This window comes from Culex quinquefasciatus, chromosome 2, assembly GCF_015732765.1.
Source record: "Culex quinquefasciatus strain JHB chromosome 2, VPISU_Cqui_1.0_pri_paternal, whole genome shotgun sequence".
NCBI classification, from domain to species: Eukaryota; Metazoa; Arthropoda; class Insecta; order Diptera; family Culicidae; genus Culex; species Culex quinquefasciatus.
Genome location: NC_051862.1, coordinates 175,866,587 through 175,928,847, shown reverse-complemented (window position 1 = coordinate 175,928,847; position 62,261 = coordinate 175,866,587). Strand labels below are relative to the sequence as shown.

General features: G+C 36.3%; 1 protein-coding gene across 3 annotated transcripts; it reads left to right on the top strand.

Annotated features, from left to right (window-relative positions):
- Positions 1-19,842: 19,842 nt before the first annotated feature.
- Positions 19,843-60,513, top strand: LOC6042130 (protein held out wings). 3 transcript variants are annotated; one of them, XM_038255955.1, is made up of 4 exons: positions 19,843-20,587; positions 20,663-21,731; positions 54,974-55,723; positions 59,928-60,513. In XM_038255955.1, the coding sequence occupies exons 2-3, from the start codon at positions 20,772-20,774 to the stop codon at positions 54,986-54,988; spliced, it is 975 nt and encodes a 324-aa protein (XP_038111883.1). In that variant the 5' UTR covers positions 19,843-20,587; positions 20,663-20,771; the 3' UTR covers positions 54,989-55,723; positions 59,928-60,513. The 3 variants fall into 3 exon arrangements, with proteins under 3 accessions (XP_038111883.1, XP_038111882.1, XP_038111881.1); XM_038255954.1 differs by having other exon boundaries at positions 54,956-55,723; XM_038255953.1 differs by lacking the exons at positions 54,974-55,723; positions 59,928-60,513 and having other exon boundaries at positions 20,663-24,763.
- Positions 60,514-62,261: the final 1,748 nt, after the last annotated feature.

Here is a 62,261-nt window from a genome sequence, read left to right as displayed (position 1 = left end):
TCTATGATTCTGGAATGAGGTATAGCTAGAACGTGCTGAAGAACATTACATCTCAAAAAATTAAGCACAAGGTTTATTTTTGGAAAACTTTTCAGAATTGTATTTTTAAACACGTTGAAAAAATAAGTCTCCTAGCTGTGCATTGTTGCCACAAGTCATACAAATAACATCTCTTTTGTTTATAATTTTCATTGATACTCGTGACTCCAAGAACCAAATTCAACAAATTTAGGAATATACTCAGAATGATCAGCTGAACAAAAAGAATTTGATATTGTTTACCTTGGATGCTTTAGACAAAAATGACGGATTTCTGTCACTTTCCCAATAACCATTCCCATAGATCATCTTTTTCTCGTCAAACTTTCTCCCGGTCCCCATAAATCGTGATTTTCAAAACATATGCGTCAACATCGCTACTTCCCCCATTTTCTATGCCACCATAGTTTCCCATATCTCGTCAGAACATCCACTCTTGACCACATTATCGCAGTCATCGTCACGTCACGGCGTGCATCGGATCGATTCAAAGGGAACAAAACCGCAAGTGTCTACGAGTCAATGAGCAGGGAGGGCTTGCCGATGTTGCTGCTGCATACATTACATTAGCTGCGCGGCGGACACTCATCAGAGATGCATTACGACTTTACAAAACTTAGTCACGGCGTGTCTATATACTACATTTTTTATAATATTTCGGGTTAGTTTTAATATGTCTTACGAATAAATAAAATGTTACAAATTTAAATAAAATACATTTTTTCATAATAATACAATTTTTTATTACAGTCAAAACAGACTATAAAGTATGAATAAAACATTTTCCACATTTACTACAAAAAAAAACTAAATGCAACTTGTTGCATAACTTGCTATTTTCAACTGACGATATCTCGGAAACTATTGATCCGACTTTCAATGTTTAAAATATAAACTTATGTGAAATTTTCTGATCTTTTTAATAAAAATAATTTTTAAATCGTTCTCAACTTTTGAAAAGGTTTTAAAATATATTTTTTTGCAAAGAAAAGAAATTTTAAATAATTTTCAATTTTAAACATTGAAAATTGGACCAATAGTTTCAAAGATATCGTCAATTCAAAATTACAGACTAATTAGATGAGATTTAGAGACATTCATTTTCATCGATTCGAATTCTTTGTGAGACTGTATCTCAGAAACTAATTGCCCGGTTTTCAAAGTTCCAGAGATAAACTTGTAGGAAATTTTCTCTGCTTTTCAAACATATTTTTTCGGATGCGTTTTTCTATCAAGAATTATATTTTAAACTAAAAAAACCTAAAAAATAAAATGTATGCCTGAACCTAGCTATAACTTAATAACAATACGTTTTAATAAGAAATATGAAATAGTAGTTTATGCAACAAGTTGCAAAAAGAGAATTTTTTCAGCACGAGTCGTACATTTATCCAACGAGGTTCACCGAGTTGGATAAATACGTCGAGTGCTGAAAAAAATCAAGTTTTGCAACGAGTTCCATACAACATTTTTTGCAATTCCGAAAAACACCCATTGAGTGAAATTTTAAGTCAAATTTTCTTGTATTTTGTCAATAAATCGTTTAAATCAAAAAAATGTTGAAAAGTGTTACTTTTCGGTACAAGTGCTGAAAAGTTCAACTTTTCAGCACCCATTTCAGTGCTGAAAAGTAGAACTTTTCAGAATTTATTTTGAAAAGTGTTGCTATTTGATTCTTTTATTTTTGGTACAGAAAAGTAGGCTATTTCGTCGTTCAAGAATGACAGGAAAAGTAAGTAGTTTCACGACGGAATTGCAAAAAACATTTTTCGATTCTGCTTAGATTTTTTAAATTTTGTCTTGTCCCGATTATCGGTATTTTTTCGATGTTTACAGCAATGAGCTGAAATCAATTTAAAACGCATTCCCCTGCACTTAAAATCATTTCAAACATTTTTGGTTTTTTTTCAAAAATCTTTTGAACTTTTTATAATTTACGGTGTACAGTACAGCAAAAAGTTTTTTTTTGCTAAAATTTTTTATTCCGCCAAATCATACTTTTTTGAAAACTAATGATTGCAAAACAACTGAATTATTGTAAAATTCTCTTTAAAACACTTTTTTCATTCAAATGTTGAGATTATGGCATATTATTTATTTTTTTTATATTTTTTATTATCTTAATTGATCAGAAAATCTCTTCTAAAGATTCAGAATGATCTTTAGAATTCATTTTCATACCATTTTGTATGACCAACACCAAAAATTGTATGGTGATTTGTACGGAAAAACTACTAATCATTAGTTATTTTTAGTTTTTAGTTTTTAGTTTTTAGTTTTTAGTTTTTAGTTTTTAGTTTTTAGTTTTTAGTTTTTAGTTTTTAGTTTTTAGTTTTTAGTTTTTAGTTTTTAGTTTTTAGTTTTTAGTTTTTAGTTTTTAGTTTTTAGTTTTTAGTTTTTAGTTTTTAGTTTTTAGTTTTTAGTTTTTAGTTTTTAGTTTTAGTTTTTAGTTTTTAGTTTTTAGTTTTTAGTTTTTAGTTTTTAGTTTTTAGTTTTTAGTTTTTAGTTTTTAGTTTTTAGTTTTTAGTTTTTAGTTTTTAGTTTTTAGTTTTTAGTTTTTAGTTTTTAGTTTTTAGTTTTTAGTTTTTAGTTTTTAGTTTTTAGTTTTTAGTTTTTAGTTTTTAGTTTTTAGTTTTTAGTTTTTAGTTTTTAGTTTTAGTTTTTAGTTTTTAGTTTTTAGTTTTTAGTTTTTAGTTTTTAGTTTTTAGTTTTTAGTTTTTAGTTTTTAGTTTTTAGTTTTTAGTTTTTAGTTTTTAGTTTTTAGTTTTTAGTTTTTAGTTTTTAGTTTTTAGTTTTTAGTTTTTAGTTTTTAGTTTTTAGTTTTCAGTTAGACGTATTACAAAATTCCAAAATAAAATATTTCTTCAAACACCGTACAGCCCACCAAGCTTGGACTGCATTCCAACTTTGCGTACACAGTACATGGTTGGAAAGTAAAAGCCACCATAAATTGAGTACAATCGCATGTTTTAATTGTCCACAGATGACGACACCATGGCAACCGCTGCTGCGAGATGTACTATTTAAATAATGATGCCCTGTCGGGCTACTGCCCGCCAACGAGTGAACCCTTAGCTGGCCACTCCCAACGGGGTTGGACTGAACAAAAAAAAACGGGTTGTTTAGTATTATAATAGGCAACGTCACTCGCCCATTCGCAACAAGAACGAGTTTGTTTTCTTGGGAAGGGCTCAGAAAATAGCCACAATAGCTCATTATACAAATTTCACGGAAAACGTCCAAAACAGCATATCTCGCTAATCAAATGTGCCACATATGAAAAAACAAAACTCCTACTTGAGCGCCAGCATAAGCCACTTTACCTTGACGGGTTAAAGCAAAAGAAAAAAAAAGAACTGAATCTATGACACAAAACAACCTCCCACGATACAATGAGATCTATTGAGCAAGTGCAAATCGCTTCAACCGCCACCGCACGAAAGCCACCCACATCACCTCCCCACCTCTCCTTGACGGCGCCACAAACCAACCTCCCACGCCCGCTCGCCGGTCCTCTCACACGTGGTGTATTCAGGCTGTGCCGCACGAGCCAGCTGTGCCGAAGAGTTGCAATTTCTTGCAAGAACAGGACCACACGGAGCTGAACTTTCTTCCGCGTCACCAGGGATGGGGTGAATATTGCGAAAGTTTCGAAAATGGTCGCGAAACTTGCGTAGAAATGCGCGAAAATGACTGCCAAAAGTGCGAACATGTGCGCGCGTTCGAAACTTAGTATTGCGCTGCTACTAGAGAGGTGTAACAGGCGGTGTGGTTAAGCATTAGTAATGCGTCGAAACGGAGTTGATTTTTGTTGTGATGGGTTGGCGTTTCAGATTCAATTATTCAGACTGTCTCAGCTTACAAAATCATCCGGACAATCAAGTTACGTGGAACTGCAGATAATTCAAAAATTACATCGACCAACAATTTTGCTGCACATCAAATTATTGAAAAACACCTCTTTTTTCGCATGTTGAAAAATGAAAGGGGTCGTACCGCCATCCGTCACGTGATATCAAAAAACGGACCTCGGATTCGTGATCAAGGAGAAAAGTTACCCCTAAGGACAAAGTTTCACGCAAATCGAAGAAAGGTCGGGGCAACTTTTCCCGATTTCGTGTGAGTTCGTAGATAATAACCCATAGAGGAGAAAATCAACTCGCGATTAAATTTTGAGGTTAGGAATTATAACAGGTTAGCAATTCTCTACCAAAACCGGAAATGGATTTTATTTGTATTTTTTAATTTGGCTCAAACTTTGTGGGGGCCTTCCCCATGACCAAAGAAGCAATTTTGTGTCATTGGTTCACCCATACAATATAATTTTGGCTGCTGTCCATACAAAAATGGTACGTAAATATTCAAACAGCTGTAACTTTTGAGTGAATTTTCTGATCAATTTGGTGTCTTCGGCAAAGTTGAAGGTATTGTTATAATCCGATTTTTTAATTAACCTTTTTGCACAAAATATGTATTTTTTGATTTTCGAGATTCTTTTATATGTTTTAGGGGACAATAACCCGCAACTTTTGAGCTATAGAGAAGTATGGTCAACAAATCTTCCGCTAAGTTATAATTTTTTGAAGAAATTGTGATTTTTGAAAAAATCTTAATTTATGCAAAAACAAATTTTTACTTAATTTTTTATGTTAAACAAGCCTTACCCGAAAAACTTCGTCTTTTCCTTTTTTCGTTTGTTGACGTTTTTAACTTTTTTGCTTATTCAGCCTCCTGTGATCAACATTTGATTTTACGCAACTTTTCCCATACAATCTGCAGAATTTCCGGAATCGGTTCCAGAGTGGCCAAAGAGTAACTTTTTGGCGTAAGAACCTTTTTTTTTTTTTTTATTCTAAACTTATTTTTATTAGGTCCTCTTAGGTTCTAAGACCAGGTTAGGACCGAGGATCGATCAACATATTAATTATACACATCAAAAACAACTCCTTATATTCCATACTTGGAGATCATGTAACTGACTAGGGTTACTTGGTCCAAGCGGGTCTTGCAGGTCTTGAACCTGCCGATGTACTCGGAGAAAATGCCCCACAGCTCAGCCGAACTGTAAAGCACCTCCCCGGCTTCATCCTCCGTAGCTCCACCGTCTCGGGAGCCACTGCTTCCTTTGCTGCTTCCTGCGGGTCGAGGGCGATCCTTCGAATTTCCGTCCGGAACTGCGCCCGGCAGCGGAGGGAACTCCGCCGGCGTGAACGCCGGAACTGCTGAACTCTGCTTCTCCGCCTTCCTTGCCGGCGGTTTCGGTTTCGACGCCTGCTGTCGCCGCTGGATGAAATCCACACGCTTGGGGCAGCTGCGGTCCGTGGCTTCGTGGGCTCCAGAGCAGTTGGCACACCGCTTTGGCTGGGCTTCCTGGACTTCGCACTCGTCCGTCTTGTGGGGACCCCACAGTTGTTGCACCTCCCTTGAGGTGACAGTTCCTGGTTCCATGACCCAGCTGCAAGCAGTTCCTGCACTGGGTCACGTTCGGTCGCTTGTGCCGGTAGGCCTCCCACCGGATGTGAAATCTCCTCAAGCGCTTGATCTCACTCAGCTGCTTCAAGTTGGTGTACCCCTTGGGGAACGTAACAATGTACGGGGTTTCCTCTGACGAGGCGGACTCTCCCTTTCTCTTGATGGCGTGTACCTCCACAGCATCCAGGTTTTGCGATTCCTTCAGGTTCTTCTTGACGAATTCAGGTGAAGCCGGTGGAAGTCCTCTGACGACGACGCGGAGTTGCCGCTCGCTTCGTTTCTCGTGGGTGTAGAACTCCACGTTGTTCGCAATCAAGTGTGCCCGCGCGGTCTCAAAACGCTCCTCGGAGGAACACAGCAATTTGATCCCAAACGGGGTTAGCTTGTAACTTGGCTTGGTTGTGCACGGCGACATTACACTCCTCAGCTTGGCGTAGCTCGTATTCTTTACCACCAGAGGTGGTGATTTCTTGGCCACTGGAACCACTGGTACCGTTGGGACGCTTCCTTTCCCGGCTGGATAACCATTGTTATTGTTGTTGTTGTTGTTCTCCGCCAGCGGGCTGAACTTGTTGTTGTTGAGAAGATGCTCCTCTTGGCCATTTTCGACAACGACTCCGTCGCTGGTCTTCTTCCGCTTCCGCGTTCCGTTTACGGAACGAAACTCCTCCCCATCGGAGGACTCTTCCACCTCCATCTGAAAGCACTTTGCCGCGCAACGAAAACCAAAATACGTCTTCTTCTGTCAAGCTGAGGAACGAGACTGGCGTAAGAACCTTCCTTGGACTTATACGAACCCAACGCAACAAAGAGCACCTCGATCCGACGTTCCGTGTTGAATTGATTCGCGTTCGAACAAAACCGTCGAAATTTTTTATATATATAGATTGAATTTGAAATCGAAAATACATTACAAATTTTTTGATAAATGGCTCCGTTTTCAAGATATAGCCACCGAAAGATTGATTTTAGCGAAATATTTGCAGTTTTTCGATTTTTTTTAAAATAGTGACCATGGGTGACTATTTCTGAAAATATTTTTTTTTTAGAGTTCAGAAAATTAGCTATAAAATTGTTTAAGAGGCATCGAAGATTGGACCTCTGGTCGCTGAGATACAGAGGCTTAAGGAAAAAGAAACAGGAAAATTGAAGTTTTCTAAGTCTCACCCAATCAACCCTGTTTCTATTGTCGATATCTCAGCAAATGATGATCCGATTTTCGATGTTAACGCATGAAACAATCGAGAAATTTTCCGATCTTTTTGAAAACAATAGTTTTAAAATTTTTGAGTCAAAAAAAAAGTCGAAATTTTTGAGTCAAGACTAACCTTTCAAAAGGGTCAAACATTCAATATTACGCCCTTTTGAAATGTTAGTCCTGATTAAAAAATATCGAAATATTGTTTCCGAAAAGATCGGAAAATTCCACGAATGTTTCATGAACCATTAAAAAAAAAAAAATTAGAGATGGTCACTCATGGTCACAATTTTTCAAAATCGAAAAACTGCAAATATGTTACTGAAATTAAACTTTCAGTGACTATATCTTGAAAACGGAGCCCTTTATCAAAAAAACTGTAAAGTACTTTTCGATTGCAAATTTAATTTTACATAAAAAAATAAGTCAAATTTGTGTTTGCATGAAATTTCCATTATTTTTTTTCCAAAGGTCACTGCTTAAAAAAAATGAGTAACTGTCAATTGGTTAAAGTCACTCACAAAATGAACTTTACGTGATCTGAGTTTATTTCTTTTTTCACGATTTGCTTGTTTATAGAAAGCCGAGAAAAAAATCAATAGAGGAGAAAAGCAACACGCGTCAAAATTTTGAGGCTAGGAATTTTGACAGGTATGATTTTCATAAAGTATTCGCCTCCTTTTCTCTCCCACAGAAACTTAGGACAAGGTAGCTGTCAAACTAGGCCAAACTGTTAAAGTTACTAACAAAATGAACTTTGAGTGATTTGAGTTCATTTCTGACGTCACGATTTTCTCCTCTATAGAGGAGAAAAGCAACTCGCGACAAAATTTTGAGGCTAGGAATTTTGACAGGTATGATTTTCATAAAGTATTCGCCTCCTTTTCTCTCCCACAGAAAACTGGGGACAATGTAGCTGTCAAACTTGACCAAACTGTTAAAGTCACTCACAAAATGAACTTTGAGTGATTTGAGTTCATTCCTGACGTCACAATTTTCTCCTCTATTCCCGGAATCGTACATAAAGGAGAACATCATGACGTCAGAAATGAACTCAAATCACTCAAAGTTCATTTTGTGAGTGACTTTAACAGTTTGTCCTAGTTTGACAGCTACATTTTCTCCAGTTTTCTGTGGGAGAGAAAAGGAGGCGAATACTTTATGAAAATTATACCTGTCAAAATTCCTAGCTTCAAAATTTTGTCGCGAGTTGCTTTTCTCCTCTATAGAGGAGAAAATCGTGACGTCAGAAATGAACTCAAATCACTCAAAGTTCATTTTGTGAGTGACTTTAACAGTTTGGCCTAGTTTGACAGCTACTTTGTCCCCAGTTTTCTGCGGGAGAGAAAAGGAGGCGAATACTTTATGAAAATCATACCTGTCAAAATTCCTAGCCTCAAAATTTTGTCGCGAGTTGCTTTTCTCGTCTATTGTGTTCATGAATCTGAGAACCACGAAGAAATTTATTCATGAGTAGGGTGTATTTGCACTATAAACGTGAATATATTCCTCCGTGGTTCTAAAATTCATGAACATAATTCACGATTTCGGGAATTGACTTTTTCCGTGCGGTAAGCAGGAAGAAATCTTTTGAAGTTTCATGGTACAAAACTTCAAAATGCATAAAAAAAGTTGAACAGTTTTTTCCTGGATCCGGATGGCATGAACTCTGTTCACGTTTACGCAAGTATTTTTGTTACGTACACTACCTCTCCAGTTCGCACAAACCCACACCCATCCGAAAACCAAACCAATGTAACTAAGCCCCAATGCAACTAAGCCTCAAACCTCTCACAATCACAAACCTCACTCATTCGAAAGTTGAAACAAACAACCAAAAATAGGGTCTCCGCGCGTCCATTCACTGTCTCCCTATGTAGCTCCCACTGTAGTAATTTGTCGCCGTTCCCGATCATCCATGCTACCACACAAAGGCAAGGTAGGGCCGAGGAGGGCATCGCACGGTTGGACGGACAACCGTGACGAACCCAGCGGAACGACGGCGAACACGAGACCCATGGTGTAGTCTGTCCACTTCAGCACTGAATCTATGCTCGCGGCCTATTGGGCTCATTTGTCATTAAAATGATTTTGTTCTAAATGCTGTGTGGTGGATCGCGCGGGACCAGCAACAGCAGTACGAGAGCATAAGGCAACATGGGGGTAACGCATAGATGACGGCACGATTCGGTGCAGTGCAAAAGTAATAAAGCATAATGCTTGGATGTTGACTGTGTGTGAGCGACTTCGTGGTTGCAGTCGAAGAGTCGAGTCATTCTCGATGCATTTTATGGCGCATAGTGGTGCGATTATGCTGCTACCAGTATAATATTGGTTGCCCCTAATGCAGAATTCATGCAGGCTTGTGGGAACAGATTTCATAAATGAGGGCGCAAAATGAGGTATAAGCTTAAAAAACTATTTTTTAATTTTAGTTTGCTACATTTCCCAGCTCGGGCCACACTGCGTAGCAAGTTGATGAAAAACATAAACAGGGACAAAGTGCTACACACTCACACGAGCATCCTTAAACACCTGAAAAATGTTCTTTCTTCTATTTTCGTTCTCGTTCTTTCTCACCTTACACTTAGTTCAGCTCGTTCGTTTTCGTAAAGGTATTTTTTCTGTGCTACCGCCGGCCGGTGCCTTCTATTTATAAAACTCTCGATTTCTCTCATATAATGCGCGAGGGGGAAATCTTTGGAAATTTGTTACGAAAAACTCACCGTGAGAACGAAAGACCCTTCGAAAAGGGAATCGGGGAATAGGTATCGGGGTCAATCAGGAGGGACCTGCTTTTGCGCCATTGTTGGACTCTTTTTTTAACCTTTCTTTGTTGATCGCCGTTGTTCTGCGTGATTGGGATCTGGCTTTAGTGATCGAACAAGTGCTGTTTCCAGGAGGGATCGACTGCTGTTGGAAGGCAAATTGAGTGGAATTTTTTTTCTTGGCACCAAAATTTGCGGAAAGTTTTTATTTATTTTTGCTTTTTTCAGCAAATTATGATTATAATCAGCACGAATCGTACATTTATTCATCGAGGCTCTGTCAAATTTTATAAATACGATGAGTGCTGAAAAAATCGAGTTTTGCAATAAGTTACATGCCAAATTTTTAACAATATCGAGTTTGAACAGAATTTTTAGTGAAGTGTTTGTTCCACTCATCAAGTTGATGTCCATGTGTTTGGGCAAAGCAAAAACCATAAACAGTATAGAAAAGTATTACTTTTAGAAACAAGTGTTGAAAATTTAAGGTTTTCAGCACTCCAATGATTGCTGTAACCAGAGCTGAAAACGTCAGGGGTCCTGACGCGAAAATCGGCGACGCATACACGATTTTTTCAGATCCATTCACTGAACCGCAAAATCGTGACATAAACAAACCCGACTCAGTCGTGAGTGCTCTAGCTCACTGAGCAGTTGCAATGCAAGGCAGTAGTCGACCAACGCTCATTCGACGTTGCACGCACACACATAAAGAAACAAGTTTTTACACAAAGAATTGGTATTTATGCGTGGAAATGTAATTTTGAATATAAGTTATGGTTGTTTTAAGTGTTTTGCACAGTCTAGAACCATTCAATTGTTTAAAAATAGTCAAAATAGTGTTTAGAGAGGATTTTACGAGTCAGTCATACGACACGAATTGAGTGAGTGTAGCTCATTTTTTCACGTCTCTCATTCTCCAGCAGTCGACCGGCACGAGTCAGGCGGCAGTGGTTGAACGGACACAGTAGGCTTACAGTCAGATGCTAGCAGTGAACTGACATTTTGGTTTGCTTCATGTGTACGCTGGGTTGGAAACATTTTGCATGCCTGGCTGTAACGATCTTTTTAGCACTGTTATTTTTGGCGTTGATAAGTAGGCCATTTGAACACTGTAGAATGATAGGAAAAGTGTTTTTTTTTTCAAAACGGAATTTCAAAAATTATTGTTTGTACTCCACGTCTACTCATAATTCTTGGTGATGGTTAATAGAGGTGGGCAAAATAAGAGCGAGCCGCTCAAAGAGACGGTTCACAAAAAAGAGCGAATAAACCTTGGCTCACAAAAAAAGAACCGCGGTTCTTTTTGAACTCCGGTATCTTTAAAATTACCGTTCCAAGATGGAATGCTTTATGAACTAGTTTTCATTAAATTTCTAACAAATTGTAGCAAAAAAAATATTTTTGAGAAAAGTTAATAATGCCATTATGTCAAAATTGTCTCACGGTGTACTTTTTCAAGTACTTCCGGATAAAACACGGCAGGTGACTATTTTGCGAAATTTTGAGAGCTGATTCGACATATTTCGTTGGGAGGTCTATTGCCACTTTCTCATCAATATATGTTGAAAGACTCTAAATAACATTTATGCCAATATTTGAACATATATGTTTTCTCACCCATATTTTCTTCCCCTTTACGGGCAAAAAGATAAAAAAGTATAAACATTTAAATATCAAGCCAAAGTTTTAACATTTGAATGAAAAAAGTATTTTAAAATGCGCCCGTGTGGATCAATCGGACCGCGCACTGGACTCACAATCCAGAGGTCGCCGGTTCGAATCCCGCGGCGGGCGCTCTAAAATTCTTTGTGTAAATATGGGTATTCGGCGCCGTCGCTCCGTGCCATACTTTCATACACTTAGGAGCCCAGGGCGGCGAAGTCCTTGTAGATAAAAGGAAGACACTAGTGGTTGGTACTATCAATGGTGGCCGACAGCTATAAAGTCAACTTCGTTCATTTACACTAGTTCAGTCGTTTTGCAATCATCAGTTTTCAAAAAATTTAAGATTTGATGAAAACAAAAATTTATCAAAAAAAACTTTTTATGGTACTGTACATCGAACATTTTCAAAGATTTAAAAGTAAAAACCATTTTGAAGTTTTTTTTTTTCAAATATTTGTTTTGCCCCCTGATTTTTCGGGCAGATTTTAAAGGGGGGGGGGGGGAGACTTTTTAAAATATTTGTACCAGCCTTATACAAGTCCAATACAAAATCCTAAAATATCACAAAAAAAGCAAAGCAATCCACTTTAACGACCCCCGGGTCTTTTGTGGTCTCTGTTGCAAGTTTCTGCTCATTTCTAGGCGTCCGAAGGTTATGTGTGGTGAGTCACTCAAAACCTCTTTTACGCTAATGGACCGACGTTTTACTTCCTCATCCGATAAAATATCACACTATTCTTTAAAATAACGTTTTCGTCGAAATTTTGAAAAAGAGCCAAGAGCCGCTCATTTTAATAAGCGAGCAAAAATGAGCGGCTCCTAAAAACGAGCGATTTTGCCCACCTCTAATGGTTAAGAAGCTAAACTAAAAATTGAAGTTATAATGAAACGATTCCAAATATCACTCCCAATCTCCGGGAGAAAATAAACAGAATAGATGGCGGAATCCGGACGGGGTCGGGCTGGCGGAAAATATTGGCTGATGCTGGTCACGTGGAGCATCATGTGTAACAATGCGGGACGATTCGGGAAGGGGGAAATCATGCGGGGCACGTGAGGCAGCAGAGGGGTCGAAATGACTATAAAAAGAAGTTGGAATCAAAACAAGAGTCATCCTCCCACACACTCACTGACAGACACATTAATGTAAAACACACACGCACGCACGAATACCCTCAAATAGGTCCAAGAAAAGAAACTTCCTCCGAGTCGTACAAATAAGAAACTCTTGGGATGACAACGAAGCAGGGAGGAAAAAGAAACTTGCCCTCTTTCGATTGAGCTGTGGTCCTGAAACATTGCAGTGCTTCTTTGAGCTGGCAGAGGTTGTTATTTTTCGATGCACTTCTCGTTACAATAATAACAACACCTCAGTTGCCACTTGAACCGGATCAGCGCCTGTCTTTTTCTGCCTGGACGTTACCGGTTCGGCGGAGAACGTTTCTTTTGTTGTACAAGAATTATTTTGAATTACTTAAATAATATTTAACAAAATATCAAAAGTATTTGATCTTCAAACAATCCAGAAGAGTTGATACCACCACCAACCTCGACCAACTTTAATCATAAGGTACCTTGGAAGGGCCTCCAAATCAACCCCGGTGGGCTCAAGCGCGAGGCTGGTCAGAAATTTGGTGAAATCAGCGCCAAAATATGCCGAAAGTGTCGAAAAAATAAGGCCCGAAATTACAGCCAACGAGAGGAAAAAAACCAAACTAAAGACCTGATTGAGGAAATCTCTCACTCTCACTGGGCATAGTTGGTTGACGTACTCGCGAAAGTAAACAAAAACGTGTTAAGACCTTCAAGTTGGACACCAAGACGCGAGGAAGATCCGTGTAAGACCTGCGACTCTCGGCGGGGTGCACGCAGAGATCATAAGTAATTCCACCAAGGCAAAGTTACGAAACCCTACCGCGAGAGATGCTGCTGCTCTTTTCAAGATTTTGTGTACCTTACTCGTGTGTGTATACGGCCTCAAGTATGTGCGCGCAAGAAGCAGCATCGTTGATCAACAGCAGAAGCACTGATCGCGCCGATGATGAGGCGGCTTGCTGGTGGAAGCCAAAGGAAGGTCTCTTGCTGGGTTGTGATGTTTGCGGTGGCCTGGACGAAACAGCAACAGCATCAGCATCCAAATCCAGATGCGGTTATGTGCGGTTTCAAGTGCGCCTCGGCATGAGGAATACCACGCGCTATGCGGCTACACGCGATGGAGATTACGGCGGCATGCGTTTGGGATTGGGACTTCTTGGACGATAGCTGCAGGCCTCTGGGGACCAGGAAGTGCACAACGATTATGATGCACAATTGGATGTACGTGTCGTTGGGGCCGCACCCATGCCGTGTTATTATCGTAACTTTTTTGATAGCTTGACCAGCTTTGAAATATTTGATTGCTTTTTTTTAATATTTACGTAAACAGACCTAAGTTTTAATATCCATGTTCAAAAAAATATATACGATCTAGACTCGATTATCCGAAGCCTCAGTTTTCCGAAGTTTCGATTATCCGAATGTTTGTATGGGCCTTGGGTAATCGAATCGTGAATATCTTTTTTCGTATTATTTTATTTTCTTATTTCAAACATCAAATTCAAGTCCTGCTACCCCAGTTTAGTCAAATTTGTACAGTTGATTGCACTTTACATTACAAAATGCATTTTTTCAATATTTCATCACCACCATTTTGGCTGCCATCTTGGATTTAAAAATTATAAATCGATTGTGTCACGTTCCCCAGAATGTACCGTCATTTTCAAAATTTCCAAAGTTTCCAAAATTTCCAAAATTTCCAAAATTTCCAAAATTTCCAAAATTTCTAAAATATTTAAAATTTCTAAAATTTCCAAAATATTTAAAATTTCTAAAATTTTCAAAATATTCAAAGGTTTCAAAATTTTAAAAAAGCTCCAAAATTTTCAAAACTTCAAAAATTTCAAAAAAAAAATATATTTTTTTTAGAATTCAACATTACCAACATTTTCAAAATTTCCAAAGTTTCCAAAATTTCCAAAATATTTAAAATTTCTAAACTTTCCTTAATATTCAAACCTTCAAAATTTTAAAAAAGCTCCAAAATTTTCAAAACTTCCAAAATTTCAAAAAAATATAATTTTTTTAAATTTTTCAGAATTTTCAAAATTTTTAAAATTTCCAAAATTTACAATTTTTTAAAAATTTCTAAAAATTTAAATGTTTTAAAAGATGCAATTTTTTTTAATTCAAAAAATTAAAAATTTTAATTTAAAAGGTAAAAAAATTTCTACAAACCAATTTATTTTTGGTGAAATTCAGTAAAGTTTTACTGAATTTTCATCTACTGAAATTTCAGTAAGGGACCATCCATAAACCACGTGGACACTTCAGGGGTATGGCGATTGTCCACGATCCATACAAAAAAGACAATTACGTTGTCCAATTTTGTATTTTCAAAAATATTCTAAAAAAACCCGATTTAATCCCACCTGGGGTGAGAAAGGGCCTTTCTTACTAAAGAATATAACAATGGTAGAACTTCTTTCAATTAATAACATCGACTTTGTTTATTTATAACGTCAGCACAAAAGAAAGTCTTATGATGAAAGCAATGTATTATGATGATATTATGAGTTTTATGAATGATATGATTTCCAAAAGAAATAAAAAACGCAATTTTCACCAAAAGAATATTTTTAATCGTACAATATGTTTGTACGTTTCTAATCAAACAAGCGTTTATGACAAACGCGATCATAGCAAGCTTCCCAACAACGCACACCGCGGTTTTGGTTTTCTAGTTTCGGTACGAGCCCTTTTGTGTGACTGTGTTGGTGTTTTGGTTCATCGTACCAGCGCACCAAGACAAGCAAAACCGAGGTACAAGTAAACCGCGTGTGCCGCACGGTGCATGGAAGCTAGCCATTCAGCTTCTACGAAAGTGACAGAGTCAGAGATAGCTATTTTTAACAACCGCACCACTACACACTCAATCGCGAGAACCTTAGGAAGAAAGCCATTGGAGTCGCCAGCATTGAACACTTTGAAAACGATATAAACGATGAAAAGCTTAGAAAGCTCCTATTATCCTATCCAATGAAGCCTGTTAAATAAACTTACGAAATCACGAAAAAATGAAGTCTACGTTTAGGCGATTTTAGGAGCGCACGGGAAACAAAATGATTGTAGCCGGATGAATGTCCTATGTCACAAAGGTTTTTGCATAAACATTGGACAGTTATGCAAAAACGGACAGGGCAAAAGAAACCGAAAAGCTACGATATCTTACATATTGAAGGAAACATCGGTAGACAAGCTACTACAAAAAGAGTATAAGTCGAGCCACAAAATATATGCGCCAGCATTCTCGCGCCAGTATTCGAAGCTCAACTTGACAACTTGTCGACTTGGCGACGAAGCGTCGAAAATCGATGCAGTGTGATTTTTTGACGATTTTTCCGATTAAAATTCATGCTTAATCGTAATATTTACGAAGAGGAAAATGACGTCCAGCCTTAAAGTAAAACCTATACCTTTCTTTAGTAAGAAAGGCAAAAAAAGTAAATCGTTCTAAAAATTGATCGGGATTGCCGATCGATGTCGAATTTGTTTCAGATGCTCACTCATGGTATGTACTATGAATGTAGCAAGAAATTTCGAATAAAATCAGAAATGAAAAATGTTGGCGAAGGCCACCAGGTGGGCTTTTACCTTTTTTTAGGGATTTTTTTTCTTATGGTAGGTCAATCAAACGACTCTAACTCCAGAACCATATTAGGAATCTGGATGAAAATTTGGGAGGTTGTAGGGCTCGAAAAATGCAATTTTTGAGATAAATAAAAGATATGAAAATGAAAAAAATTGACCATATTTCCATTTGAAAACTGTGTATTTTGTTGAAAAGTCTGGCCGCATTCGAAAACAGATGGATATTTCGAAATTTGCGCGGCAACTCGCCCAGGTTCAGCACACTAGCTTTCATCTGCATTTAGAAGAATCGAAATCGGATATATGGGAGCTAAGAACGGCGCGACACAAAATTTTGCAAAATTTTACCACATACGAACATCACTCGACCTTCACGGAATTTATTTTCTCAAAATTCGAGGGTTGGAGATAGACGAGTTCTGTCAAGGTGAATCAATAGAGCGTCGAAAATCGATGCAGTGTGATTTTTTGTCGATTTTTCCGATTAAAATTCATGCTGAATCGACATATTTATGAAGATGGAAATGACGTCCTGCCTTAAAGTAAAACCTATACCTTTCTTTAGTAAGAAAGGCAAAACTATTCTTTGAATCTACTTAGCGTTTTAATTCTGGGGAATTTTGGAAATTGTAAAAACATTATGAAAAATAATAACAAATCATATTAATATCTTATATTCAAAAAAGATTTCCATTTAAAAAATCAAATCTCACTATTATCACCCGTCCACATACCTTTCCTCTCTCAAAGGGGTGTGGTGTGACTTCGAAGCATAAACAAAACCTGATCTCCAGGAGAGATCAATGCCACGCTCTTCCAGCCTTTAATGCATGCTCCAGCAGAGGATTCTCGTGGATTAACGAATAGCAATGTTTGAATTTCCACTTCTTCTTGTTGCTTTCGTGGTTGCCTCCGTCCTCTTCAACGACATAAACCAGAAGCTTGTCGATCTGAACCTTGGACCAGAAATGTGAGACAAACTGGCTTTTTTATGATTGTCAATGAGTCAATAATTTGTGGAATGAAATGACTTAAACAGAATTTATGAATATTTTAAAACAGAAATGCCCAAAACTAAAAGCAAATAATTCTTCTTCAATAGTGTTTAAACCATTTTCAAATCATTGTCCAGAGTTTTCCCGAGCCCGTTCCCCGCTACCGTCGATGACCTGTCTAGCACGGGGTGAGCTCACCGAGAAATCTTGGAACGACTTGATTTTCTCTTCCAGGGAGAGAAGAATGCTGAAACGCCCTCACCATCGAAAAACAAGAAAAAAACAGTCAAGTCAAACATTATGCTTGAGTGAACGCGCTCGACGACCGAACCGATCGACCCCATGCAGATCGCTGCTGCTGGATGGATGCTACTTCTCACATACCGTCACATAAATAGCATAAATAATACAACCATCGCGCTACGGATGATCGCACCCTGCCCCTGACGAAGAGGGAGCAAAAAGGGACAGCAGCAAAAAAAAGCATAACATCAACATCGCAGTAGCTGAATGAGCAGCATAGATTTTAAATCTCTCTCCATGGGCTAAGTCGGCTCTCACCAACGCGCTCTCACTCAGAACAGTTTTCACTCATTCATAAATCACGTTTGTATAATTTTGTTAATTTTTAACAAACTCCCACCTTCATACAAAACATTGTTTCCAAATGAAATCAAGCATCCGAACCGAACATAAAGACTACGTAGTTTATAAACGTCTTCTAAGTCAATCTCAAAACGGGAGAGCATGGAAAGAGAGAATGAGAGAGCGCAAAAAAGAGAGTTTGACTTTGTCGACTTAGCGCAGCATAAACAACGGTATCACTTGTATGGGTGATCGGAGTCGTGTGGGTTGATCGTGCCTGTTTGCGTGAGAGAGGTACCGTTGTGGGTGTAGTTGTGAAGCGTAGCGGACCGACCGAGATGGTCGGCTGTGTTCTTTACCGTTAGGCGGGGTGGCTTTGAATGAATGGGGTTAGTGTGGTGGTGAGTGAGAACGGTTTGCTACACATCAAATTGTATGTTTTTTTCCAGATATTTCTAGCAAAACCGTGTAAATGTAAAAATGTAATGCAATAATACAATGTTTTTCATAAAAATAGTTTAGTTTTAAAATTGAGTTCTATTTTTCAAGTCCTTAAAAAAGAGTTAAACAATCTAATCACTAAAGATAATATTGATTTGATACTGGATAAAAAATTTAAAAGCAAAAAAGAAACAAAATGAGCAGTCTATATTTTTATAACATTTACATATTTTGTAAAGATGAAATGTTAAAAATTGATGAGAGAAATTTTTAAAAAGCAAATCAATTTTTTTTAAATACAATCCAGACTCGATTATCCGAAGGTTTGTATGAAACTAAGAATAATCGAATCATGACCATAAACATTTTTTTCGCTTTTATTATTTTCTTTATTTTTGACATCAACCTCAAGTACTGATCATTTTTGTATGGAACGCTGCCAAATTGTATGGAGACTTGTAAGGACAAATAAATAAAGCAAAATGCCTTTCAAAGAGTTTCAGCCAATATTTTATCAAAGTGGCATGAGAGAAATTCTACACGAATTAGATAATATTTGCATTTTTCTTAAATACGCCTTATTATTTTAATAAGAAAAATAAATAAGATATTAAAAAAAATAAATTAAAAATAAATTTTTAAATGTCCAAATCTAAAAATCCAGCAAATAGTCGGGTATGTGGTGTAGGGTAAGATTTGTGTTATTATCTTGGATCTATTTGGTATATTTATTTATATTTATTTACCAGATCACCACTTATTCCCTACACATTTGTGAAATTCGGCAACAAAACGATTTTTTTTTAAATTTCAAAACTAAGTCTAATCTAATAAAACTGGCAAATTGGGCATATGGAAACAAAAGACCAAGTGTCATCCAAGTTTGAAAAAAATACAAAATAAAAATTGTGAAAACCAAATAGCTTAAAATTTTCAAAGCTAGCCTATAATTTTCGTATAGTCCTCAAAATCATTGTTCACATCATTAACTTGACAAAAATTATATAAAAACTCAGACTTAAAAGTGTTAAACTAAATTTACATTCATTTGAGTAATTCATAAAATTTCTTGTCGAGGAATTGTGGAGTTTGGTTTTAGTGGTCCAATATACCAAGTTTTTTTTTTTGCTTTTTGGGTGTTTCTGAATACTACCGTAAACGTTATAAAAAATGGATTTAAAAACTCTCAAAAAACAAATATGTGTTGTTATTGAGCTTTGAAAATTGTACACAACAATTCTAGATGATTATAATTAATAATCTTAATTCCTGGACTCGTGGAGTAGGTGTAAGCGTGGTTGACTCTTACCCAGTCGACCTGGGTTCGATCCCAGATGGTCCCGATGGCATTTTTCGAGACGAGATTTGTCTGATCACGCCTTCCGTCGGACGGGGAAGTACATGTCCCCGGTCTAACCTAGAGGTTAGGTCGTTAGCTCAGTCCAGGTGTAAGAGTCGTCTCCCTGGGTCCTGTCCCGGTGGAGTCGCTGGAAGGCAGTTGGACTCACAATCCGAAGGTCGTCATTCGAATCCCGGGGTGAGTAGAAGCTTAGGTGTAAAAAGAGGTTTGCAATTACCTCAACAATCAAGCCTCCGGACATCTAGTTTCGAGTAGGAATCTCGCAATCGAGAACGCCGAAGCAATACTGTAGAGCCTAGAGCGAATAATTTGATTTTGAATTCAGAACAATTCCAACCTCCCACCACCCTTCGGTTCCTGTCCAACAAAGCCAAAGGGGGCACACGACCGACCGACTCCGACTCTGCTCTTAGCTCTGTGTGCACTGGTCATCAATCGGCAGCATCTCACACACCGACACCGAGTCGACTTAAGCCATGTACAGTTACACCATCGCTCGCCCTCATCTACTTCTGTATGCTGCTGCTGTGTGGCAAAGATCATCACACTGTGCTCTACCTCTGGGCGCGTGTGTGTGCGTGCGCCGCGGCGATCCGTTCTTTTCAGGGGTCGGCTCTCTCGGGCAAGTTCCGTTCGATTATTGTCAACTCAACCGTACGTCGGAACAGTCGTGTGGATTCTGCGCGCGTGTGTAATTTCCTTTACATTTCTCACTAATCGGAACAGTAATACAAACCTTTTGTACAACACCCGTTTTGGCATTGCGCTAGAGTAGCGATAAAAGTGTTTTAGTCGCGCATACTAGAACACGCACACGTACGCCGACAACGACTAGGCTCGTTTTACGCGTGAAGCTTAAGCTTTGTTCTAAGCTTGGTGATTCGTGGTACTTAAGCGTGGTTTTTTTCGCTCGGTAAATTCGCGTCCGCGAGGTCGTCCATATTCGCGAAAAAGTGCACATTTTGGTGCCCGCAGCACGCCCGCACAGACTCAATTAGTGCTCGTTTGAGGGAAATTCCGAAACAGATTGGAGCCCGCAGCAGAAGGCGACGGCGCGACAGCGAATGACCGTGTGAAGAGGAGGGGCCAAGGAGCAGCTTACCGACCGACACAGTGTGTGAATAGAGAGTGTGGTGTGTAGTGCGCACGAGCGACTTAGGGCGGCGCAGAGTAGTGTGAGAAGCGCGAGGGCGCAAGTGTTGGTGACGAATAAAAGTTTATTTTTTTAAATCACGATTTTTTTGGAGTCGTCACCGAAAAAAAGAAATTGGTTTTGGGGGAGAGAAAAAAAAACACGCGAGTGAAAGGAAGAAAGAGAAATTTTGGCAAAACAAGTTGGAATTCCGATGGAGATGCAACACTGAGTTCGATCTAGGTTGGATACTGGCAGAACCGAGTCCGAGTTGCGCGGAGTCTAATCTGAATCTCTATCTCTATTTCTCCACTGCAGTTGTTGAGTGCATTTGATACAGAAGAGAAGCTCGAAGAAGCGATTGATTCGCGTAGAACGGAAGAAATTGTACAAGCGGTTGAGCGAACACACATCTACAGGCCACAAGATGAGCACGTACAGCAATTCGGACAACTCCCAGTCGACGCAGAGCATTGCGGACTATCTGGCACAGTTACTTAAGGATCGGAAACAGCTGGCGGCCTTCCCGAACGTATTCAACCATGTGGAGCGCCTGCTGGACGAGGAGATCTCCAAGGTACGAGCCTCGCTCTTCCAGATCAACGGCGTCACGAAGGAACCGCTGACGCTGCCGGACGCCGATGGCGAGCTGATCACACTCAACGAGAAGGTTTACGTGCCAGTCAAAGAACATCCGGACTTTAACTTCGTGGGTCGAATTCTCGGACCTCGCGGAATGACTGCGAAACAGCTTGAGCAGGAAACCGGCTGCAAGATCATGGTCCGGGGGAAGGGCTCGATGCGGGACAAGAAGAAGGAGGAAGCCAACCGGGGTAAACCCAACTGGGAGCACCTGTCCGACGATCTGCACGTGCTGATCACCGTCGAGGACACGGAGAACCGAGCGTCCGTCAAGATCAAGCGAGCCCTCGAGGAGGTCCGGAAACTGCTTGTGCCACACGCCGAAGGCGAAGACGAACTCAAGAAGCGACAGCTCATGGAACTGGCCATCATCAACGGCACGTACCGGGACTCCAGTACGAAGGCCATGGCCGCCGAACTGAACTTCGAAACGACGTTCGACGGCTGGAAGCAGCTCGCGAACGAGCACCGTCTTATGAACCCCGCGGCCATCAACACGCTCGCCCAGAACCAGCTGGCCGCTGCGGCACGAAATGCCGCCAACCCGCTCGGCGCTCCGCTCATCCTGTCGCCACGAATCTCAGTGCCAACGACCGGCGCTAGCCTCATCCCCGGCTCGGCGCCACCCACCATGGACCACACCACCGGCCTCTTCTACACGACCGCGCCCTACGCTGACTACGCCAGCTACGCCGCGTTGGCCGCCGCCGGAAACCCGCTGCTCCAGGAGTACGCCGATCACAGTGTAGGTGCAATCAAAACTCAAAGAAGGCAATTCGCGCCTCGAGATCATCCTTACTAAAACCGGGCTAGGGGGCAATAATCAGCAATTCAACACACGCATAAAACACACATAATTTATATATATACTTCTATTATATATACATAACTCTATTTTTAATAACTTTTTTGTTTTTAATCATTGTTAATTCTGAAATAGTTATAAACAAAACTGCACTCACATCTAATAATAATAATTCAAACAACCAAGATCTTACACATCTGATAATAACTCTATAGCAGCGTTTAGAACTCTATTAAAACCTATTGTCAATAACGATCTAAAAACTAAGCAGATTAAGGAGGTAAGAAAAAAAAAACCCGCACAAACAAAACACTAAGTCTCTTTACTTAAACCCCAAAACAAAACAACAACACAAAAAATATCATGCTCTTCCACCACAATCTCTACAAACGACCGTGCAGGCGCGCTCTCGGTTATCAGCCGAATGTTTTCCCGAATGACTAACGCCCCGTAGTAGAGTAACGCACAGACAGGCAGACTTGAAACTTTTATTTATTGTTTTGTCAACAGTAACGGTCACTTTGAATTCAAACATTCTAAGAATCACGTCTGCTTGTCTGTGCTTAAACCTAAACCCGCATCAACACTACTTTTTACTCTCATCTCCCTGCCCCTGATCCAGATTTTTATTTTCATTTAGTGAATTGTGAATCCTCCGTGCTTGAAATGATATTTAAAAGCAACAACACACACAAACAAGTATCCCACCTTTCACGTTTACTCACAAACCATTTTTTTTTTAAACATTTGCACTTCTATTGCGATGAAGTTTTGCGGTGCTCAAAATATCACTTTTATGTTTTTTATTGAGTTTTTTTGTTGAAATGTTCTCCAAAAGTTTTCAAGGTGTTTATAAAAAAAATAAAACAAGGATCATTTAAAATATAGCAATTTAAAGATGATGAGAGAAATTCAAATGAGAAAGAGAGAGAGGTAAAAAACTCTCTCCGACATAATCGTTTTTTTGTTATTTTTTCTTCTGTTAGAAATCCTCTCATAAAAAATTATGCAGTATTGTGTAAAAACCTAATTCTGCGTAAATATTAGAAACCCGTTTTTTTCTACAAGTAATCTAATTTTTTTCTATTTTTTCAATTTTGAAATGAAAAACTTGAGTGCAATATGTTTCTGAAAATGACAAAAGCAGTGATATTTTGAGCAACGTGAAAAATCATCCATCTAGCAAAATAATCAAACAAGAGTTGAACAAAACAAACTCAAAAACATAATCTTAGTATGCCTTGCGTATGAACGAGAAAGAGAGAAAGAAAGATGCATATTCGATAGATCGTTTTTCGTATTAACTTGGTGCCATGGTAGTCTCGAAATATTTACCCCCCACAAACAAAACAAACAAACAAAAAATGCATTGTTGGTTTCGCGCGTGTCAGTTTCAGTGACAATAGGAATTCAGCGAGAGAGAGTGATTGTCACTTTCTCCAATCAAAAAAGCAAAGTATTCTTTAATTTTACCGCAACACAAATTTAACGCAAATATGTTAAACAAAACAAACAATCCGGACTCACTTACGCGCACTTGTAAATTAAATAAACGCAAGTGTCGCATTTCGCTAGGAGCTGTTGCGTGTGCTAATATTGTTTATTGTTTAGAGAAAAATATATTAGATTTGGGCTCGGCTCGGCGCCGAGCGCAAGTAAGCCGTGAGATTTTTTACGATTTATTTTACTTAAAAAGCAAAATCTTTATTACACAAAAAATCAATGCAGAATCCTCGATTCTCACGCATTAACTTAAAATGCAAACACGCACACACACAAACACACTGACTCACACACTCGTACACAAACAGGAAGTGTGTGGGACAAGAATAACACGTAATCTCAGAAATTATTAATTATTAGATGTGTTTTTAACTGTTAGGAGTTAACTTATACATTGTATAGTGCGCTAAGTGGACAGGCAGGCGGAGCAGAAACAAAATAATTTTATTTTTTCCGCACTAGCAAGATGGAAACAAGTCTATATTTTATATATTAACGTATTAACAAGCAAGAAAACAAACAAAAAACAATTGCAAATGGAATTGCAAATAAAACAATAACGTAACTAGCAAATCAACAAAAAAAGGAATGAAGAGGAATGCAGAGGCGGATGGAATCAAAAAAGCAAACAACAAATGCAAGAACCCAATAATAACTAATCTGAAAACAAAACTAGCAAAAAACAATCTCTTTTTATTCTTCTGATCATATTGTTATTAATAACGCTATCACAATCTCTTGATTAATATGCCTTACTATGTAATACTTTCGAATGCAGAATGCGCTGAACATCATTCATTTGTGTGTGTGACTGGGCAATCCAAAAAACGGATAACGCAAAACAAAACAAAAAAGAAAATAACTGTGGTGAAAGTTTGCGCAACCTTGTCTCTTCTGTCCAACTCTGTACTAAAAACCCGTTCACGATTGTCGTCTGCCTATAGCGAGTAAGAGACACACACACACACAGTTGCTGATTGGAATAACAAGTCTAATGCGCGTGCCTCTTTGTTAATCAACACTAAGCAAGAAAAGGGATCAAACATCTTACAAAAATAACCCACGCGTATTAATGCAAGCGCGCTGCACTCACTCACCTTTGTGAAACGGGGAAGGAAAAGGATGCCCGAATGTGTTGCAACCGGAAACCAGTAAGGAAAAATTAACCCATCATTAACATTGTAATCATTTTCTATTAATTTGGATTAATATTAGTGTCTCTTCTTGATAAGTAATGATGATTAATAGTAACACGTACAAGCAGACCGCCGACTAAATAATTTCTAATTTGTCTAACCACAAAAAAACGGCCGAATAATAAGCAAATAAAACCACAAGTCCGCAAAAGAAACTCAACATGTTATTAATTATTAATCTACTATCTCTTATCATTATTAACGATTTTCTTAGATTAATGATTCAAGTGCACTTCTAGCAATAATAAAAATAAAATTATTACTAAATAACAATAACAACTACTTTTTTATTTATCTCAACACTCACCTCTTCTTACTCACCCCGATCATGCTCTCTCTCTCTCTAATTTCCATCTAATCGTCGAAAATAATCCCCCTCTCTCTCTACTCTACCTATATCGTCGTCTAACCTTTGCGTTGCGGGATGACACTGCGCCTGTTTCTAACGAATTCTAACTCTTTGCCTTCATTTATCCGATAAATTTGCCCATTTCGATCACAAACTCTCAACTCTCTGGAAACAAATGAGCTTCGCCTGTGGTGCCGTTTCTGACGGAAATAATCCACCCATGTTGCACTACTCAACGAAAATAACATAATATTGATAGAATGTCATTTTTGATCAGAATAAGCATGGTCGATACTTTAGACTTCAATGTTTAGAGCGATATTGTGATTTTTTTTTAGGAATCTTTCCAACAAAAGTTGACTTATTGTCTAGTTTGTGGATCATATTTTAATCTTTGGTGTATTCCAGTGATTAAAAAACATCAATAAAGTTTTAATGAGTACTCACTGAGAGGAAAATGTCAGTAAACATTGATAAAATAACAAAATTCGACATTTTTGAAGTTGATGTCAGTAAACGCTTAGTTTGTTCAAGGTATGATAAATGTGAGCTTCCTGAACATGATCCAATCGACACAATGGAATTTGAGTGGATTCCCTGTTTATAAATAAAATTATAAATTTAGGGCATTATTTAAGCAACCATGCGCACCCACGTTTATCTATGGGGGCGCATGGTAGATCAACATGATTCCATAGCATTTTACCATTATATTTACTAGCAGGGAATTCATTAAAAATTAGTTCGGTGGATAGAAACGTGTTCCGAGAGCCCAAATCTATCATACCTTGACAAAACTTAAGCATTCATTGACGTCAACTTCTAAAATGTCAAGTTGTGTAATCAAACTGGACAACACAATGTTCAAGAGCCGTAATCGTCAACAAAAAGAGACTTTTACTCTCTCTCTTGTGTGCACTGTTTGTTCAGAAAACCTTTAAAATTATCCGATAGCCGATTGACTTTTACATGTTTGGAATCTGGTGTTGCTAAAGGAGGTATTAGACTATGACAAACAAACAAACAAACTGGCACTTTTTCGTGTTTGACAGTTTGCCAAACAAGCAAGCAAATGAAAGCAAACAAACAAGGCAGACAAACTGTCAAAAAGTGCTTGTTTGTTTGTTTGATATAGCCTAATACCTCCTTAACGAAAATGTCAGATTTTAAGGGAAGTGTCGTTTGGTAATTAATGCTCTTTTGAGACATCATCATGTTTCAATTCCATCGTTTAGGAAAGTTCATTGCTGATTAATTCATTCAAAATATTTAGAAATATCTCTATTTTTCTATCAAAGATATCCAAAAATAATATTTTCAAAATCACAAGTAGACTGCTTTTTACGATCAAAAATTATTCTAGCTTTTATAACGATACTACTCACTGACAAAAAATAATCCCGGGTCTGTTGAAAGTCTGCTCTCTGTCCGAAGCGTACCTGTAAGCCTGCTGCCGCTGAATGTTACTTATAACGTGATGAATCTTACGTGACAGGTATAACTGTGTTCGTCCTCTAAGCGTTTATGTTTAGTAAATTTTGCTTTAAGTGTGTAATAATTGTTGTGATACTTGAATTATTTTAAATCGTTAAACTCACGTAAAACGATGAATTCATGACAACCAAGTGCCATCAGTGCGGAGGGAATCGGTTAGTGTTAATTTAAACTGTAAATAAGTCATAATTTAGCTGTCAATTCTCAATCTGTTTGCCACCGCGTTGCGTTGGATAGTTTTGCAACACTCTAAAAGTTTTTTTTTGTGGCAAGCATGGTGAGATTTTAATGTTGGCAGATATTTTTACACCATTTGATAACGAATTGGATCGTTTTAAAATTGAATCTCTTCTCCAGCTCTTAAAGTGACAGGAATGTCGATGGAATCGTTAACATCCCAACCGTTAACCTTCTGCTTATCAAATCAATTTCCCCCCCGATTGAGCCCGACATAATCAGCCATACTTAAGAACATCCATAAAGTAAAACCTGAAACATCGTTAAAAAAGTTCGAAACTGTCGCCAGCAAGTTTATTTTTTATCACCCTCGCGCTCCATGTCGTGTATCTAATACATTTTAATACGAAGTTAGAAAAAAAATAAAACAACTTAAAAGGACCGGTTCGATCCCCGAGAACGTCTTCATTAACATACCATTAAAAACTGGAAGTGTCACTCGCGCGATGCAATCGCGGTGCATGTCTGCATGATTCTTTGAGCAAGATTGGCGATCCCGACACCGATGGAGATGTTTTGTAACGGCTGTGCAAAGTTATGTTCGCGAAACTTGTTAAGGAATTAGGCAAAGATATTTGTGATTATCGATTAGTGATTTATGACTACAGTCCAGACTCGATTATCCGAAGCCTCGATTACACAGTCCAACAAGATTTTGTCTCTGAGACGAGTATATGTGTTCCTAGTAGAATTTTGCCTGCTGAATCCGAATCCGGGTCCAGAATTTCTCCAAATGGTCCCAATTTTGAGATACACCCGTTTGAAATGTTAGTTTAGGCCAAAATTAGCGACTTTGTTGACTATTTTACAAAAGAACTATTGAATAAACAACTAAAACAATACATGTATCTTAAAGTTCACGTTTTTCCCTTTCTGAACAACCCCTGGTTTTTAAAATTTGATTGTTTCTACGCATATTTATAACCGTTTTAAAATTATATTTTCAGTTTGTTCTCATTCAAGTTTTTCCAACTTGCATGCAAGTCAAATTCTAATTTTAAAATGGCTATAAATATGCGTAGAAACAATCAAATTTTAAAAACCAGGGGTTGTTCAGAAAGGAGAAAACGTGAACTTTAAGATACATGTATTGGTTTAGTTGTTTATTCAATAGTTCTTTTGTAAAATAGTCGACAAAGTAGCTAATTTTGGCCTAAACTAACATTTCAAACGGGTGTATCTCAAAATTGGGACCATTTGGAGCAATTCTCGACCCGGATCCGGATTCAGCAGGCAAAAATCTACTAGGAACACATATTCTCGTCTCAGAGACAAGAAACATTTGATTTTTTGTTGAACTGTGTTATCCGAAGTTTCGATTATACGAAGTTCGATTATCCGAAGTTTTGTATAGGACTTCGGATAATCGAATAACGAACAAAATTTTTTTTTGTATTTTTTCATTTTGGATTTTTTTTTCATTTTCTTATTTTTAACATCAAATTCGAGTTCTGCGATCCCGTTTTAGTCAAATTTGAATGGTTGATTGCCTTAAAAATTACCAAATGCCATTTATAAGTATTTCGTAACAGCCATTTTGGCCGCCATCTTGGATTTAGAAATTCTAAATTACTTTAGAGTAGTTTATGGGTCATACTGAAGCTTGACCATCAAAAATAAGACAAAGAAAATTTTTTTTCGTGATTCGATTATACGAAGTAAAATTCATCTGAAGCCTTCGGATAATTGAGTCTGGACTGTACTCATTTTAGCTTCGCATTCGCTTGGAGACCGTGATTTTAGCGGATTGCGGACTGGATTTCGCCATGTATATTTGCCATATTTCCAGGAAGGAATTTGGAAGATGGGAAGTGTTGATGCTCCACTTTTTTAAGGGGATAAGGGAAAATCTCCACGGTATCCCCCTTAGGTCTAATATTGCTTCTAAAAAGTTCAGTTATCTAAAGGATTGTTTGTTAATGTTATTTTTCATAGTTTGAAAAGCGTACTTGTTCTTAAGGAGAGCTTGCAAATCTAGCGTAGCTGTTCAACCTTGAAGTTTAATTAACACGTTAATCATTCAAATTTTTATGACGATTGCACTTTTGGAAGACGTTACACGCGTGGAATTCGAAATGCTTCACGACTGAAAGCGCTTTTTTACGACCTGCCAAGCTGCTCAATCAATTAACGTTGAAGCGTCTCCAGGGCCTCGTTCTAGATTTGTGATCCGACTTCCAATACTTCAACAAGAGGGGCGCATTTTCTTGGGGCATGTCCCACGGGGTGAACAGGTCACCTCCATCAGCCATCGTGGCCATCCGGAAGGTACTGCACAGTCCCTCCTCTCAAGCCGGCTTAAACCCAGCTTAAGTTGCAGTTATTATTAATAACAGCACGTCATTGACGTTCGCTACTTGCTCTGTACAGCAAAAAAAAAAACAAATGCTGAGAAGGGGTTACAACTTGCAAAACATAAAGCGCTTTGTACAACCGGGGACGACTGCAAACGATTGCCGCCGCGCGATTATGATGATGTTTTCGTTTTTCTAGAGCGCAGCAATGACTTGGGACGACGTCCACCACCCTGAATGGGTTTCTTTCAAGTTTCTCACACGAGCTAAAACAGCATCTCTCGAGCGGGATTGCTGTTCTGTTGAGGCGAATAAATGGGCAAATATGTGGGGCTGTCACCCCGACTTGGGCAGAATACGCTGCATTTCGATGACCGGTTATTGCTTTGAGAGATCTCCGGCATGATCGATTGAATTGAACCGGTGGGGTAGTTTGCACGAGTTGTTGAGATGGTTGGCTAGTAGTATTTCACTAAAATAGGGGATAAGTCAATTCTGAGTCTTCTTAGCTTGTGCTGATTTGTAATACGTTTCAAAAAATCACTTGAAAGGCAACGAAAGATAATTACTTCTGTCAGCCTGACTGACACTGCATAAATAGTGGCTCGTTTAATCAAACTGCTAAAAAGCATTTTCTTTCAATAACATTTCTCAACCCATCCGTTTCCTGAAATCTAGGAAAATGTCTGTGAATGTCCAACTAACTATCGTTTCCAAAAGTTGATATTTTTCAGCTTTGAGATCATCTGAAGAAAAAAAAACAAATTCATTCCAAAAATAAGTCCTTCCCAAATGTTAGTCTCGATCTGCACCAAATCAATCGACCGATCGGTCGTCGAAAACCGTTTCGACCTCCCCGAAACTGCTGCCATCACGTAGCCAGAGGAAATTTAACGAGCAAACAAGGAAAATACAACAAACCAACCGGCGCGGCGGCCAGGATGTAAATAGACCCCGTGATTACTTTCGCCATTTTGGCGTGCAGCACACACGGTCCAAAATTAGATGACCGGCTTATCTTGATGATGTGTGTAAGGGGGGGGGAGGGGGTACCGTTTGGCCGTCAACTCTATTGTAGAGGTGGCTTCCGTAGCGTTTCTTACGGACTTTGTTGAGAAATTTCTGCGAGGAATTTGGAAAACTTTGGAGAAAAACGTGCCGTCGGATTGCAGTCTGGATTTTGTCATGTAGATGATTTCCAAGCTCAGGTTATGCAGGAATTGAGCATTGGGAATAAAACCAATTCTACCAGGACAGATCCGCATTACAATGACAGTCATCCCTGTAACGACATAGGTAGGAAACGAAATTTGGAAAATGGAGATTCTCCATATTTTTAAGGGGATAAGGGAGACTCTCCACGTTATCAACAAATAAGCTTTGCTTGGAGTTCAAAACAAGCATCAATGTTAAGCGAGATGAGTTGTTGTCAACGTCTAAGGTTAAGTCCTTTTGATATGTTACCTCAGAATCAGCCGGCTTTGAAAAGCTAAAAGGTCTAGGAAACACCCTAAGCAAGCGTTACAACCCTTTGATACAACCACGAAAATAGAACCAACTCTTTCACTTTAATCAAGCTCAGAATACAATTGATTGTGAAAACAACGCAAACATTCCAGAACAAAAAGCATTCGTTTTCTCCCCAAACCACACATAAACAACCCAGCATCAGTCGGTCGTCCTCAGTCGCGGCTAAGCCGAAAATGTGTTACACTGCGCGCGTCTGCTTATTTTAGTATATTTCATCCACAAACACGGACGTACCGCGACGTTCACGCACACACCACCTCAAGCGTGTGTGTTTTAGTTGTCTCGTTACTTCGTCCGGCCGCGAGATGCCCCCGCGTTGTCATGACTATAAATAATTTCGCGGTTTCACCGACTTCAACTCATGGACCAAGCGTTCCAATCTCGCCACGCGCACCTGTATTGGTACCGGGCCGGGCTTGTATTGGTGCCAGTGACTTAGTTTAAACCTCTGGGGCACACACAATCAGCCCAGAAGAAGATGCTGAGGCTGTTGTGGTGGATGCTGGATTGCCACAGAGATGATGGTGTGTGCGACTGGCAAACAGATCAACGGAGAGTTGTGTTTGCGCTCAATATGGCTGTCAACTCGGGGACGTCGTTTTCACTCAGCACCCCCTCCTGAGGAGTGATAGAAGCGATGTACTCGAGATTACCCCGATGCGTGTACTTTGAGTTAGAGTGATTAGTCATTGTCGTGCGCGATCAATGATGTTATCTGTTGGATGGTTTTGGTATCTTCAGAATCTCTGACGACTGATAATTTGTTGTTGGTCTTTTTCAATCTCGTTAAAATATCTCATGATGTGTTTAGGCCGTTGCAAATATTTTTCAAAGTTTATGTCGCCCCCCCCCTTCAAAATTGGTCTGAAAAATCAGGGGGCAAAAAAAATAATTTTCCAAAAAACTTCAAAATTTCCATGAAAATAGAAGTCTAATCAACTGAAAACAATCTAAAATGCATTTTTCTGCAATGATAATCATTTTTAGCATGTTTGGGCTTGTTTAACAATGTTTTGAATTTTTATGCAATTCCAATGTACAGCACGGCAAACAAATTTTTTCGCAAAAAATGTTTTTTTTGTCAATACTTAGATATTTTGGAAACTAATGATGGCTAAACAACTGGACAGGTGTATGATGCCTTTTTAAACACTTTTTTCATTCAAATGTTGAAACCATGGCTCGTAATTTCAATTTTTATTTTTTTTTTGCCCCCCCCCCTCGACTTTGGTCAGAGTCGAGGGACATAAACTTCAAAAAATATTTGCAACGGCCTTACATTTGGATTTGGTCGCAATGTTTACTTAATCAGTTAAGGTTAAGGAGTTGCTATTGAAAGTTTAAGTTTGTATGTACATTTTTAGAAAAAAAAAAATGGGGATGAAATGTCAAAATTTTCGATTTTTTCCCAATAAAAACACAGTTGAATGGAAATATTGTCAAGCGTAAGATTCTAATGTGAAATTCAACGTTCAAAAATTTTGTCGAAGAGTGCAAACCGATCCGACTTGATCCTGAAAAATTACACAGAAAAAAAGTTGAATTTTGGAAGTTTGAAAATTTGGTTGGTTGAATATTACCTGGGTGCAGAATAGTGGTTCGCAAAGCAGCCTCAATTTTGAACTGTCAAAGCGGAACCAATTTATTGTTCGCAAAATGCTACCAGGAAGTGGCAAGTATTGTGATCGATCTATAATTTATTTTGTTTTGTCATCACGTGGAAAACAAAAAAGGCCTTTTTTGGTCTCCCATCGTTTAGTCTACGAAGAAAAAAAAGCGCGAAGAAGTTATTTTTTCAGCGAAAACTTTAACATCAACAGATCCAAAATGTTTAAAAACAATTCACTTCAGCAGCAAAAAAATATGTCACGCTTGAGCTTGAACATAGCCTTCTACTTTATTTATGTTTACAGCTGTAGTGCAGATGTATTAATGGGGAGCAGTGGGGAGCTTTCGAAAATCACGTTACGCATTCTGTCTTTTCAGCACCCGGAATATTACCTCTTTTTGTGTAATATTACTTAAAAAATGTGTTAAAAATGTGAACCTGATGAATATTCATCAAAAACTGATGAAAATTCTTCATTTTCAGATTTAAAATTAATCATTTTTTTGACACAAAATCTAACTTTGTTTTGTGTATTTGCGATTTAAGAAAGACGTTTTTATATGAAAAAATATTTTTCACTGATTTTAACGAATATTACCACATCCGGTTGATATTTTCCATCTAATCCATTGCAAAACCCATCTCCAAGTGATATCTCCTAACCAGTCGCCGGTTCAAGGTTTGGTGCAAGCGGAACCCTATCGGACAATAAACTCATCAACTTTATCCTCAACTATTCGTTAAATGGCGAATAAACGCCACACCCCTGCTGTGCAGCAGCAGCAGCTTCTGCAAACACAGCTTCTGTCGATAATTTCTTCTCAATTAGAAGCTCGTCTGTATGGTCGTTAGGAGAAGCTCACTGTAGTGGGACATGATGGAGATTTACATGGAAATAATGAAGATTTACATGGAAATGATGCACTTCGAAAAAAAAAACTGAATTATTTCCGAATAGAGCAAATTCAAAATGACCGTTATCTTTGGCAATAAAATACAATGGATTTCCTCGTCTGCTTGTCTGTTAGCAGAGGTTCTCTGTAGTGGGACATGATGAAGATTTACATGCAAATGATGTAGATTTACATGGAAATTATGCACTTCAAAAAAAAAGATCAAATTCAAAATGACCGTTATTTTTGGCAATAAAATACAATGAATTTCCACGTCTGTTTGTCTGTACAGTGTACACCCAGGCTTGCTTTTTGTTGCTAAAGTACTTCCCTTGTCATTCCGCAAATCGTTAGGACAGGGGAAAATGCATGGTGTCCCTGTCCAACAAGTTAATGACTTCACTCTCTCTCTATCACTATCATTCGCGGAACCAGCATCACTCGGAGTTGCGCAAAAATTCACGCATTGTCACTATGAGCCTCACGTAGCGTCAGCCTCATAAAATAACAATAATAACTTGCAACGACGACGACGACGACGTCGGCTACGTATGCGAAACAAAATATGGTGTGTGCCATTTAGTACTTAAACCTGCGCGCGAGTTAAGCCAAAACAGTATTTATGTATTTATTTATGTTGTGTGTCGCGCTCTTTAATGACACTATAGAACTTTCGCATACTAACAGGGTAAACACATACCTTGGGTGGCGGTTGGTTGAGACCAGGGTGGGACTGTCCACGAGCATGACAACTATTCGCCAGTCATGGAGTTTGAAACAGTTGGTTTTATTTTCTGCATTTCACCTTGTAATTTTATTGTCGATTGATCATTCACAAATCAATAGTTTTACAACAGTCGGAGTGGAATTATACTTGAAGATAGAGTAAAATGACCCCGATTTTGTTTGATAGGTTTATGGTAACACCGAGAGTATGATGCTCTCGAATTATCTATCTACTATGTGAGAGTTTAAACTCTTCTTACTCATCGAGTCGTGGTGGTCGATACTGTAAAGGCACGTTTTATTAATACGAAGATCATGGGATTAATTCCCGAAGTAGTTTTTCGCTCTTTTTTTTTTTTAATTTAAAGAACTTTTTTCAAATTAGTTCACTTAAAAAGTAGAAAAATCCAATTAACGACAGGCTACTGTTTTTTTTTCGCAACGCTTCCGAATTCCACAATTGGCAAAAATATTTAGCACATATGCTAAATTTTGCTGACTGCATGATAAACAATGGTGGCTCGCGACCATCATGACTTGGCCAAATGCACTAATCAAGGCACGGCGGTCTGTTTGAAGGAGGTCGAACAAAAAAGACTGGCAGTCACGACTAACCAAACCCCCTTCCTTCCTCTCTCCGTTTTTTTGTGTTTGCTACTATTGTCGCGAAACTCAAAGAAAAGCTATTAATCTGTACTCACACCACTAGTCATTGCGGGGTTAGTTTTTTTTTCCTGAAACTGCTAATGCTCTCTCAAATCACACTACTAATTGCATCACACTAACGAAAAAAGGTTGCGCGGGGACGCCATTCTTGTTTTTTGTTTTGTTTTTGCGTGAGTTTTTTTGGTGTCGTGTAAAATTAGCGTTAATTCGGAGAGAAAAGGAGATCAAGGAAAAGCAATGGAAAACCTTTAAAATTAGTCAAATATGCTTGCTACAAACACTCGAATAACTGCTGCGGACGGAAACAAAAATGTATTAATTATGAAATCAAGTACAACTGTTAGGCTTGCGCTGGCTTCTACTTTAATTATATTTAAATCAAAACAAAACAAACAAAAAAACTAGCAAATGTGTTAAGGAAGGATTTCAAACGCTAAGAGTACGCCATATGTCATGACCAGCCAAAAGTTTACACCTTAATATAATACGTTAGAGAACTATATTTCCATATTTGTAGATAAGAGCGTGAGATGTTGCTTCTATAGAACAAATAAACCAACAAATGTAATCGATTAGGGAAAAAAAATAAAACAAGTACTCATCTACAAAACAAAAAATATGCTAATAATGTAACCACAACCTGGAACGTACTTCATATGTTTGTGAAACAAATAATAATCGTAATAATATTTAATATACCTATAACCGCTCAAAAAATGTTGAATAAAACACAACCCAACTGACCCCAACTAGTTTTAATTTCACGACCTTTCTTGACTAATGTGCCTAATCAATCTCTCGTTCTACTACAACAACAACCAAAAAAAAACAACCGTTGATTCACCCTCCAAACACCACAAATCTTTCGACTCTCTACTCACACCCTGCTGGTCCCCATGATCGGTTGCTCATGTCGTCCACCATCCACCCACCAGTGTCTAATACCTTCTTCTTTTTCGTTTGTGTACATCGAGAACTTACTCCCTTCTGATTTTCTTATGTTGTTGCTGGTAACTGTTTCACTTTTCCCCTACCGGATTTTTGTCATCGGACTGTCTTCTGTTGAATAAAATTAATTTTCAATACATTGCATGCTCATCAGCATCTAAGTAAATCCTTATAGAACTATAATTTTTAAACAAATTGTTTGGTGTAATATTTGTTTCTGTTTTTCACTCCTTTGAATGAAAATCTGATTCAGACAAACTTTTTAATTTAAATGATTCAAGTTTTCAAAAATTCTGAAGCGTTGTTGGACATTAGTGTCCAAGCGATGTGGCGATGTTGCGTAAACCTTCGGGCTCACCTGGAATTCAGTGGGTTTTTGCCTTAGGAACAATGTTTTCATACAACAAAAAATTCCCAAAAAATCGTTTAGAACTCACGATTTGCGATTTACTGAAAAATTACCTGATTTCATAGAAAATGTCATATTTTGATCTTGAACACTGACAAATTTTTTCAAGTTGCCCCGTATTTCACTTCAAATTGTAGTTTGGGGTCCCACCAATAATGTTCGGTATTCATATTGATTCAGGAAGTCGTCATTTTTCATAGACAACATGACAAAGTTGAAAAGAATATTTTTACTATTACGAAATTCTCTCAAAAACCAACTTAAAAAATGCCGCCAAAACCATTACCATCATATTGTAAGCAACTTTTTTTTGAACAATTTGAAACAATTTTGGAATAATAAGTTTTTGTCACTCCAGGGTCAAGATACAGTCATTTTAGTAAAATAAAAATGACGAATTTTCAAAATTGTCAATGCAAACTGATAAAAAAGAATCAATAGTTTCCATTGATTCGACTATGTGACGTAAGCACCATTGAGAAGAAAAGTATTTTAAACAAACCTTAAATACCGTTAATACTTCTAAATAACTTCTAAATCACATTTTTTTAAAATTTTGCTGAAATCCGTTTTATTATGAAAACACTCTTGTTTAATAATTCAAATAAGTACGCAAAAAATACAAAAAAATAATATTGAACACTAGTGCGTCCATCCCGGGAATTTCCGGGACAAATTTTTGCAAAACCGGAATTCCCGAATCTTTTCATATTTTGTCCCTGGAATTCCCGAAATTTAAAAAAAAACAAATTTTGGTCTGAAAATTCAGATTTGGTTGTGGAAATAGACGAACAGTTGAATGCTCAGTAATCAATAGGAATTTTTAAGCATTAATTTGGATTATACGAGAATTTTTTTTTTAAATTTAGTTAAATATCCACAAAATGCCTAGCGTTTTAAATGTTTCCTATTTAATTTTAATTATATTTTAAAATACTTTCTTTTAAATTTACCTATATTTAGGATTTTCAACTAAAAAAATATCATATTAATTTATTTTTCATCAAACACTTGCATCTGGAGCAAATCAGGACAAAAGAAACGAATTAAGACAGCTGAGCAGTTCTCTAGGATTTCGGTCATTCGATTTTTTTGTATTTTTTAATCCGACTGAAACTTTTTTGGTGCCTTCGGTACGCCCAAAGAAGCCATTTTGCATCATTAGTTTGTCCATATAATTTTCCATACAAATTTGGCAGCTGTCCATATAAAAATGATATGTAAAAATTCAAAAATCTGTATCTTTTGAAGGAATTTTTTGATCGATTTGGTGTCTTCGGCAAAGTTGTAGGTATGGATACGGACTATACTGGAAAAAAAATAATACACGGTAAAAAAAATTTGGTGATTTTTTTATTTAACTTTTTATCACTAAAACTTGATTTATGAAAAAACACTATTTTTTATTTTTTTTTATTTTTTGATATGTTTTAGAGGACATAAAATGCCAACTTTTCAGAAATTTCCAGGTTGTGCAAAAAATCTTTGACCGAGTTATGATTTTTTTTAAACAATACTGATTTTTTCAAAAATCGAAATTTTGGTCGCAAAAATTTTTTAACTTTATTTTTCGATGTAAAATTGAATTTGCAATCAAAAAGTACTTTAGTGAAATTTTGATAAAGTGTATCGTTTTTAAGTTATAGCCATTTTTATGTAACTTTTTTCAAAATAGTCGCAGTTTTTCATTTTTTTAAATTAGTGCACATGTTTGCCCACTTTTGGAAAAAATATTTTTTTAAAGCTGAGAAAATTCTCTATATTTTGCTTCTTCGGACTTTGTTGATACGACCTTTAGTTGCTGAGATATTGCAATGCAAAGGTTTAAAAACAGGAAAATTGATGTTTTCTAAGTCTCACCCAAACAGCCCACCATTTTTCAATGTCGATATCTCAGCAACTAATGGTCCGATTTTCAATGTTAAATTATGAAACATTTGTGAAATTTTCCGATCGTTTCGAAAACAATATTTTCAAAATTTTCAAATCAAGACTAACATTTTAAAAGGGCGTAATATTAAATGTTTGGCCTTTTTGAAATGTTAGTCTTGATTTGAAAATTTTGAAAATGTTGTTTTCGAAAAGATCGGAAAATTTCACAAATGTTTCATATTTTAACATTGAAAATCGGACCATTAGTTGCTGAGATATCGACATTGAAAAATGGTGGGCTGTTTGGGTGAGACTTAGAAAACATCAATTTTCCTGTTTTTAAACCTTTGCACTGCAATATCTCAGCAACTAAAGGTCGTATCAACAAAGTCCGAAGAAGCAAAATATAGAGAATTTTCTCAGCTTTTCAAACATATTTTTTTCAAAAGTGGGCAAACATGTGCACTAATCTAATCTAATCTAATCAGATCCGCAGCCAATATTTCGAAGGGATCCTGGAGAGTGCCTTAGGTTAGATGACGCCTAGCACTCTTCTTGTCATTTATTAACATTTGTAGTGCGCCATTGCATTAGAATGCATTGAAACATCACAAGCGTTAAAGCGGCCAGGCCTACTGCGTAAAGCCGTATCGCAGAGATGACTCGTAATTGGGTTGAGTTTGAGCACTGAGTGTTCGAACAACAACACAATTCTGAATCGACAGGGGAGGAAGAAGCGTGGGGACACACCACCATACGCTCCGAGATTTTGGTTGTATTCGTTGGGAGCTATGAAGGTTTGGTGCTCCGGGACCCTCTGGGATGGGACATTGTATTTCCACGAATGCCCTGGACACTATTTGCCGTGGTTATAGCGCCACAACTCGCTCTCTGTAACAGTAGGGGAGAGTGGGGAGACTTGATCCCCGGGGACACTTGATCCCAAGCCTGTATCTCGTCAGCATGTGGGTAAAACAATTAGCTTTGTTCTAGAAAGTTGTGCGAAATTAACTAAAACTCATTGTAGAAAACAAAGAAAAAAATTAAAAAAATGTTAAGATTGAGTTACACACATATTTCTAAAACGAGCTGCCAAAAACTTCCAAGAGATCTTTTTTCTTTGTTTTAGTATGTATAGAAAACACTCATAAATTATTAAAAAAAATATTTTTTATACATGAATTGTTTGATAAACTTATAAATTCCAAAATCCTTACGCATTTGATGTTAAATTTATCGTCATACTATTTTTACAATCAATTGTTTAAAAAAGTGCGTTTAGGGAGACTTGATCCCTGCATTTTTACAGTCACTGGAATCAGCCTCAAGATTAATTAACTGGGCTGGGTTTTCATACATAGTTTCCTTTAGTATAGTTGTACATAACTTACTGCAGTTTGAAACTTTTTTCAAAAGTTTTGTAAACAAAAATTTCCAGCTTTTGTAAACATGCTTAATTTTGGTCTAAAAAATAATATTTTAAGTTTTCAAATATTTTACATACTAAACTTGTTATATTTTGAACACAAACTTGCAGGTTTTATGTGAAATTGCTGTAACTTATAGAAAATTAAAAATTTGGATGAATAAGAAACATTTTGCTTAAGTTTTCTTCAAAATGTTGAAAGGGGGATCAAGTTACCCCTAACATTTTTAAAATGCCGGTTTAAAATATTTTTTTAGAACGCTTGGCATGATTCGAAGAGTTCATCTGATGAAATACCCTTATAAGCCAAACATAGATGAATGTTTAAGCTTTCAATTCATGGAAAAAGTTTATAGTTTTGTGATAAATTGACAGAGTTATGTGCGATACAAAAAAAGGGGATCAAGTCTCCCCACTCTCCCCTATTCCTAATTCCAGTCCACGCTCACCAAGTCGTCATGACCTAGTGGTTAGCATTTTTGCTTACCAATCCAAAGGACGGAGGATCGAACCCCGCCTCGAGCGACTTTGATTTTTCGTTCATATTCATCATTTCAAATTTATGTGTTCTTAACTTTCTCGTTGGGAGCAGATGGGAATCGAACCCAGAACCATTCGCTTACAAAGCGAACACCGTAACCAGTCAGCCACGGCCGCTCCTAAAAAAAAAAGTGGGCAAACATGTGCACTAATTTAAAAAAATGAAAAACTGCGACTATTTTGGAAAAAGTTACATAAAAATGGCTATAACTTAAAAACGATACACTTTATCAAAATTTCACTAAAGTACTTTTTGATTGCAAATTCAATTTTATATCGAAAAATAAAGTTAAAAAATTTTTGCGACCAATATTTCGATTTTTTGAAAAAATCAGTATTGTTTAAAAAATTCATAACTCGGTCAAAGATTTTTTGCACAACCTGGAAATTTCTGAAAAGTTGGCATTTTATGTCCTCTAAAACATATCAAAAAATAAAAAAATAAAAAATAGGGTTTTTTTGCAAATCAAGTTTTAGTGATAAAAAGTTAAATAAAAAAATCACCAATTTTTTTTTACCTTGTATAATTTTTTTCCAGTGTAGTCCGTATCCATACCTACAACTTTGCCGAAGACACCAAATCGATCAAAAAATTCCTTCAAAAGATACAGATTTTTGAATTTTCACATATCATTTTTATATGGACAGCTGCCAAATTTGTATGGAAAATTATATGGACAAACTAATGATGCAAAATGGCTTCTTTGAGCATACCGAAGGCACCAAAAAAGTTTCAGGCAGATAAAAAAATACAAAAATTAAAATTGAAGAAAAAAGACCGATTCCGTGGAGAACTGCTCAGCTGTTGAAGCTATTTTTGTTCTGCAAAATGTTTGAAATGAAAAAAACAATATGTAGGTACACCGTTTACCAAATGTATTGCTCTAAAATCTCCTGTTTGTATTCGGACTGTAGTTCCGATTTTCCACAGTTGACAGTAGTGAGATAGAAAGATAATTTGTAAAGTATGTTTTATATTAAACATGATGTTCAAAACATATTTAACATTTTACATTGGCTGGTATCATTTTATTTGACTTCGCTCTTTTTTTTTTAAACCAGTTCAAAGATTTTGTAAGTCATATAAACAAATAAACAAAACTAATATTTTAATAAGACATTTTTTTGAATCATATGGTTAGAAAATTGTGGTTCATTTTAAATCTAAAGCAAAAAATAAAAAGGAAAGAACATTTTTTTATTTTTTTTATCATGCTTTTTGAAAACTGCTGTCGTTGTTCAGAATGAAGCGTAGGTTATCACCAATAAACAGTATTATGCTGTTTCTATGATTATATGTTTGAAAAACATAACAAATATGATAAAACATAGATTTCACGACAGTTTCTACAATTTCCCGGGATCCCGGGAATTCCCGGGATTAAAAAAACTCGTTTTCTGGGATATTCAAAACCCGGGAAAATTGGACGCCCTATGAATACAAAACTACTTTCTGTGAGCCTGGAAAAATAATATTTTTCAATAAATTAAATAAATTCTCGTGAACGATTTCGAGAAAATTATGTCAATAATATTCTCAAGAACTTATTTATCATGTTTTTTCAAGTTTTACCTTAAAAATCAGTTTTTTTCATTTTTTTTTTTAAAAAAAGAAAAGTCAATTCAGAAATCGGAAAGTTTTGCCTTCCTGACCTCACTGAGGAAAGGCTATAAAATGTATCTCTTAATTTGACCTCATAGAGACTCACCTTCACGTAAAGGTACATATCCAGAGTTTTTTTTTAAAGAACCAATAAACTATTGTCTATCATATGTTTATAGGACCTAATAAAAAAAACTCTAGATATCGACTTAGAATTAAGATCTGGTTATCTGGTATGAATAATGAGTCAAATTGACAGAACACTGAAAGGGTCCGCCCTTTTTTATCTACTTTGGATACCCATTAAATGTGAAGAAGGTACCAATCACCTAAGGGTGGATTAAGTAACGTTTTTTAAGTTCTGATTCGTTGAAGACACCAACCCTTTTCGAAAATGTGTTCTCAAGATAAAGATTTTCGAATTAATGAATAGAACTTTTGAACGAAAAACTCCTAAATTTGTGTAGATACTTACATGGAAGAAACAATGATTCGAAAATAATTATTTTGGACACAAGAAATTGATGGAATTGAAAAACATTTATCTTTTATATTTTCACAAAGTATGAACACAATATATTTATAACTATTCACTATATTTTATGGCAACTCAAAAAAAATAAAATAAAAGAAAGCATAACATAAAGTGATTTCAAACACAAATTTTTCCATCATAAATTAAAATACATCATATCTTCAAAATCCTAATTGCGTGCCCTCGTGCTCAGTTCCCATAAACCGCCCACGCTCAGCCGCACAGCCGTCCATAATGACGACGACGACAACGACTCGGAGTAAGATTTTGGAGTTGTGCCCAAGGGAATCTCGTATTCCCACACACATTCAAACGCCAGCCGTCTTCCATCAGTTGGTTGTTAGTTGGAAAAATTATTATGCACACCAAGCAGCACTTGGTGGCATGCGTGTATTTTCGAATCTTGTGTGAGCTCTCTTCGAAATGGCCTTTTAGGCGCCCAAACGCCCATGCGCAAACGGCCCCATTTTGGACACACTTTGTCAGCATTTGGCCCCAGCGGACATGGAGTGAGAGCAAAAAAAAGGTGATAAATCAAATCACACCGCCCCCGCCACTAGTGATCGGACGGTAAGGAAGATTTTAACATTAGGGTGGTTCAACTTTTGGGAACGAATTGAAAAGTCACGAAATGTTTTTGAAAAGGTACTTTTTATTTGAAAATTTCAGTTAAAATTGACAAAATTGAAATTTTAAAAAATATATCATTTTATGTTTGAAGTTTCCTCGCATTTCTTTTCAACATCCAAAAAGCCATAACTAATTTTAGTTAAAAATAATATTACAATAAATTTTGAATATTTTTGTATCAAAAAGTGGTCAAAGACAAACAAATTTGACGAGCTTCCTGAACAAAATACACTGATATAAAAATTCACACCATTTCCATGCGATTTTTTGAGTTTATGGTTTGAAAGTCCAATTTCGCCAAATATTTCTGTAGAAATAGCCTCAGTCTCTCCTGAAAAAAAAAATCCAAAATCATTTACTAAAACTGTAAATGGTCTAAACGTCAAAATCGGTCAACCGATCCCGTATTTAGCTTGGAATTGCTCAAAATCGATCAAAAATGTAAATATAACAACCCGAGAGAAATTGAAGTCTTTTGTATACACAAAAGCTGAATCACTCTAACATTTCGCGTCACTGTCCAAACGTGGAAGCTCCCCCTATAAATCCTTGGTGTGTGCATGATTCATAAACGGGTCGAAGCCGCGTGACCATTCGACAAGTGGCTTATTTACATCGAACCCGACTGCGAGGCAGCGCAAAATCTGGACCTGGCCAAATTAGTATTCCATATGAGACAAATTGAATTCAAATTGTCGTGTTCTCGCCGCGCAAAGGATTGTGCAACCTGTCTGGGGGTGAGGAACACGTCGTTTGGGGCAAGGGCGTGGGAAGACCAAACCAGCAGCGCCGAGTGCATACATTGTCCTCCCGGAACGGCGCTCAGGTCTCGGGCCAAATTCATGTGTCACTTTCCGAGCTAATGGAATATCGTTGGACCGGATCGTCGTTAGACGCCCCAACTGAACTTAATCTACATAAGTTTTCAAAATGACTTTTTTGAAAAATGTTGAACAATTTATTCATTCTGTTGATATTTGTACTTACTTTACAAATTTTTCAGAAGTTGATACGACCTTTTCAAATCACCTTCAAGCCATACAAATTAAAAGTCCCCATCGTTACACTTCTAAGGCCGGTCTGTGGAGACACAAACAAGGCAAAAAGGTCTCGTGTAGGCGAGGATTGGGTAAATATGGTGATCTATAAAGAAAGACAGACCACGCCAGCAACCGGCTGGTCCGCGACTCAAAGATGGACAGTAATAATTTCGGAAAATCGTTAAGCGAGATTTCGGTCCGGAGGTTTAGTTTTTGGCGCGGCGTTAATGACCATGGCGGGGTTGAACTTTTTCTGTTCCGGCAGAGGGCGAACGTGACTCATAGATTGAGTTTGATTAGAATTTGGCGTTTTTTTTTCATGGGATTTTGGTCTGCGTGAGCAAATGTGCCCGCGAGTGAAGATTTTATTTCATTATTTGTGTTAGAAAAACATCAACTTTCAGTTGGACTGAGGTCTAAAAATTATTTTTAAGCGAGTTAATCACTGGTATATAAGTATTATTTTAATCAAATATATAGAAAGAACCTGATAACATATTTTTCCAGTATATGATCGACCACTAACAAAAAGTTTCCAAACTTTTATAGTTTTTTTTAGCTTTTTTAAACCAAAAAAAGCTTAAAATACCTTGTTAACCAAACGAAAAAAGTTCCTCAGCACAATGTATCGTAAAATACTTCAAAAGATTACCAAAACTTGGTGAATTTCGCTCAAAACTACTCAATAATCCAGACAATTTCCAAATTTGGCTCAGCATTGATGATTTGATAAGATTTCAATTTGTTTTTCTAATATTTTCCAACTTCAAACATATCTTGAGGCTTGTCTCAAGATATTTTTTTTAAACATGTACTGGGTTAAGCCACAAAAAGTCTATGCACTACTGTTGGAGTAAAGTTTTTTAGTAGTGTTTTAAAAATAGTTGCGTTGGAAATTCTTATTTTTGATTCCGGGTTTCTAGATTTTCTTGTTAAAGTTTAAAGAGTGAATATATTTTTTTTACGTCAATTGTCCCACAGGTTTTAAACAAAAATCAATGTTATTATTTACTTAACCCTTTCAGACCTGAATTCTTAAAAAAAAAGCTTTTATTTTATGATGAGAAAATGATGTTAAAAGCCATGCGGAAATTATATGCTACTTTTGGAAATTTATATTTTTGGGCCATATATGACCCATTAGGGTGTAATATGAAAATCGATTTTCCAGCACAGCAATTTTTCAGTTCCTTTTGGGGTCCTAAACAACTCCCCAAAGTTTGAGAACGATTGGTTCAGTTCTCACATTGCTCAAAGCGATTAAATTTTTCAAATAAATTTGTATGGGAAAAACCATTTTTTGGATTTTGATATTTACAAGCTCTACAACTTTCCCGAAGAGAGTATGGTGCTAGCTTGTCGCTGAAAGAAGATACAGCGTCCTCAAAACTCGTCTAAAACGTGATTTTCGATCAAAAAACCCGTTTTAGACGAGTTTTGAAAACGCTGTATCTTTTTATAGGAGCAAGTTAGCACCATACTCTCTTCGGGAAAGTTGTAGAGCACATTCCAGAGCATCCGAATATGAATCCGGTTTTGGTACAGCGTGAAACGTGGATTTTATAAATATCAAAATCAAAAAAAAATCTTTTTCTCATACAAATTTATATGGAAAATTGAATCGCTTTGCGCAAAGTGAGGACTAAACCAATCGTTCCCAAACTTTGGGGAGTTGTTTAGGACCCCAAAAGGAACTGAAAAATTGCTGTGCTCGCTAAATTTGGACAACTTTATTTTTTCCATACAACCATATTACACCCTAATGACCCATCAAGCCTGAAAGGGTGTACTAATTTTTTTAAGCTTTTTACCAAAATACATGAAAATAGGTAAAATTGATAAAAAGTTAGAATTTTGCCTAAAATTCTTTAAAATTAGTTTTGATTATAAAAATATCGATTTAAAGTGCATTTTCAACTAAACATAAACTGAACATACTATTTGAAAGTATTAATGTTTTATATGAAATTATTTCTACTTAAAATGCCAAGAGATTTGAAAATTTTCTCGAGTTGTGTTTTAAAAATACTTGGAATTTATAATTTAGAAACTAATTTTATCTTCTCCTAAAAATAATTGTCAAAAGAATCCAAAAATGCATTCCATTTTCCGATCCGAACTTATTTTCATTGAGAATATCATGACACTTTGCTAATATTAAGTATATAAGTATATTCTTATTTCAATTGGAAGTATGAGCTTACAGATATAAGCTAATTACATTGCTTATAACTGAAAACTGAATATTTTTTGCAGTGTAGTTTATTGGATTATAGTAACCTGGATAGTTAATCATCAAAAAACGAGTTATTTTGAAAAGTGGTCAAAGACAAACTTATGGGAAAATGGACGAGCTTTCCGGTAAAAATATTTTCGAGACTGAAAAATCAATTCTGTCATACAGAAATTGCCAAAACCTATTTTTTCAACATTTTTATTTTTAAAACCGCTGTAACTTTACAACGATTGGACTTAGGACAATGGTCAATTTCGAGAATTTTAAGTAAAATTGTATGGAAAATCGATTCTCGTGTTCGGTTTTAAAAATTTTTCGCGTTTAGTAAACAGTACAGTAACAGTTTTCTAACATTTTAGGCCTTTTTCACAAAAGTTTTGAGCGAAAAAAAATCGTGAGCTCACTTTCATATTCGACTTTTAAACTTAAAAATCAAAATAAAATCATAAAAGTGGCGTGTTTTTTCTGTCAGTGTATTTTTTCGGAAGGCCCGTCGAATTTCCTACAATTTTGTCTTTGACCACTTTTCAAATAACTCGTTTTTTGATGATTTAAGCTAATCAACTATCGAGGTTACTATCTTCCAATGAAATACACTGTAAAAAATATTCTGTTTTGTGTATTTTCTAACTCCACTCAAAACTATCAAATTATATAGTGCAACAATACGTTTAAAATCCAAGAAGGGCTACGAAGCTAACCTTTCAAAATTGATAATTCGTTTCATTTTTTTTTTGTAGCTATACATCTACGTGTCGCTTAGAAAAATCTGCTTAATCTTTGTGAGCAACAAAATTATCAATTGAAACTTAATTTTAAAACCCAATTCAGAAAAATTTGAGTCATGTTTAATAGATGAAAGTTGTTGTTCTCACAACAATCAAAAATTACCAAAACTGCGCAATGTTACAAATACAATGTTAAAGAATTCTATCAATGAAAAACTGAAAAAAATATAAAAAATCAGAGTGGCCCTAGTGTATTTAAAAATAAGTGGTTATCAAGTCCTCCCAAAAGCACTAGTTTAGACAACTGACAAAAATAAAAAAAAAAACTCTTGAAGGATTTTTTGACCAACTTTATGAATGTCTTAAAAGAAATGTTCTTATATTTTTTGCTTGCTAACTTCGATTCCACCCAATTTTCTAGAACATTACATTTTTTATCCATTGATTTTTTGACAATTCCATTGATGTTTTTTGAGTCAACAAAATTAGCTGCAATTCTGCTTGAACGATGCGACAGACATTAATTAATTCAACAAGAAAAAAAAAACCCTTGAAATGTCGATTTAACAATCAATTACCATATCCACCTCGAAATCAATTGCTAATTTCTAATTCCGGACATATCTAATGGCTCCGTCAACGACGACGCCCCTCAAGTGGGTGTCGCTCAGCTTTGATCAGATTGCCAATCCCTATCCGGAGCACGATTCCTACGGTGACTAGGCTTAACTACCAGAGACGGATCACGAGTGTACGCGTGGGTGACCCTAATATATCGTCAGCCAAAAACGGCCGGGGCTGACGCAGAGCTAATTAGATTCAAATTGAAGTGCGCGCGCACCAACACACATCACCTTGCCCGTTTGTCAATTCGACTTGACTTAAGGTTTGGAGATTGATTTGAATCTGAAATTGAGTAGACGCGCGGGCCGTCGGTTCATGATCGGTGGAAGCGTCCCCCACTGTAGAAAACGGCTCAATAGTAACCAAGGCAGCTACACTCAGTTGATAAGTTTAAGTTTTGTTGAAATTGTTTCAGGAACTTTTTCCTAAATGACCTCCTTTTTGCAACTGAGTTTAAAAGCCGTTAAGGAAACGGCAGCCGTGTGGGTAGATTAGCTCAAAGTGGGTGTCTGTGGTGGCCGTTGTGCAACAGAGTGATGATCTGCAGGCAGCAGGGTGACCAGATGGTCAGTCGCGATCGCAGCCGCCGTGCGTAGGAATTGGACCTGAAAGTTGCGATCGCGACACAATTTGCGTTGGGAGTCGTTTATTTTTCATCGTACAAACTGTGTGTGTGTGCGATGACGACGCGTTTCAATTTATTTTAACTCTCTGAACCCCCAATCCTAAATCCCTTTCGAGTGCGCGCCGAGTTGATGGTTCGTTGATTGGATCTGGTTGGCACACGCGGCACTAAATGTCACTTGCGCGTTGAAGATCAAAGAGAGGAATTGATTAATTTGACTTAATTAATTGTGACAATTTGGGAGGTAGTGTAATGAGACCAAATTTTTAAATACAGCCAAGTTTGGTTAAACAGATATTGTCAAAAAGAAGATGTAATATTCTAGGTTTTCGCATTTTTTTCGCGATTATATATTTTTTTATTTGAGTGTTACTTTTTCACATCAATTCTTTTCGTACAAATAAGCCATTTTTCATTTTTGGTGTCTCCATACAAATCTCCATGCAAACTTGGGAGCTGTTTTTGCAAAAGTGCAATGAAAACGTTCGAAAATCTGTATCTTGAGAAGGGATTTTATGATCTATTTGGTAACTTAGTCATGATGCTTTAGAAAAAAATAGTCCACAGGAAAACAAATTTCCGATTTTTTAATTTCATTTTTTTTATCGCAAAAACTCGTTTTGACAAACTAAATAGTTTCGAAAATTCCGAAAATCGTTTCCAGATGTAAGATTAAATTTTTAATCCAAGAGTTCTTTAGTGATTTTTTTACAAAACAAAAAAAAACTCTGGAATTTTCTATTTATTGTTGCTGAGATTTAACCTTTTAAAGGATTATTTTCAGAAGTTCAAAATCATGACTAACATTTCAAAAGGGGCTAAAACGTATTGTATCGTTCTTTGAAAAAGTTAGTCGTGGTTTTGAAAATATAAAAATATTGTTATTATTATTCAAAAAGATGAGATGCATTTTTTACATTGAAAGTCGTATCAATAATTTCCAAGATATCTTCGTTTGAAAAATTAGAGCTAGTTACGAAGTACACAGAAAATAAATTTTCCCATTATTTACCCTTTGAAAGGCCACATCACAGCAATGGATTGAGAATTCAGTATGAAATCCAAAAATAATATTTGGAAATGTATGAAGACCGACTCTGACAATAAATTTGTATTTTTTTTTCGGAATATATATACACAGTTTTTTTTATAGAATGCTGTCACACAAATTTATGTTCGATTAAATATTTCAAACAAATTTCATGCTTTTGAGTAATTTTCAATCAAATGTCTAATCTCAGCCCAATGACCCGATACACCCGATTGTACGAAGGTTTGTATGGGACTTTAGATAATAGTATCACAACAACAACAAAAATCATCTTTTTCATTATGTTGCTTATAACATAATTTTTGATTCTGGAAAATCATTAAAACGTCAAAAAATTATAGTGTTTTGGAATCGGGATGAGCTATCCATTGAAGTTATAATTACATGAAAATTTTCACTATGTACGAATTTTTCATGTATTTTGAAATTAGAATGTTTCTCAAAAAAATACTCAAAACTATTGTTTCTGCTATACGGATATCAAATGATCGGGATTTTTTCATACATTTCGAATATTTAATACACATTTTTGAAAATACTCAAAATTTTCATAAAATTGCGTATTTTTGGAAAAATATTCAAAATTTAAGTTTTTTACATTATAAGTATCAAATGATCGGGATTTTTTGATACATTTCGAAAGCAATACATTTTTTTAAACTACTCAAAATTTCAAAAAACTACGTATTTTCGAAAAAAAAACTCAGAATTTCAGTTTTAAATTGTCGGGATTTTTTCATACATTCCGAAAGTAATTACAATATTTTTTTAATACTCAAATTTTTCATAAAACTGCGTATTTTCGATAAAAAATACCAAAAATTTATATTTTTTTTTTGCAATATGGGTATCAAATGATCGAGATACTTCGAATATAATAACTGCATTTATTTAAGGAACTCAATATTTTTTACAAAACTACGTATTTTCAAAAATATACAAAAAATCAGTTTTTTGTGAAATTTTTTTGGTATTTTCGAAAATGTGTTTGTGTGTGATTTTACTTTTGAAATGTATGATAAAATTTCATATTGTAGAAAAAACTAATATTTTAAAGTAGTCTTCGAAAATAGTTTTGAGAAAATGTTTAGTATTCTCAAAAAAATGTTATTGCTTTCGAAATGTATGAAAAAATCTTGATCATTTGATACCCATACTGAAAAAAACTGAAATTTTGAGTATTTTTTTCGAAAATACGTAGTTGTGTAAAAATTTGGAGCATCTTAAAAAAAATTTCATTCGAAATGTATGAAACAATCTCAATCATTCGACACCCAAATTGTAAAAATACTGAAATTTTGAGTACTTTTTTCTCAAAAATACGTAGTTTTGTGAAAATTGGAAATAAATTACTTTCGAAATGTATGAAAAATCCCAATCATTTGATACCCACATTGCAATAACAATAATTTTGACCGGAAAATGAATTTTTAAAATACAGGAAAATACGTATTTTTGTGAAAATATTCATGTAATACGATTTGCAATGGATAGCTGACATCATCCCGATTCCAAAACACTATATTTTTTTTAAGTTTGGATGATTTTTCAAAGGATTTTAGCCAATGTCTCCAATATAGTCAAACTCCCATAAGATTTGTGCTTCAGTTATGCACGCCCAGTTTTGCATCCTCTATATGCGGTGCTAAAGCGAGGCATTACTGTATTCTGTTTGAAGGGATTGAATCAAACAATTTAAAATATTTAAAATAAACAATTCTTGGCACATAAATTTAAAATAAACAATTCTTCTAAGTAGATTATACAATCCTTACTTATCGTTCCAAATTGTATCATTCATTCGCACACAACAGTTATTGTCGCAAATTTACGACCCAACTGCACCGCAAAAACCAACCGTTCCCAACGTCTCACTCCAAAGTTTTCCCGCTCATTCGAACAAATTTCACCGGCCGCGGCGGCATCCACGATCCGCCAATTCGAAACACTCAAAATCCACCGTTTTCTTTCCCAAGCTCCACAAATGACCGGCGGCGGCACATTGCTCTCCTCTCGACTTTCTGCTCAATAAAGAACACTTAATTGTTTTCAACCTGTTTTTCCCGCTCGACTTTCCTGTGACCACTTGGCCTCTCCCCCTCCTCCGCACAGTGATTGCTTTTCCCGCAAACGCGCCACGGTTTTCGGCCATTAATCCACCCGTTTTTCTGAATTTTACAGCCCATTGAAAGCTCTCGGACGCGACAACTCACGCTGCGCGCTGAACAAAACGTCCATTGTTGGCTTAATGCTTCTATACCTTGCGCAGATGACACAACTTCTTCGTCTTCCCTTTGAGATTCAAACAAACGCGGAGGAGAAAGATCTTAAATTTATGATCTGTGTGTGTTTTGTGTGTGAAAAATTGGGGGGAAAACTGAAAACAGAAAACCATATTTATTCTATTTTTACCTCAGTTCCCTCACCCCGATTTGCCCGGCGTTGAGTCATCATCTCGCGCTGCGTGTTTTACCTGTGTCGAATGTCACATTTGCTTACTCAGAACACTTGTCAAATTCTCTCCCTGGTGGACGGTAAACATGGTCCTGAAACTCGCACTCGCACTCGGAAAAAAATGTCGTAAACGTCGAGTAATTTGGAGCGCTTACTCACCTGCTAGCTAAAACCAATGATTTGTAACGACCTTCTTAACCTAATTTTCAAAAAAAGCTTCCTAATTTAATATCTCCGCAGGTTAATCAATGACCGGCTGCTGCGCGACGGGGTGGTCCACTAAACACTTGTGCTAACCAGAGACAAATTAACACATTTTAAACTAGGTATTGATCGCCGTTACTGACTGAACGCCTCACACACAAGACGGTAAGCTTGCACTATGGTTAATCGCTTTCTGTTAGTTTGGATCAATTAAACACTAAAAGGGAAAGAATGATTCACACCCTTTGTAACGAGCATCTTAATTAATTAATCGATATTAATAAAAATAAGATCAAAAAAAAGCATTAAACGTAACACACACACACCGGTCGGTCGTAATCCTCATTCCCACATATCGCTCAACTCAACTCAAATTTCCACAAATCAAAATTGAACCAGATAAACCTCACCACACCCCATCCTCAGTTCTGATCCAACGATGATCTAATTTTCGTTTGGGAAAATTACAACACCACATGCCAACCAATCACCCAACTGGCATCACATGTTTCATCATTACGATAAAGTAGTTAAAAGTCGATAGTTCTAACCAGCTTCAATTGAATAGAATTCGGTTCGCCTTCTAATTGCGTGGAAATAATCTTATCAGAAAAGATGGTTTAATACTGCACTCAAAGGTTTTCAGTCAGATGAGCTATACAGTCCAGACTAGAATATCCGAAGTTTCGATTATCCGAAGTTTCAATTATCCGAAGTTCGATTTTCCGAAGATATGGTATGGGACTTCGGATAATCGAATCACGACAAAAAATGTATTTTTTTATTTTTTTACTTTTAACATCAAATTCGAGTTCTGCGTTTTAGTCATTGATTTTGATTGCTTTTTGCCTTCCTCACCTCACTGAGGCAAGGCTATAAAATCACTCGAAAAATGAACTTCTTAAATACGACTCCTAGATATACCTTCACGTATACCTATCGACTCAGAATCAAATTCTGAACAAATGTCTGTGGGGATGTGTGTAGACATGTTTTTTTTCCACACGATTATCTCAGAACTGGCTGAACCGATTTTGGCCGGATCCACCTTATTCTGTTCGTTTTTGGGTCCCCTAAGACCCTATTAAATTTTATTCTGTTTAATGAAGTACTTTTAAAGTTATGCCAAGAAAAAGTTTTTTTGTAGCTGCAAAAAAGGGTCATTTTTGCATAACCTCAAAGGCCGGATCTTTTTGCTTACGCGCGAGAGTCGCGCAGCATGCGTAGGGATTTTGGTCCACGCGGGGGATTGGCAGCCACACCCCCTTGCATGCGTATCGCCCGGTTGCCACATTGCTTAAGCAGTGTCTGCGTCTCTTCTGGAAAAAATCTGTATTAATTATGTTGCTGCATCATTTTGTCTCGACAAAGATTTACACGAACTTTTTCATTTTTTTTTATAACTCATGAGACTTTTCTCCTTTATTTTGGAGAGTTGGTAAAAAAATAATTGAAAATTGCTGTTCAAGTAAAATCAATAATTATAAAAAATAAATGAAAAAAAAATTAAAAAAAAACTCTTAAATTAATTTGTAAATACAACCTAAAATACAACATGAATGCGAGGAAGGCACCAACCACCTTAAGGTGGATTAAGTAACGTTTTTAATTAAAGAAAACCTCTTTCCGATATGTTATCACCGCCATTTTGGCCGCCATCTTGGATTTCAAAATTCAAAATAATTTTACAGTAGCTTATGATTTATACTTTAGCTAAACTTTTAAAAACAAGACAGCGAAAATTTTTTTTTTCCTGACTTGGTTATCCAAAGTGAATGTTTTCCTAGGCCTTCGGATAATCGAGTCTGGACCGTACAAATATTCGTCAACATCTAGCTTCTTCGAAATCACAACAAATATCAAATCATATTTCATAACGATTGTCAAATTTAGAAGCGAAATGTCTAAGAATTTGTGAACAAATAACAATTTTATTTTGAAGTGCAATGTAGGTTTTTTGTCAACTGGAAAAAAAATTTAGTTCAATAGTATGTTAAAGTTTAAAAGTATAGAAATTTGTTTAAAAAATTAAAATAGCGAGAGATGTCAATATGTGCCTCGTTTTAAGCAATTATATTAATTCAAATCATTCAAAAAAATCATCAATTAAAAAAAATTATCAAGGAAATTTCCAGGAACAGATATTTCAGAAATTGAGTAATTCTTAGAATATCGCAATTTTTGTCGAGAATTTTAAATTTTTATACTTTGATTTAATTGAAACTTTGTCTATGCATTTTGGAACGTTACATTTTACAAAAAGGCTTCATAAAATTTTTTAAACATTGAATATCAAACCAAGATATCGCAAGTTAACAAAAACAGATGAGTAAAATTGTAGAAAATTGTCGAAGGTTTTTCAAAATATTATTTTCAAGTTTGCTTTTCCTTCGTGAGTATTTATAAATTGCGAAAACTGAACATTTTATAAAAAAATCCGAAATATGCCTATAACTTTTAAACGGTGCCAAAAAATTCGTAAATTAAATTTCATCGCAATTGGTTTTACATAATTTTTTTTAATGAAAAACCATTGATGGCAAATGGCTTCTTTTGACATTCCCAATGTCGTATCAAAAAATACAAAGAAAAGTCGATTTGTGAAAATGAGAGAATTACTCTATTGTTATTGTTCAGCAGCATTAAAACCGATGTACAACAAGTTTGCAACTTGGGTATTCTCTTAATTAAAAAATAATGGCAACAGTTTTTTTCATTGATTTATTGCATCGTATTTTTTTCGAATGGTTCTTGTTCAGATTTTTTATTCTTTAAAAAATATATAATAGAAAAATAATAATTATCACTAGGGTGTCCTTGGTCATAGTAACTGTACAGATTACAGTCCAGACTCGATTATCCGAAGGCGGATAATCGAAACTTCGGATAATCGAATCACAAATTTGTGAAAGTGCTTTAGAATTTTTTAAATACAAGATGGCGGCCAAAATTGCGGTGATTTAATATTGAAAGAATGCAATTTTTAATTTAGTAGGCAATCAACCATTCAAATATGACTGAAATGGGATTCGATTATCCGAAGTCCCATACAAACCTTCAGATAATCGAACTACGGATAATCGAAACTTCGGATAATCAAGGCTTCGGATAATCGAGTCTGGACTGTGTATAGGTGTTGTTTAAAAACAAACCCAATATTTTTTTATTTTTTTAAGTATTTTATACAGAAACTAAAACATTGGTAAAGCTTTATTTGAAAATCCAAAGAGCCACAAAACTCAAAATATTATTTGAAACAAAACTTAAAAGTGTTAATAGTTTATTTCATAAAAATCGTCTGATAATGACATAAACTCCCACTTATTATCAAAAAATTGAATATCATCAAGCTTTACGAAAATACGAGGTAATTTAAGAGTTTTAAAGACTACTCTAATCCTTTCGACTTATATTTCGCATGAGTTCATCTCAAACACTAAATATTTCATCCAAATCGGGACACCTAGATCTGACTTGTGAAACACTCTAGAAAAACTTGCTGTCAAGAGATATTTTTTTAATGATCACAAGTTGGTGGGAATTAGATTTTTGACGATTTTTGAAATTAATGTCAATCTAAATGCAGAGTTGGGTTCCACAGAGTTTATCAAAACTATCCCTTTCTCACCAATAATTTTCCAAAATGCTTTGCTTCTCCTACCCCTACTCCCTCAACAACAAAAATTCCTACCGGAACAACCGTGTGTGTGTTAGCTGTATTTATAATACCAAATTATCTTAGTCTCTATCCTTGTTCCAGGTCAGACAGTTCTGATGGACGGACGGCCCACGTCCTGTTGCATTCTACTACCACATCCCCCCACCCTCCTATCAATACCAGTACTACAACTTCGACCACTACAACATGATTCCCTCCTGCCTTCCATAAATTCTACCCAAAAACAGCCGGCGGCGTGGACGACCCATTCGCCATTCGGCCAGCTTCCGGTGGATTCCGCCAGCAGCGCGAGGAGTTGTGGCATGGTGCTGTACTTCCAGTAGTAGTAGCAGCAGTAACTGAGGCCTTCCCAGCAGCCAGAACGACACGAAGCAGCAATGAAAATTGTTCTAGTTGTGTTTTTTTATTCTCTCTCTCTCTATCTCTTTAATGAAGACAAGTTTTTATACTCTATTTAAGTAGTTATTTTAATTGACGATATAGACTCACTATTTTATACACACTACACACAAAAACGAACACACACACACGCGGACAAATTTATCACTTGCAGTTCAGCATTAGGCATGGACGTGAGGAATTTTTTAGTTAATTTATTGCTACGATTTTAGTCTCATATATTTATGAAATTGATGGTTCAAAGAGAGGAGCAAGTCGCGGTTAGTAGAGTACAGTTTTTTAAGCTAGCAGATACTAGCATTGTCGATTGAGCGAACAAATAGTATGAGGTATTGCAGCTGTTGTTGTCACTGCTTCGGAGCTGTCGCGCTGCACTTTGAGGACCGACTTGGGACGATTTGGGACGACCGCGGATTTTATCAACATTGAAAGGTAAGCAAAATGATGAACTCTTTAACATTAATTTTAACAGAAAATTGTGTTTTTATGTAACAATTAATTTTTCGCGAATTTCAAGATTGAATAATATCTTGAGGTGGGATTGGGTTGCAGAAGGATTTTTTTTAGGTTTTATTTGCACTATTTTTGCTTCATATTTATAGCTAATTTATGGATCGTTAAATCAAAATTTTCAAGTCGCCAATATAAATTTCGCCCCTCAACGAAGATTTCCGATCCAAATGTTGATTCCACGATATCAAATTCATACATTTTCCAATAAAAAATGAAATAATTTCCCCCTCAAGCATATCGAGCCGGTGCAGCTCGCTCTCAAGCAAACATAAATTCCCCCATACTGGCGGCGCACATGTCGTTGTGGTGGCAGCCAGCAGAAACCAAAACCAGCCGGGGCACGTTGCTGCTCCAAAAGTTTAAAAATATCCCTGGAATGTGCCTGAACCGAACCGAATCGACGCCGGGAACCGAGAACGAAAATATACAGAACACACACGCACACATAAAATGCACACTCCCGCGGCGGCACTCGAAATACCAGGCCTCATGGCAAGTCGCGCGGGGGTGGATCGAGAAACCTGGTGCCTGGCACCCAAAGCATGGCTAAACCAAGTCCGCATGCGCGGTCGCTGCAGTTGCAGCTGGGAAAGATTCTGAAAAAGTCTGAAAATAGCCAGTTTTCTACATTTTGCTACAATTACTGGAGCAAGTCTAGAAATCGTAAAATTACTCTTATTAGACTGTGACTTGAAAATATCAAGTCCACTTAAAAAGTTAGAGGAACTCAGAGGTGGACACTGGACATGGTCAGAGAAACCGGTCGGAAAAGTACTTGGAAACCGGCTTTGGAGACCAGTTTCCCCGATGGACCCTAGGAGAGGAAAATTTAACACGCAAAACCGCATGCCAATGCTCGAAAAAAGTAACTGTATTGAGATGATGGCAAAAAGAAGAGGCAAAATATCGCACCAACTGCGAATTAATTTACAATAAAATGTTGCTTGCAAACATACTTTTTCAAAACGACCAATGCCCCTTTCCTATGCTGGTTTCCTATGTACATTAGGTTGCCAGGAATATGTGACTTTTTTCAAAATCTCGCTCCACAAGCAGAATTTTGTTCCTTGAGCAACATAAGAACTCTGGGCAAAATATGAGCAAAATCTTATTGATACTCGAAGGTTACTTATTGGTATCGTAAACTGGGGTGACTTTGATAGCCCGGGGTGACATTGATAGACATTCGATTTGGCCAGTAATTTTGATACATCCGATGTAACAGTCACATTTTTGCATATATGTTCGATAATAAGCTATCCCTTAATGCTTACATACTCAAAATTCTCAAAAATGTTTAGATATTAATTTGAACGGCATTTGAAAAACCTATCAAAGTCACCCCGGGCTATCAAAGTCACCCCAGTTTACGGTACTCGAAGGTGAAAAATGTATGAAAAACTCAAATATCTTACTGTTTGGCGCTTCTTCCATCCAAATATTCCTGTGAGTGAGATTCTGATCGTAAATTTAATGCTCTATGTATAAACGATTCAAAAACATTTTTTACCAACTTCAGGCTCGGCTATGAATTGGTTAATCTCAACCAATTTAGCTCAAAATTAGCACAGATGCTTAAAATAACCCAAAAAAGCGTTTTCCGCTTGTGGAGCAGACAAGTCTAATATTTTTCAGAAAGAGAAAACTTCGACCACTTGTGGAAACTTTCGCAATTTACTGTAAATTATTCGACAGATATTATTTAACGATTATTTATAATTTTCAAACAAAATTGGTTTACTTATTGAAATTTTGGTTAAAGGTCAGGGAACGGAAACAAACAAAATAGATGAGTTAAAACATTGTTAATAGTTCATATTGTTCAAATTGTTGACCGTGGTATGACCACAATCATGTCATGTGAAGTTCGGGTAGATGTTGAGGTAGTCATATTTGTTTATTTTTTCTATTCATTTGCAGCTATCGTGCATACACCACGTGTCCTTCAAACAAAATATTTACGGCAGATTAATTTTCTGTCATACTCTCTGTCCAGCAATCAGTTGTTCTATTTTCGATAAAATTCTCTCGAAGTTCGGCATGAAAAACTGAGTGTGTACAACAGGATTGCCCAACCTACTACCCGCGGACCGTATCCGGCTCTTGAAGTCATTTCATCCGGCCCGCGACGCCTTAAAGCAATTGTTAAGTGATTGGCCTGCTTTTAGGCCCTTTATGAATTATTTACTTATTTAATTTTTTGATATGAAACTTTAGACACACAGTAAAAAATTGTGTAAATTTTGAAGGTGTAATTTTGGAAAGTTGAATATTACCTCTTTTATGATGTAAGTTTACCTCAATTTAGACTGAAAAAGCGACATTACAACAGAAAAGTGGTAAAATTACACATTTTCAGAGGTTAAATTACACATTTTTTCTGACATAAAAGATGTACCCCTTTCCAGATGTAATATTACCATGATTTTTTTTCTGTGCAATATTGATAATTTTCGTTCGAATGAAATTTTAATTTTTCAAAAAAATATTGTCTGAAATGTTATTTTATAGATTTTTATTTCCATTCAAAAAAAGTCATTTTGATTCACAGCACAAAAAAGTTGAATATGGAAGCGGGGAAACTTTTTATTAATGTCAGTATACTCGAACCTTTTTTTATTCCTTTTATCAGGTCTGTGATCGGAAACACCTTTTTTATATTAGTTCGAAATCACTTCCAATTAAAAAATAAACGTTGAAATTCCTGCAAGATTATTTTGCTAATTTTATATTGCGATTAAATAAATTAGAAAGTCATTTAAAAAAATGATTCAATACTACTATCAGCACATGTTTAAAAAAATATTATTATAAAAATGTAATAAAAAATATTTGGCCCATAACCGTTTCTGGAAAACCAAGCCAAACCAGGGAAAACAGGTTGGGCACCCCTGATGAACAGCAAGCTTAAATACCAATAATAAACAATAACAATAATTATAAAAAATAATAATATTGAGTATTTGGCTCTTTTAAAATGTTAGTCTTGATCTCTGATTTAAAAAAATCGAAGGACCATAAAATTTTACAAAAGTTTCATTTTTGAACATTGCAAATTGGACCATTAGTTGCTGAGATATTGCCATTAGAAAATGGGACTTTTAAAACTTAAAATTTTCTGTTTGTTTTTTCTTGTATCCACTGTATCACACCATTAAAAAAAAGAAAACTGCAAATTTTAATATTTATCAAGTTTTGGAAAGTACTTTTCGATTGGGAATTCGATTTTACATTAAAAACTGTAGCCAAACAAACTCTCCTTTTTTTTTTTTTTTTTTTCAAAAAACGCAATTTCCAAAAAAAATCATAACTCGGCGGCCACATTTTTGGCCCTACTTCTCTATGACTTAAAAGTTTTTGTTTCCAAAAATATAAAAATATTACAAATTTTCTGTAAATTATTTTTTTTGTGAAAAAAAAAAATAATTTCAAAATCGGCTATTTTTTGTGTATATTTCTTCTGAATATCAATACCTACAACTTTGACGAAGACACTAAATCGGTCAGAAAATTCATTTAAAAAACAGATTTCCGAATATTTATTGGATGAACCAATAACACAAAATGGCTTCTTTTTGGTCATAGGGAATGCCACACATAGTTTGAGCCAAATAAAAAACACAAAAAAAAATGCACAAAATCGCCTGATTTCGCTCTTTCTATAATTCATTTGAAGTTGGATCATGTTTCTAAAGAGAATATTTTTTTTAGTTTTAAGAAGCATTCGGAGTTCTTTAGTATAAAACGAGGTTTGGGCGATCTCCATCATTCATGATTCTAGCACCGAGTAAATATCCCGCATAGATTTTTGTTTTTTCGGAGGTCTAAAGTCGGAATCTGGAATAACTTTAGTAAAACTGGACCATCTTTTTTTACCTTTTTTTTAACTGGATTTAGAGAAGGATGAGGGCCTTTAAACTGCTAATTAAAAGCGTGACCAAAACCTAAAGAGTAGCGGGGCAAGAATATGGCCGGTTTAAAAATTACGTCATTCATGAACACTCTCTGACCAAATTTAAAACATGTTTTAAAGGAGTGACGATATTCCTGTCCATATTAATCTTTTTTTTAAGAAAAATGTTTTCACTAACTACCTACTAATTTATCTTTTCTCCCATTCCAGTTCTGACCACAGTTCAGCGCGATCCCGCGCTGTCCACGTGGCATCGCCACGCTGGTCCCAAATAAGGACAACACTTCCGGTTGCGCCACACCGAGTGGCACGTCGTCCCACGCGCACTCCAAACGCATGCGCGTCACACTCGAGGAAAGCGCGACTCCGTGCAAATGTGCATCTTTCTCTCTCCGACGACGTTCCCAATATTGCGTGCGATTCCGGGTGCATTTTTTTTGGGTTCGTTTCCCTCGGTGGACAAAGGCCACCGATCTCCGGCGACACAGATTCGCGCGCCCGAGACACAATGGTCAACGAATGAGGTGGTGACGAGAGAAAAGAGAAAGGTCTCCGCAAGAGAGAGAAAGAGAGCAGCAGCAGCAGCGAAAGGGAGGACAATAAAAGAAGCTCAGATACAAAAACATGAATTAACTTTGCGCGAATGCAAAAAAAACGTAAACACCAGTTTTGGATTGATGAGGAGACATTCCATACACAAACCGTTATAAAAAGCCAGCAAGAGTTGTGTGCAAGTAGGTACGCGATTTAATAAGAAGTGAAATGAGAGAGGAACTGATGATAAAGGAAGAAAAAACTCTAAAATTGTAAATGCAAAAAAAAAAAGATCACACCGTGGAAGAGAGGCGCTTGAGAAGCGAGAAGAAGAAAAAAAGAGAGTGCCAAAACCGGACCCTCCCGGGCCCAAAGTGACCCCAATGTACCTCTCCCCCACCCTTTTTCGAGAGAGGTTGTGGAAGGAGGGGACAACGACAAGGGACAAACCAGCAGCATGACCAAAAGTAGCATAGCCCAACAAAACAAGTCAAGTGGCTCGGTGTGACGCCGAAACAGGTTGGGCTGAAAGTTTGGAACCATTTCTGAAATTGTTCATTTTTTTTATAGTTTTTATTCTGTTAAATTTTACAAAAAAAAACTTGTTTTGTCTTGATTTAAAATCTGTACATAAATAAAAATTTAGAAAATATTTATTTTCTTGGAAGGTGTTTAGCAAAACATTTCAAATTTAATTGCATTAGTCAATGTTCAAACATTTTTTACTCACAAATTTAAAAACACTATTCCAAACTTCTCATAACAAAGAGTGATGAAAAATGAAAAGCCATAACTCAAAGTTGATTTTAAGGTAAATCAGAACAATTTTTGAAAACAAAATTTCGAACTATTGTTCAACAGAATTGAAGCAGAATTTTTTAGAGTAAAAAAAATCAATGCTGTTTACATAATTCCTGAAAATACATGTTTGTTGAGATAGAAAAGTTTCCTATAACTTTGCCTCAAAAGATTAATTATTAGACCAATTGTTGCTAGATTACAGCCTCTTAGCAGCTTCAAAACAGTTTAAATAACATACAAATAATTTTCGGAAAATTGTAAAATTTTAAAAATAGAAACTATTGGTGAAAATAATTTTAAACTGTTTATAATACATTTTAAAACGCCTATTTTTCAATTTTAAAACTCTATGAAAATTTGGATTTTGAGACAGAATAAATGTCAGACTTTAGGAATGCAAATATGATCATATGTTTTTAGATATTTTGCAATGTTTGTCAGACGTATCACATTAATAAAGTATAAAGCATTTCTTATACTTTTAATCTTTAACTTTTAAAAATTAAAATTTAGTATTTTTACGCGACCTTGACCAGGACTGAGGAGAAAAAAAGATCTTCAAATAAAAATTTTAAAAGCTCTATCGAAACTCATCGTTCAAGAAAAAAATCGAATTCAGTAAAACAAAAGGTTATACCTTTTTTATTAAGAACCATTTTGTCATAAGCAGTTCAAGAAAGAATGTATTTTTTAGTTTGTTAAAAAAATACCTGAAAAATAGGAACTATATTATATCAGCCGTGTTCAGAATCGAAAGAAAGATGAAAAAATTAGAATAATTGCAGCATTTCAAGCTAGAAATTCTAAATTATAAAGCAAAAAGTTTTTTTTTAAAAAAAGGCTTCTGAAAAATAAAAATCAATCTTTCTTCTATGTTATGCCCGTTTCTTTTGAAAAATGAAGAACTTTTTTACTCGTTTTTCTAAAAATAGTGGCATTTTGTCATTGAGGAAAAATAAAAATAAGAGCACGTAAAAATAGCATGGTGGCGACAAAATGACATTTCCAAACTTTCAACCCAGAGTGTGGCGCGCAAAACCGAACCCTGAGAAAGCTGCCCACAGCCTGCAGAGATATCTGCAGTTTCGGAAAGTGGGACTGGGTCCATCGGCAGAGAACCGGTAACCCGGAGTTGGATGGTGGTGGTGGGTGGCGGTTCATGCACTTTTAATGCAGTTATATAGTCAGTTTTTTTTACCTATATTTATA

Coding starts and splice junctions, on each gene's coding strand:
- LOC6042130 (XM_038255953.1), top strand. CDS start 20,772: ATGAGCACGTACAGCAATTCGGACAACTCCCAGTCGACGCAGAGCATT.